The sequence below is a fragment of the Acanthopagrus latus genome, chromosome 3 (genome assembly GCF_904848185.1).
Source record: "Acanthopagrus latus isolate v.2019 chromosome 3, fAcaLat1.1, whole genome shotgun sequence".
Classification (NCBI taxonomy): Eukaryota; Metazoa; Chordata; class Actinopteri; order Spariformes; family Sparidae; genus Acanthopagrus; species Acanthopagrus latus.
Genome location: NC_051041.1, coordinates 16,754,772 through 16,824,771, shown reverse-complemented (window position 1 = coordinate 16,824,771; position 70,000 = coordinate 16,754,772). Strand labels below are relative to the sequence as shown.

Here is a 70,000-nt window from a genome sequence, read left to right as displayed (position 1 = left end):
GCCCTGCTGCGGCTTGTGCTGGCCCCGGACCCAGCTGATGCCCACTGCCCCCAGGACGATGCTCGCCACACCCAGGCCCACCTCCACCACGGACAGAAGGAGCAGGCTCCACAGGATCTTGCGGCTGGAGCACATCCTGCCCCGGGCATCTCTCCAGCTCCAGCAGGAGGAGGCGGCAGGAGGCGGATGGAGGGGCGAGAGAGGAGTCCTCTTCTCGGTGCTCCGAGGGCGGCGCGGCTCTACTGCTTCATTCCCGGCTGGAGAAGAGGGGTTATCCGAACAAACAGAGGTCCAGATGGAGTAGAAAGGTTCGCAAAGTGAACAAAACTGGCGGAGGGGAGCAGCTGGCTCTGCGGAGCTCCTCCAAGTTCCTCCGGCTGCTGAAGCGCGTGTGTGCCGCCTGGCGCTGTCCAGGGTACTTAAGGACCCCTGCAAACACACACACACACACACACACACACACACACACACACACACACACACACACACACACACACACACGCATACTGCACGAAATCGCGCGCTCACACACGCGCGCCAAGCCTCCGCCCTCATGTGGAAACACTGAACACATGATGGAGTGATTATTTAAATGCACTGAGTCAGCTGACACCAAACAAACTGTGGGGCGCAGATTGTTAAGTTTGTACGATAAAATAAACAACAACTTTTTGCCACATTTAGCAAAAAAAACAAAACAAAACAACAACATTTTTTAATGTTACTTTTAACCAGATTTACAGCAATATTTGTGAACTTTGTGATATTTACTTCTCTTGTTCAAATATAATTTCAATGTATAATCAGAATAAAAAATCGGTTCGGTCCCGTTCTGCGCATCTAAACTGACTGTTGTGGATTAATGAGACTGAAGAGTCCGGACCGAGTCTGTTCTGGTCTGAGGAGATCCAGAGATGCGAGGACAACAAAGTAGAATCGGAATCTATGGATGTTCATGTGTAGCTAGCTGCTAGCTCAAACCCACACCCCCCTGGACAGGTCCCAAACTGGGCTTATGGTAAATAATGTCCGCCACGCTTTTTCGTGAACATTGCCATCACGTTTGCTTTGTGTCTGGTGCAGGAAGAAAAGGTAAAAATGGGCTTTTGTCAGGAAGATGTCCGCAAGCAGGAAGTGTTTGCAAGCAAGAAAACAGGTTCCTATTGTTAGAAAAAGGCACCACACCAACCAATCACAAAAGTATATGGCAAACCGCATGATCTGGTTGCAGGGGAACAGGGGAGGTTGTGGGAGGGACCGAGGTGGAAGAGTGACAGCAGCAGTGACGGTGACAGAGACAGCGGCAGAGATAGAGCCCCGAGTCTGAGGCATTGCCTGCATTTAAATGTAAATAGTTACATATAACTTCAATTCATATTTGCATTATAAGTAACAAAAATGGTTCATTAAACATATTTGTGGTTTTCACAGTAAAAAAATCTTACTCGGATTTTATGTTTTTTGTGATTTTAGGTCCATTGCGTAATATAGTATGTCAAAATGAAAAAATAACTGTACATTCACACATGTGATGTTGTGCTGAAAATAATGACGCCACACAAGGCAAGGTTAATAGTTTCTAAGGTGAAATATAATGGTAAAATCAAACAAAGTAAAAAAAGACCAACTATACTCTGCAATATTGAATTTCACAACCAACCTAAATATCCCTGACGTCCCACCTTCAAACACAGCCTCCTCTCCTGTGGCAACTTCACAATCGGCGCCTGTCATGTATTATGTTGTAGTACTGGAGTCACCACTAGGTGGGGCTATAAGATTACAAGGACTGTGTTATATATTTTGAGCGGTACTAGTAAACACTGTTCAGTCTGATCCAAGATGGCTCCTCATTGAGTAATATATACTGCAGCGCCCAAGAACAAGTCAGGCAGGTTCACAGCAACTGCCAACAACAAGATGAGTCGAAGCACACAAATTTAATTACACATGTTGCTATTTGTACACATTATTGTCCAAGAAATATTTAAGATGGAAGATTGTTACGGCCCCAAACTGAACACAACCAAAGACTCGAACAAAAAGAGGCCAGTAACATATAAAGGACGCCGACTCAACACAGTCAAGATTAAATGTTCTTTATTTAACAAAAGAAAAAGGGCAAGAGTTCCTGGCCAAACTGAAAAAAAGAGAGAGGAGACCCCAGACCAGCCATGACCGTCGCATCTGGGGAATCCTCCCAACTAAAGCTGCCTAATCAATACTAAACCTACTTAAAGAAAGAAAACAAAAGATACGAAAACAGGACTACCAGGAACTCAAACCCAAATTAAAACAACAAAGCCCTGGCACTCTAACAGGCCAGGGAACTGAACCCAAACTCAAATCAACCACAAAGCAGAAACAAAATAGCAAAAGACTGTGAGGCCAGCGCAACCTCCCTCCTCCTGCAACATACCTGTAATGAGAGAGAGAGAGACGCCCTGATACTGCCTCCTTTTACCTGCTCAGGTGATTGCCCACACCTGAGCTCAGGAAGGCAGAGCAGGGCGGAGACAGGACACACACACACAGGGCACTAACCTGGCCACACGTAACAAAGATAAAGAACAAACTTTAATGGAATCAAACACATTAAACAGAAGAATTAATGATTTGAGTAACTTGAGTAAAAGAAAAGATTACTTAGGTAAGAGTGAAGTCATCCCTATAAATAGTACTTAAGTACAGCAGTTGAGTAAATGTAGTTACACTCATCACTGGTTCTACCATACGGTGGTGCATAGAAACTGAATGATTCTCTACACATCAATATCATAACTGAATTGGCCTAAATGCAACTGCAAATGATTCCCTTGCATCTTTTTATGGATCAGGACTGGATCTGAAATATTTCCCACTGCAGCACACCCAAAGATTTTCTTTATATAATTACAGCAATGTAAAATATTCTGTTCCAGCTGTGAACTCACCACATGCTGCACCCATCACAGCTCCAACACCTTGTTCCACCCTCCTTCAGGCCAATGATCATGTTTGTAGCTGGTGACGTGCAGAAGCATCATACAGAAACAAGTGTGTTGTTCCCTTTTTCCTCAACACATAGTTGTAAAATCACGTACTGACACCATCTTCAGTTTTCACTCCCTTTGCTTCCTTTCCCCCGTCGCACCTGGAGGAAGTTTTGATGGAATTGTGTTAACACTCCTGTGATCTTCACTCCTTATCTCCCTGTAAACAGTCAAGCCAGCTGAGTCTCTTGAGTAGGTTTCATTTCTGCATTAAAATGTCTGAAAATGACCTTTGTTATATAATTTGTTTATATGTTATGTACTTCCATTAACCCAAATCCGCTTTACTCTCATTCAGTTATGGAGGCACCAGGAAAAATGTGCTGCAGGTGACTCAGAAAACAAGTCAGTGTTGTGCTGTATGATGGAGCTTTGTCTAATAAAAGGCCGGTGTGAGCCTGTGATTCATATATATTTAGAGAAGTTAGTTTATCCAAGAAGCTGAAACCTAAAAATGACAAATGAAGCAGGACTAACCAGGTAGAAGATATTGAGGTATCCATGAAATATAAACTTAATTGTCACATGTAGTAAACTGTACCGATGATTAAATAGATTTTAATAAGAATAAAGTTGATAAAATACATTTATTCACCATGTAAGTTCAATTAAATACATTTCAGTTGAAGGCTGCACAGTATCTAGTGACTACAGTTAGTACAGCAGTGAAATACGCAGGTAAAGTACAAGTATAAACATAGAATTGATCCATTATAATCCATTATAGATACAATATATAATAATATAATACACAAGAACAAGTGAGGTGATGTTAAAAGACATTCACTCAAATACACGATGAACTTACTTCTCATGGTATCTGGTAAAACTGACTCTGAAATGACCAAACTCTGTGACATACACATTAAGTAGCTTCATAATCATTTTAAATACAAGCTGTAAGTAAAGCAAAACTTTTACATCTACTTGAAAAAATAAAATAATCCCTTTAAAGATTTATAACAGATTTTGGCTGGAATCACCCAAATATATTTACATCACCATCCATCTTCTTCAGTTAATTATTTAATGTATTTCAGATGTGTGGTTACAAACCACAAAGAAGACATGAATTAATATCTACAACAGGTGTTTAAAGGAAGTACTGGACATAAACTCCATCACATAAACTGGACACAGTCCAATGTACAAGAACAATAAAAGAGGATTTCTCTTCATAGCACAATTCTAATTTAAAAGCATCACTCAAAGAACCACTTGTGCACATCTTTAACAACTCTGTACACCCTATGCAAGGCCACGTGACGACAGGCCTGGCAGATAGCGAGTGCAAACTGGTGCTGGTCGGTGAGATGACGTCTGGGCGTGTAGAACTGCCGCCAGTCAAAGTATCTCATATAAGCCTCATTGTCTCCGTCCAGCTTCTGGATGAACTCCGCCAGTGCTGCAGCATCAGGAAAGTCATTGACATGAATGAAGGCATTTCCTGGGGCAAAATCCTCATAGTTCATTCTCGGCGGGCCCAAAACTATCGGCACGGTGCCGACTGCAAGAGGCCCGTTGAACTTTTCTGTGATGTAATCTTTGTGAATGGAATCTTCAAAGGAGAGATAGAATTTGCAGCTGCTTATAGTCTGGAAATAGTTTTCACCGTTCACTAACTCGTCAGATGAGCTGTCAAAGATGTCCACCTTAATGTGCTTTTCAAGCTCTCTGTAGTAGTTGAACCTATCATCTGATTTATTTAGCAGCTCACTGCTTTCCACGATCCAACAAACCGATCGCTCCTTCTTGGGCAGCACAAAGTCTCCGCTGGCCTTCTCAGTACCCAGTTTCCAACGTACTTGGATATCGGAATCCTTCCTATAGCTCAAAGTTAAATTAAAAAGGCCTTCAATGCCTTTTATCTGGCGTGTGTTGGTGGGTGAGTCCATGTTAAACCAGATCCACCTCTGAAATTTGGCTCTGGGTGAGCTGGGAAGGTTGGACAGGTCGTCTTTAATAGCTTTATGAAATATCAAGACTTCTCGAGCTGTGGAGTATAAAGCTCTGTTATCGGTGAGGTGGCAGCTGTCAATATTGAAGAGCGTCTTACAGTCCTTAAAATCAAACCTTTTGTTTTCAGGCCAGAACCACAGCAGCAGTACAGGTTTTTTCAGCTGCCCTGGGTGAGCCGGACGAGGGTAACATTTCGGAGATGGAGATGACTTGTAGTACATTAAAAACAGAACTATGAATCCAGCCAGGATCAGAACCACTGTCATGGTGGCTTGTAGAACACCAGAAATGGAAGCCATGGTAAACCTGTCAGTGAAGAAAAATGTCTGCATTATTATCATTAGAAACACATCCCCTCAATAACATGTTGGCAGTGTGCTGGTTTAAAATGTTTTTGAAGTTACAGAGTTCAGCTGTTTAATCAAAAGTAGCAGCAAGTAATTCAAGCAAAGTCTCTAATCTCAGGTTGCCTACGAACCTAAAACAGTACCAGTAACCACAGCAAGCATGAAAAGCCTTGAAGGCAGTTTGATCAGATGAGCAAACATTTCATCACCACAAAATCCTCCTCAACTAAAAAGTGGTGTTAATGATCATTTTCAGAACACAATGCAAAGCAAAGAGACATTTCAGTCAAATTCCGACAATAGTACTCACTCGTGCCTCTGATGGGGAAACTGCTGCTTGTCAGGTGAGTTTGCAGCTCAGCAGCAGGCAGAGACTGAACAGGTCAGATCAGTTACGCTTCCAGGCATTTTATCTCTATTGTTATAGGTCACTCCCTTAAGAAGCCACGTTTCACTGGTGGCTCACCCATTCACCAGACACTACAGCAGGTGACACTCAGATCTCACTTTCAAACAATCTATTTTCATAAGGATTGTGTATTTGGTTGTGAATCAATGTGAATGTGTGAGCCAATATCAACTGATGTTCTAACAGAGATCATGAACACTGTGACCTCTGTCACAGATGAGGTAGATTATTACCAGCAGATTACCAGGACATGGGGAGTTTCTAAGAACTTCCCCCTTGGCAGATACTCAGCCAGTTGATTTGCATCATGGAAATCATGTATGTTGATTCATGTGAAGACGTCACATGAGGGAACAAACTACTCACAGCTACACTGTAAACCCCAGTCCATCCATAACACAACATTTTATTGTAAATTCTACACAAATGTGCAGGACTGTCAAAATGACATAAAAACTTTATGTTCACGTGACACAAACGCTCATCCCTCGTGAGAACGACATATACCTTTTATGTTAAGACAGCAATTTTTGATTTTTGAGTTAATTTCACTTAAATGTATAAATCTGAAGTAGCCTATTTAGTTCAAGGCCAATTAACAACACATACGTTGTGCACATAGCATGTATTCTGATAGTTGAATGAACTAAAAAAATGATTGTAAAAATATGCACTCAATGTTTTTATGTTCATATGACAAGCAATCACTTTCTTGATCAATAAAATGAAAAAACTTGTGTTCACTTTACATAACGAAAACATGTAATATCAACAACAGTTGCACAGTTATGCTGAGCACAAAAATGTTTTGCTGTTTTAACATAAAACTGACACAATTTTCTGTTATTACCAACTTATTATTTTCTCATTAACAAAACCTAAATTTGTGTTACAGTGTTTATGGCAACATAACCTAAATATTTAATGTCAAAATAATGTATATTATAAACAACTAATTGTGCACAGAGCATACACTTTATTGGTTCGTTGGACATTTTTTAAAGCCACATAATGTATTTAGGTTGACTGTCACTTATATTCCTATATTGATGTAACAAAAATACTTAAGTGGAAATAAACACTAAACTCATATTAAGTATTCAGTATCTTATAATAATAATATAATATAATATCACCATTAGAATTAGATATTAGAATTTCAGATTTTTATTGTCATAACTGACAGCTTTTTGGTACATAACATTAGCAAAAACGAGCTGAATACATTTAATGATCAGTGTTAAATAGATTTATTTAATTTTTATAAATACTGTGTATGTCATTAGCAATGGCCAATGTTGTGTAAAAAACATATACATTTAGTTTTTCTCTCCTGGGATCAAGACAAGTTAAGATAAAGCGCCAGTTGTTAAGTTAAAATGTGCATGAAATATTTCGAGACAAATGAAATATTAAAATGTAAAAATAATTTCTGTTTAAAAATGTGTGACTTTAAAAATATAATTTTGTGGGTTCACGAGTGATTTTACTTGTTTAACAGTGGTGGTTTTATCCGGCGCTGAGTGAGGACATTGAAGGCAGCACTCTCTGTCAGGTGAGTTCTCGCTGCCTTTCATATGCTAATCAGAGTCATTCTCACCTCCGCGAGCTCCACATACGTCATGGTTCGATTGCGTCAATAGGCGAGTTCAAGATCACGCAGCGCTGCCTAAATCGTGATGCATGCTGGTTAAAATGTGTCCATGATGACGTGGACGGGAGTGGTTTCTGCTCCGCATTCTATGTCACATGACCTTAAGTTATCGCGGGAGCAAGGCGGCTGCAGAGCAGGTGAGCAGAGACCCACCTTCATGACGTCAGGACTTTTCCCTAATTGACTCTTTTGTATCACATGACGTGTGTTTCGATGAATTTCCATATCCATAAGCGCCTCTTTTCTACTCAAACATCACAGACTGTCAGATAAGCAGCAGCCGTGTGGCCGCAGCTGTGGGACAGTCAACATGAAGAAAACTGTAAAATCCTTCCTGTAACAACAACTCTGAAGATCAGAATCAGAATCAGAATCAGAATCGTTTTATTGTCATTGCACAATGTACAGCGACATCATAACAGCATCCGGTTATTCACACAACACAAATAGAGTAAGAACAAGTAAAAAATACAAGGCATTAGTGCAATGTCAGTATATCTAAAAAGTAAAAATAAATAAATAATATGTACAGTGTTACACTGATGTGATGATGATGTCCTCCCGGTTCTGTCACCCTACTTGTGGTGCTGACAGAGAAGTGCTGTGTTTACATGCAGACAGCAGGTTCAACTGAAGTGTTTCTGTACTGTCCACTCTTATTGGCCCTTTCTGTTCCCCTCTCCTAGAGCAGGAGCACTCAAATACAAATCTTAAAGGGCCACAGAGATTTTTTTCAGTGACTCAGAGGTCCATGTATTGAGGTCAGTCAGGCCACATGCAATAATACAGCATAATATTTATATGTGTAATATGATATGTGTGTGTGTGTGCTTCGTCTCATAATGTCATTTCAAATATGAAATCTTAATCACAGCTATTAATCTCCGGGCATATTAAGCTCATGGGTCTTGTGCTGGTTGGAGGGAGAATGAATGCAATTTTTTCAGTCCATTCTTCTTTGAATTGCCGATTTTCACTGTCCACTTTTCTTTCAGCAGTGAACTTGGAACACGCCATGTTCGTGCTATTTAGGCTCCTACAGCTGGCAAAATGAGAACTGCTCCAAAAATGAAAATTAAAGGCCCCACACACGCTGGCCAGACATCCAGCTCCCTTATCCGACCACTCCCCGACCGCTCCGTTCCTCTTGTCTGACCCGTTCGGCAGAAAAGTTGCATTGAACACACCTTCGACGTGCTGCCTGCTGCACAGTAGTGTGTACGTTCCGCACTTGCGCGACAGGTTTACGCACGCAACTCTTTACTTTCGATGAAAACGAAACTATTTCAGATAAAAACAGCTGCAGCGAGGCATTACCAAACGAACACAGATTAATCCGTCCTGAACGGACATAACAACTAGCATGAAAACGGGGAATGACGGAACGGAGTGCACAGAAAAACAAAGCTGGCACACAACCAATCAGAGAATCCCATGGCTCAGACATCTGAAGCCCTCCTCCGCGGCTCTGGAAGCTTCCAACGCAGCTGAACACACCGAACATATTTGTTCCTGACATCGTCCGAGTCTCTCCAAACGCGTCAGACGTCCAACAGTTGGGCGGGTGTGTTCCTGCCTTAAAAGTTGTGCTCGCAGCAGTGAGTGACCCAGCTGTCTGTGTATAGTTGCCATGGAGACAAGTCCAGGTATACACGTGCCAACCCAACCAGAACACATGCCGAAGGAGAAACAGTTCAGGGGCCACACACAGGAGGCCGGCGGCCGGATGTGGGCTGGGAGCCTCCTATTGAGGAGCATTTGTATCCCCGCCCTGCAGTCGCCAGCAGATCTCTGCTGCAGGAAGTCAGCTTGAGTTCAACTGGAACGCGTCACTACGTGGCACGGAAGACCGCGACGATCACAGGCTGTAAATCGTCCTTAACTGCCGAAATTTCGGGAGATTTCTGGGTGTTTACCAGACTAAAATCCCACTTTTCATGCGGTGATAAATGTTGTGAGACATGGCAGAAATTATTTTTTCTACTAGAGAAATGTGTTAATGTTACCCAACAAAAAACATGCGTATGGCAGAAAAGATTCAGTATGTAAAGATGACAAAAATGTTTGAAGTTAACTTATTTAGCACATTTAGCATGACAAATGTAGATATTTTGACAGATTTATTTGTATGTATAGAACACTAGTTTAATAACATTTTAAAACCTAAATACTTTATTTCACACAGTGACAGACGTTTTGTGAAAGAAAATTAATAAGTTTAAACAACAGAATTTATAGTTCAAATGTACAATTACAAATGTGTCACCGCATTTTAAAAGATTTTCATTAATTGCACTAAAAATAGTGGATGGAAAATGAATAACTTTATGTTGAGTTGACTATAAGACTGTATTGTATTAGTTAACTGTACACAAAATAATTTAGATTAGTCACATCATTGTGTTTGTGTTGAAAAAGCATTGATATACACATTTAACAACTCATTCAATTTGTGTTATGTACACTAGATATTGCCACTTAATATGACATAAACTTTTATGTTATCAAAACACAAATTATTTTATCAGTTGATTGGAAAAGTTATGTTAAACTGACAGAAATCTCAGGTCAGACAAGAGCTACGTGACACACTTATTTTGAGTTGGTTGTACTCATAACGTTCATGTTACTGTACTGAAACGTTTAGTGTTCAAGCTGTTTCCACTAAATCTTTGAGTAGAGTGAGCTGATTGGGATTTAGCTGAATAATGAAAAATGTTGTTAATTTGACTTTAAAATTACAGCACTGTTGTTTATACATAAAATGACTGAAGTTATGACACACTATTTTGTTTACACTTAATAAACATAAAAAAATGTATGTCATATAACATTTATTTCCTGTAAATATCACATAGAATTAAATGCTCACAAAACATAAATAATTTTGTTATGTGATTAAAAAAGTTCTGTTGAACTGACATAAATATCCAGTCAGACACAGTTATTTTGTGTCTGGTGTACTCAAAACTTTCACGTTACTGCACTGTACTAAACTAAAAGTTTTGAGTGCAAGCTGTTTCCAATACCAGTTACTGGCTTTGTGATTTAGTCTGCGTGGATCGAGGTCTCCGTTTCTCTAGTATTTGTCTTCAGCTGATGGAGATGAAAACAGACAAAAGATGCTGGAGGCTCAAAATACATAAAGAATACATAAGCACAGCTGATCAGGCCAAAAGCAGGTTTTGTTGTAATGAACAGTGTTTTGTGGTGGACTCTGGTGTGGAAGCAGAATAAGAAGCTGATGTTCGATCACTTTGATTACTAGATCATGAAGATGATAAAGTATACCTAACCTCTCTTACTTGTCTGAGTACGTCCTCTATGGAAGTCTAATAGACTTGTTGGTCGTGTTAACTGTGGTGTCTGCTGACGGATTTGGCAGTACGGATAAATTAGCATCTAATTAATATATTTTGGATCTGATGTGACTTTATGTTTGATTTCCAACTGCAGGATCTTCTAAAATAGGGTGTAATAGAGTATTTGGGTCTCCTGCTTGGTTTTGCGACGAGCCCTCTCACTCTGTTTGTGGTTGGTTACTTGTGTATTGACCTGTACCTGTGTTAAGGCAGAGTGTCAGGTGATCACTGCAACAGGCGGGGTCTTGGTTGACTGACTAGTAAAGACCATATTACTATGTTTATAGTTCTAGTATGGCTTATGATGTCTTATTACATGTGAGCTACCAGCAACGGAATACATGTTAACTGTTTCCAGTGTTTTAATGAAGTTGTGTGTAGGGGTTTTAAACCTTCAATCGACTGGCTGCAGAGTAAAGGTGGCTACTACAGGATGAACAAAACTAAAAATATAACTGATCCGTGTGTTCTTATAAGCTTTACCATTCCAGAGGTGTGTTAATGTTCATGTTTTCTCCAGGATCTTAAAGCAGCCGAAACCTTTTAACTACTACAGGAAAACAGAAGCAATGACACACCGCAGTGAAAGTAACAAGTTGAGTCCAATCAGGAGAAACTCGTGAATGAAGCAACGATTAATTCTGTTGTTTAGTGCTGAAGGCAGTTTGTCTTTGGTTGGTCTGAAATGCAGAGGCACGAAGAGTTGTGCAAAAAAGCTAAATGTTTTTTTTTGAAGACAAGCAAGTAAGCAGGAGGTAAAGGCAAAAACAATGTCAAACAAAGGCTTCCAAAGATGAGCACAGGAAACGTCCAAAAAACAAAAACACGTGAGTAAGTCACAAAGAGACGAACCTGCACTGAAGAGTCACACGTAGACGTGTAAAGAGTCTGGTGCCGGAGTGGTGAAGAGATCACGGTACAGGAGAGGAAGTTGATGAGACAGAATGAACAACAGGTGCACCTCCAGGCTGCAGCAGAGAACCACGCCCAACACACACACACACACACACACACACACACACACACACACACACTCTCAAGTGTGTGACATGATATGTGATATCTGAGTGTTCCCAAGACCTTTACAGCAGGGACTGTGAGTGAGAGAATAAGGGAGGCATGTCTCTTTATGGTTTTCAGTGGAATACTACGGGGCGTTTATGTGATTTTGGAGAGTTGTGTGTCGGGGCAGGTACATAACACAGAGCACATCACTCTCCCTCGGTCCTGCTTTTGGAGAAAGCAATAGTGATTGCCTATTAAAGACAGGAGTCATGCTAAGATTTTACAGAATCTAGAGTATTGTAGAAGAAACTCATGTCGCTGTTACTTTGAAGAAGCTGTGGAAAATAGAAAGGGAACAACTTCCCTCTTCGACTGCATTTTTCAGTCGTTTATTCACCAAAAACCAAAGAAAGTGTAACCGGTGTAAAACTGTGAACTCTCCCAGCACCTCCCACCTGCCTGGTTATTCACTGAATCTTGCGAGGGGCCAACAGTCAGTTGTCAGTGAGAGGGAAGATTACCAGATGGTGAATTATGTCCGTTCAGTCCACTACAATATTGTCTTTGTATTCATTGGTGTCTACCCTTCTACTGTACATGATGGTGAGCTCAAAGCATTTTATATTGATTAACAGATCTCTGGGGGCAGAAAGTCACTCTGGCCAAAGAGAGCTTTGCATCCCTTGTTGTTAACTTCTGTCTCATCTGAACCAGCCACAGAACTGGACTTGAAGAATTCATTAAGCAAGAAAAACACATTGAGCTATTCCACCAGGTGCTGTCATGATCAGTTCATGCCCCGAAAAAAAACAGACACTCTTTTAATGGTGATTAAAATGTGCAAATAACGGCGAAGCAGTCCAGAGTTTTGAGAAAGTGGACCTCGTTCACTGCAGTACAAAGCTAAGCGTCTGGGCTGGAGCGGCTTTCTGCTTCTCCAAACTGAGGCTGCGCTGATCGCTGATTACAGTAGGAAACAGATCGACTATAGATATGTACTTTATATGACCACACTTAAAAAACACAAACTATCCCTTTAATGGACATGTGCTCAGGTCCGTTGATCAGGACCACCTCTACCATCATCATGACAGAGGCGCAGAGACGACACGTGCAATTCTAAAAAACACGTCATCAGCATTATCAACAAGTACTGTCTTGTTGGGCTCAGGCAGCTGGTTTTGATCTATGGAACCTTATTTGAATAGACGGTCCACTGAATGCTGGAAACAGACATCCAGGCATCCAGCCTGTTATCTATGCAAAGGTGAGATGAGTGCAGCTGGTTATATTTCTCTAAAGAATAAGAATATTAATTGTAATGATGCTCTCCCATATACTATTTTGTAAGTGTCCTCTAATTTTGTAACACCACATAATACAGCCAATGATTGGAAAGTTACACATTTTGCATACAATATGAAGCAGGACATGAAACATGTGTATTTGTAACTACTTAATGTAGTAACAGCAGAAGAAAGGAGTGACCAGTGCTTCCATACATGAACCAGCTGTTCACAAATCAGTGATATCTAAAGCTGCATTCACTTGAAACACACTGAGAAAAACACACATTCTCACTAATGTCTAATCTACTGCTTCTGCTTTGAGGCTATATGTTCTGCAGCCATCTTCATTATAGTAAAAGGTAAATTGAATCTAACTCGCAGTTCCTGCAGCAGCAAACAAATTCAGTGGCAACATCTCTTTCCAAAAACAGCGACATGGATAACCCAGTGAAAACACACTGCAAATAAAACCAACGCAATGTTCACGTCAGCAAACTGGCTCAAACACAAAATGTTTTTGTTTTATTAAATACTTTTTGATTGGTCCTTTCATTTTTATTATATTATGGTGACAGCAATTTGAGGCTGTGAATCCAATTCAGTGTGTGGGAGTGTTCTCTCCTCAGCCTTTTTTCTATTGTCACAAACAAGTTTGGTTAAAACAACATGTATTGAAGGTGCTCGGGTTGTTGTCTTAGTTAGTCTTAGCGGCTGGTCCCACATCTTCCCATCTTTTGTTTTTTTGGCCGGGATCTTCAGCCCCATTTGTTTGTTCTTGGATTTCTTTTGAGAATTATTTAATAAAGACTGTCCAATTGTTTACATTGTGTGTGGCATCTTTAATATGTTGCATCCTCCCCCTTCGAGCTCTGTGTTTGAATTATTAACAGGGGCCGTAACATATCGTCACTGATCGTCTCGAAGAAGTAAAGTTTGATCACAATACTTCCTCATGCCTTTAAGCTGAACAAGCTGTGTGGAAGGTGAGTGTGTAGATATTCTACACCTGCCAGACTGAGACTGAACTGGTCTGACAGGTAAAACTTGCTGCCGTCAGATGTGATGCTTGTAGCAAACTTTTCAAAAGTGTGGAGGATGGATGCGGTTGGGGAGGTATGTAACTGTGTGATGATAAATGACACTTAAATATTGAATCTCTGTCTATAATAACCTATTGTGTAATTGTATAAGCTGCAATATATGCACAAAATAGCTCTCTTTCTAGCTATATATATATATATATATATATATATATATATATATATATATATATATATATATCTATATATAATGACGATGGTGTTGAGTTAGTGCAATGTGGTGGTGAGAGACATTATGAGCTCACAGTCCAGTCCAGTGTCCTCATATCATAATCTTCACCCATCACTCTACAGCCTCATGATGATGATATTAAATTGAAGTTTAACTACAGTCACACTCCCTACACATTAACCTCGCTACTAGTATGAATTAATAGCATTGGATTAAGTTATATTGACATTTATCAGCCTGTTGCATGTGTTGCTGTCATTATCCAGTGTGCTACCTTAAACTTTCATCTATCAATATTCTCTAAATCTTCTAATCTAGACTTGGACAGTCCGTCAACATACTTAATTACTCATGTCAATTTAATTCCAATGCACTACTGATGTGAAAATGTCATTCTTTAAACATTTTACCATGAACACATGTTGCTCTGACCATGTGCTCCATAGGCATTACATTGAGTTAGCTTGTGCTAACTTCTGGGAACTTTTGAGGGGCTCCATGCTCCGCCATTGCTGTGAAAACACTGAACCGTTGCAGTGAGAGGAGGTGGTGCCACTCTCTGTCTATAGGACTCCAGTCAGACCCAAAGCCGGCGTCATGTTTGAAGCAACAACAGGAGAGAGGAGGCAGCTGCAGCGAGTGCAGACACAGAGCGGCCAGAGAAACTGAGCGACTGCAAAACTGTGGAAAAACTGCAGAAAAAGTGTAGGTGTTGAACCTCTCACCAGGAAATGTGTGGCTGCGACGCCCCTGCCCTCCACGACTTACCAGCTGGACCACTACTGTGTCAGCATGTGAAGCTCTGAGATCTCACTTGATGAAGATGGTGTATTTGGTTGTTATACATTTTGAACAATTAGTTCAACAGAGAAAAATACATGAAGATAGTCTCCTCGCCCTTTTAATATCCATAAAAGATATTGTCATTGTCAGAATCAAACATAAATCCTCATGTGGACATTACATGAGCATGGTAAAAGTACAGTCACATTTCAGCATTTTCATTATATAACATTAAGAAATCTCTCAGTCCATTGAATGCTGGATGATAGTAATGTATAAGTAATTCTGCAATAAATGTCACCCAAACAAAGGTCTTTTTTAAATAACACGACTGATCCAAAGAATGGTAGTTTCGGGGGAAAATAATGGTCTGTTCATGAAACTCAACAGAGGCTTGGCAAATATGTCTTCATATTCCAGTTAAAGAACAAGTATTTTTTCATTTTGGTGTTAGAATAGTTCTCATGAAAAGTACCACCCATAAAGGTCATGAACAACACTGTAGCCTTCGTCTCTTGACATGTAGTCACAGGCGAGACAGATGGGCTGAGTGAATTCATTTGCCAATCCCAGCAGATGAGGAGTGACTGAGTAGAACTTCCTCCACTCAAAGTAACGCATGTACTCTGCATCGTTCTTGTCCAAGAAGAGCAGATACTCAGCCAGTGACTTTGCATCAGGGAAATCATTTATGTGAATGAGGGCGTCAGAAGGAACTAACTGCTCATAGTTTTCTCTGGGGGGACCCAAAACTACAGGAACCGTCCCTGACACAAGCGGTCCATTAACCTTCTCAGTGAAGTAGTCTCGGTGGAGCGAGTTCTCAAATGAGAGGTAAAACTTACAGCTAGCCACAGTTGGGTAGTACTCTTCAAGGCTCAGACGCCCTCCGAAAGCTGCACCAAAGAGGTCGATCTTAATGTGCTTGGACAGTTCACGATAATATTGTTCTCTTGTACCTGTTCCAGTGTTTGGGTCGTTGTTGCTAACAATCCAACACACCAGTTTGTCTTTCTTGGGCAGAGTGAAGTTATCTGTCATGTCTGTTTCTCTGATAGTGAGATCAAACCTCACTGTGATGTCAGCATCTCTTCTGTAGGAAAGTGTGAGGTTGAACAGGTTTTCCAGACCTGGTATCTTCCACGTGTTCGTTGGGGATTCCAGATGGTACCAAATCCACTTTTGAAAACTTGGACGTGGCTCCTGTGGCATATTTCCCAAATTCCCTTCAATCTTTCTGTGGAAGAAAAGGACTCCCTTTGATTTGCTGTAGAGGGATCTGTCATCGGTCAGAACACAGCTGTCAATGTTGAAGTATTTAGAGCAATCTTTGAAATCAAAGCTCGCACCATCAGGCCAGAACCACAACAGGACTATGGGCTTTTCATTTGGATCCACATCTTGATAATCTTTGTCTTCAGCTGATGGAGATGCATATGGGCAGACAGAAGATGGAGACTCATAATACATGTAGAATGTAACAAAACAGCAGATCAAGCCAAGAGCAGATATTGTTGCAACGAACAGTGTTTTCTTGGAAGCTGGTGGAGTCATCTGTGGAAGCAGAAAAGAAGTGATGTTAGACTTCAATAACTAGATCATGAGTTACAGATAATCAAGTATACAGTTTATACAGTATAACCTCTATTGCTTGTCCAAGTATGTATGATAAACAGCAATGTTACAATAAAAGTCTCATTTTACATTTTTGCACATTTTGCAGTATTTAAAAAAATCCGCCGTTTTACAGACCGCTCTTTCACAATGTGTGCTTATGGCAAAAAGTATATTCATGCGTCAGTGAATGCATCATATTCAATTACACAGTCTGGCCACTACAAAAACTGGGTGCTTGCAACTGGCTACTTGCTGTTAGCAGGTAGCTCAGTTAGAGGTGGAGCTTAGTGGCAGAGTGATGTAGTTTGTTGTCCTAAAACCAGAAAAAATTCCAAGTATTTTTGCACATCAGGTTTCATCTCAAAGTCTGTGAGGTTTCAAATTGTTTTTCAGTTATATGCCTGATATAATGTCTGTGGTTACCACAGATTAAGATATTTACACATTTTTATCTATGTATATAAATGCATCAATAAACATCCCACAATTTAACTATAAAGCTTTTATGTGTCTTAAAAACAGCAGTTGCTAACAAGTGGCTAAATGAGACTGCAGAAGTTGTCTTTACAGGTGTATTTTAGCTGCAAATGATTCTCTCATTATTCTTTACAAGTTGTAGACTGATCAGTTTACAGAAAGCGTGTATATTAATTATGTAGTGAGACGATTAGTGGTGGTAACGTTTAAGTCATGCGACCACCATGCAGTCTGTTTACAGCCTAACATTAGCTTTTTAATTTAGTAACTGATTTTATTCTTTGAAAACTTCAAGGTGGTGTTCATCTGTGACCATTATCTTGCTGAACAAAAGGTGTAAGTATCATAAAAACATTATTTTGGCGAAATTCTAAAATCTATTTGAAAAGACCCATAAGCTTTTTGACGAGGGAACCAGAGGTGTGCCTTCAGATGCACGTCATCACCACGACACTCTGTTACTCTGCCTGAGCCACGTCATAGTGAACACGGCTGCACAGCAGACCCAGACTCATCCTCAGAGTTAGAAGTTTGAATACAGAAAGTTGAAGTGTTTTCCAGTTTCATTGTGATGTGATAAAAATGTTTCCTTTATTGACATTTTCACACAAAGTAGCGACCTTGTTTACATCTCCCAGCTGAAACAATGGGGTTTTATGACTGCAGCACAGTACAGAGACATATCTGACATAATGTCAACACTGTTGACCATGTTAGCTCACTTTATAAATGTTTGGAACTACAATTCTGGTTATACATATTGCGTTGTTATTGCGCTGTTATTAAGGTCTAACTTACTGGATTCAATGATGCAGGAAAATTACTGTTTATTTTTGTGTCTTCAACAAGAACTGTTTCTTCATTACTGTACTAAAGTAGATTTTACATCTATCTGTATTTTACCAGAGTATTTGTTTCACAACTTACATTTGATCGATAATGTATTGTAATCGGGGCTATAACAGATAGAAGCCTTGACAGCCCAATAGAACCTAATATGGAGAGAAAGGGCAGCTTGTGTGTTGAGTGCTCGTACCCGAACACGTCACGGCAGGCCAAATTCTAAATATACCTGCCAAATTCAAGTATTGTTAACCTGCGTTCTGCTATATATACTACCTTATATACTACAACTATGACACAGTGGGTTCAGAAGAATGACACAAACTTATTAATCAATTACGTAGTGTTACCTGACAGACGTTATCACCCTTAAGAGGAAACAAAAGCTGTTTTTACCTTTCCAGAGAGAAACAGGGCTGAGGGTCTCCTTTCAGTATCCAGTAGAATCCGTGTGACTGAGGCTGAGCTCCTACAAGACAAACCGGTTGTACCTGCTGAACACGTTTTCAATGAATACATGTTCCAGTGATTTCCTATAGTACTAGATTTACCTTGTGCTGCCGAGAAGAAACAGTCTGTTTATTTGGATTAATAATACATTTCTCTAACCTTTGTTTTTGTGCCAGCCGTCTCTACACTCTCTATAGCTTCTCTGTATCTTGTGTGTTCTGCCCTCTTCCTGGTCAGCAGGGTGAACAGGAGGTCGTGTGGCTCGTCCAGCCCAGTCGTCTCCTGGATCCACTCACTTTACATATAACTTGTTTCAGACTTTCTGTTAATGTAACCCTCTTTTCTGTACACGTGACATCTATTGCATGTCTGTCCGTCCTGGAAGAGGAATCCCTCCTCTGTGGCTCTTCCTGAGGTTTCTGCCATTGTTTTTTTTTACCCTGTTAAAAGTTTTTTTTTTTTTTCCCATCAACATGTGAAGTTTTTCCTCACTCGAATCGAGGGTCTAAGGACAGAGGATGTCATTCACTGTACAGACTGTAAAGCCCATTGAGGCAATGTGACTGTGATTTTGGGCTATATAAATGAAATTGATTTGATTTGTTTTGATCTGTATACTGCTCAGTGCTGAGTCTACACCTCTGTCACGATGATCATCAAGATGGTTCTGATCAGTGGTCCCCGACCACCGGGCCATTTGGTACAGGCCGCAGAGAAAGAATAAATAAGTTATTTTAAATAAGGTATTTTATTTCCATTATAATGACGATATTGACTATACACACTCTGTAAGTTCTTTCATTTTGAAAAAAGGGATTCTCTTTTAATTAGAGTCCTATAGACAGAGAGTGGCACCACCTCCTCTCACTGCAGTGGTTCAGTTTTTTCACAGCAATGGCGGAGCATGGAGCCCCTCAAAAGTTCCCAGAAGTTAGCACAAGCTAACTGCCGCTCAATGTAATGCCTATGGAGCACATATATATATATATATATATATATATATATATATATATATATATATATATATATATATATATATATATATATATATATAGCGGGAACAGGAGCAGGAGCAGGAGCTACAGAGGGAGACAATACACACACAAGTATATATATATATATATATATATATATATACTTGTGTATACATATATACACACACAGCATAACAGACACGTACATCTGGGTTTGGTAATGTGCGTGAATTTGTTAAATTATTCGCCGCGTGTGTTCGTTGACAGAACAGCTGTAGTGAGAACGGGAGCCGGGAAGAGTAGCGGCAGCTACACAGTGGAAACTGGCACCGCGTTCATCGGTAGTTTAGTAATCCACGGTCATAGTTCTCCCCAGACGGTGGAACGACGGCGCTGCGCCGCTATACTCATTTTCGATGTTAGCTGCTTCTGCATAAGCTGCACCAAAGTAGTATTCCTTCCACCGCCCGACAATGTCCCCAGTCGAGGTCAACAGCTCCCCACCTCCACTGTAATCAGTGTAGGTGGAGGACTGCTTCCCCCTCCTGAGGCGCCGGATGGTTTGCCAGAATTTTCTCGAGGCCGACCGATAGTCCTCCTCCATGGCCTCCCCGATCATTTCCCAGACCCGAGTTTTTGCTTCCACGACTGCCTGTGCTGCCGCTCGCTTGGCCTGCCGGTACCCGTCAGCTGCCTCAGGAGTCCCCCAGGCCAACCAGGCCCGATAGGACTCCTTCTTCAGCTTGACAGCATCCCTTACTTCCGGAGTCCACCAACGGGTTTGGGGATTGCTGCCACGTCAGGCACCGGAGACCTTACGGCCACAGCTCCGGACAGCCGCGTCAACAATAGAAGTGGAGAACATGGTCCATTCGGACTCAATGTCCCCAGCCTCCCTCAGGATCTGGAGTTAAAGACCACCCTGACAGAGGGTTCTGCCAGACGTTCCCAGCAGACCCTCACAATGCGTTTGGGTCTGCCAGGTCTGTCCAGCTTAATCCCCTGCCAGCGGATCCGACTCACCACCAGGTGGTGATCAGTTGACAGCTCAACCCCTCTCTTCACCTAAGTGTCCAAGACATACATAATGTTATTTCTCTCAACCAATTCAACTTTAGAACACATACTAATGTTATTACTGCTCGGTCACTTAAAAGACACTTTTGCTATCCAGTAGCCATAAAGACAGAGCTAAACACCGGAGTTAGCTTACAAGCTAGATTCAGCAACAAGCTACATAGCTCAACTACAACATCGTACGACAATATGCACCATTGCGAGTATTACTGTAACTGCCACCACCATAGCCTTGTGGTTAAAGCATAGAATGAAACATATATCAAGATCAAGATCAAAAAGGCTAAGGACGGCAACAGAGGGAAGCTGGAGAGGAAACTCCAGCAGAATAACATGAGGAAGGTCTGGAGTGGTATGAGGACCATCACCGGTTTCAGACCAACCAGTTACCTCGGCATTTGAGAAAGATGGCGTACGAACAGTGAGGAGAAGCTACATCTTTGTACATTTTTTATATGGTGCACATGATAATCACACAAACTAGATGCATAATGGCGCTCTTGCTTGCGGTTATTTCGGAGGAAAGACGCTGACGCTGACGCCTACTTCCAGCTCACACCCCCGATTATAAACTGTTGAGCCTGTGCAGAACGCAAAAATCCAATCCAATCTGATGGAGTGTATACATGCAGGAGTAATATGACTATCAATTGAAAAATCTAGGTGTATTAATCCGACTATGAGAAATCTGTTCTAGTCCGATTTTAGTCAGACTAAGTAATTTTCTATCCCTTCATTGCTGATACTCTTTTTTTTTGTTGTTGTTGTCCTTTTGACTTCAAGATGATGTAAGTTACCACTTCCAACTTTGGAGTATAGTGAGGAATGCCAAGATGCATGTGTTAGGTTTAATGCATCCTAGAAGATTTTGTAGTATTTGGGTAGCCACAGCACTTAGTTTGGGTAAGTGCCATGAGGGTGGCGGGGTGTGGGGCGTATCTTCTCATCAGTGTTTTGGTTTTTTTTCCCTTTCTTTACATGTTTTATTGCACCATCTAAAGTTTTTCACCATAATAATACCAGCTACTCTCACCTGCATCACTCTCTATTTGTCTATCTGTCCTTTCCTGCATTTAACTTGTACTGATGGTTGTACCACTCCTGTCAATGACTGGGGTTAGGAATAGAAAGCTCAGTTTGATTTCTTGGAATGTAAAGGGCTTAAACCACCCAGTTAAATAGGAATAGAGTACTGGCTTTCTCAGCTGCACGTGGGCATAGCGTTTCTACAGGAATCACACTTTTGTAACGCTGATGTTAACAGAATCCGTAGAAGCTGGGTTGGGGAGGTTTTTCACTCTCGTCTCTAGCCCTGCCCGATGTTGATGTTCATAATTTTATTATTGGGGGAGACTTTAATTGTGTCCTCAATCCTGAGCTAGACCGATCCACTGCCAAACCTGGACCGCCATCCAAGACAGCCAAAGTCAGTCTTGCACATATAAGGGCAAGAAATAACTTCATCATAATCAGAATCCTTTTATTGTCACTGCAATGCAAGTTGTGCAATATATATGTGGTTATTATGGTTTTATCAAGTTAATAACAAATGAATGAATAAACAGATACAGCAGATGAATCAAAGCATCTTTATCACCTCACCGGTCCAACTGGATAAGCTGAGCAATGCACAATACAAAACACAATACAAGAGACAACAGTGAACTTAGTTTTCCTTTGGCAATCGGCTGATGTCACCACAATTTATTGTTCACAAACTCAATGGTAAATGGGCCGAATGTCACTTTGATTTTTGGGGAAAATATCAAACTGATTTTAACTTTGGGTTGGGTGTGGCAAAATGGCCTGATAGCACATCCAATAGATTTAAACTATTTTTGTAGGGGCTTCCCAAGCTGCTCATCTATGTATTAATGTGCATGTTTGGGCAACCATCAATATATTTTCCTATTGCCATTTTCATGAAAAGTACCACCCATAAAGGTCATGAACAACACTGTAGCCTTCGTCTCTTGACATGTAGTCACAGGCGAGACAGATGGGCTGAGTGAATTCATTTGCCATTCCCAGCAGATGAGGAGTGACTGAGTAGAACTTCCTCCACTCAAAGTAACGCATGTACTCTGCATCGTTCTTGTCCAAGAAGAGCAGATACTCAGCCAGTGACTTTGCATCAGGGAAATCATTTATGTGAATGAAGGCGTCAGAAGGAACTAACTGCTCATAGTTTTCTCTGGGGGGACCCAAAACTACAGGGACCGTCCCTGACACAAGCGGTCCATTAACCTTCTCAGTGAAGTAGTCTCGGTGGAGCGAGTTCTCAAATGAGAGGTAAAACTTACAGCTAGCCACAGTTGGGTAGTACTCTTCAAGGCTCAGACGCCCTCCGAAAGCTGCACCAAAGAGGTCGATCTTAATGTGCTTGGACAGTTCACGATAATATTGTTCTCTTGTACCTGTTCCAGTGTTTGGGTCGTTGTTGCTAACAATCCAACACACCAGGTTGTCTTTCTTGGGCAGAGTAAAGTTATCTGTCATGTCTGTTTCTCTGATAGTGAGATCAAACCTCACTGTGATGTCAGCATCTCTTCTGTAGGAAAGTGTGAGGTTGAACAGGTTTTCCAGACCTGGTATCTTCCACGTGTTCGTTGGGGATTCCAGATGGTACCAAATCCACTTTTGAAAACTTGGACGTGGCTCCTGTGGCATGTTTCCCAAATTAATGTTTCTGTGGAAGAAAAGGACTCCCTTTGATTTGCTGTAGAGGGATCTGTCATCGGTCAGAACACAGCTGTCAATGTTGAAGTATTTAGAGCAATCTTTGAAATCAAACTTCACACCAAGAGGCCAGAACCACACTAGGACTATGGGCTTTTCATTTGGATCCACATCTTGATAATCTTTGTCTTCAGCTGATGGAGATGCATATGGGCAGACAGAAGATGGAGACTCATGATACATGTAGAATGTAACAAAACAGCAGATCAAGCCAAGAGCAGATATTGTTGCAACGAACAGTGTTTTCTTGGAAGCTGGTGGAGTCATCTGTGGAAGCAGAAAAGAAGTGATGTTAGACTTCAATAACTAGATCATGAGTTACAGATAATCAAGTATACAGTTAAAGGCAAGCAGTAAGAATTTAGTCATGCTACAAAAAATTAAAAAAAAAGCGTTTTTAACCCATTTATAAAGCTAACATTCACTATTTGAGTTAGCTAGCTGGACGAAATAGGAACTGTGCTTTTGTTTCTGACTAGTAAATGTGCCACGGTTGAACAGTGTAAACTGCATTGCTCACACTCCAAGAACTAGGGATGTTGTGGGACTGAAATTTAGCACAGAACTTTCTTCCATTCCAGCTCAGATATTTACCATATTAAGCTCCTTGTCTCAAATAGTGGAATTTTTCACCCCTACAATGAAATTGCATCCTTCCTAGTTTTCTTTTCTAGAACAACCAATTGATCAATTATGACTGAACTGGTCTCATGTAACTGAACAATCATGTTACTTTAATGAAAACATGGTAAGGTTGTGTTTTCTTCAAGGAAGAACGTGTTTGAACACTGAGTCGTGTGTTTTGATCAGTGTGCAACATGACAGAGTAGGAGTTCCAGGCACAAATGTAAGATCAGTGTTTTGGACTGTGTTTTCACTCTAAAAATCATGTTTTACAGTGGCCACTGTGTTTTGTTAACTACTAAATTAACATTGGAACTGTTAAAAGAAGATTTATTGAGAAAGGTGATCTTCCTGCCTGTGAGTGCAGGTGACTCACTAGCCGTGAACCTCGAAGTTCTTTCAGACGCGATACACAACAGAAATAAAAAGTCTTGAATCCGAATCTTGAGTTTGATGTCTTTCTTTACTAAACTTAAAATTATACAAAACAAGAGAATGAATCCTAACTTCTAAAATAAATATCTCTGGTGCAGCAGTCAAAAGACTGTGGTGCTCCTAAGGCTCGCGGCTTCTGTTCTGGCATGTTCTTCCGTCCTGACGTTTTTATATTAAAACATTAGCCAATCAAAATGCACCACAGCACTAGTATCTAGGTAAAACTCAATATTATATATATCTAAATAAAATTCCTATTAACTAAATATGCATACAATAATTCTTATATTCTTACGTTATTTATATTCTGCAAAAGTTAAGTATTAATTCTAAATATGAAATTTAAAATATATAAACATACATTTCCCATCAAACATAAAAATGGCTCTAACATATCCCGGCCCCTAATTGACTAGGCCTTAGCATATCAATTACTTAAACTTAAAACTTAAACTCAGAGCCATTACCATTATTCTACAGCATTTCTTACATAACTAACTTTTCACTAAATTTCTTATCTCTTTTCAGCTATCAGGTAAGTATAGTCTACACAGGTAAGTCTTTCTCTTCTTTCTTCATTCTTCACCCTGCAATAAACAAAGTTTAGTTATTGGTCTTTGGATGGTGCTGGTCTTCGTCCGAACTTCAGCACTTCGGACTACGCCTCTGGAGTCTGGAATGACCTTGATGATTCTGCCCATCATCCAGCAATTCCTGGCCAGGGATGGCTCAGCTACAAGGACGACGTCTCCAACCTTGAAGCTTCTCTTAAATTCAAGCCATTTTTGCCGCTCTTGCAGAAGTGGCAGATACTCCTGGGTCCACCTTCTCCAGAATAAATCCGTCATATACTGGATTTGTCTCCAGCGCCGCCGCGCGTAGACATCATCTTTAACAAACACACCAGGTGGCATGCTGGGCTGCGTCTTCAACAGGAGTAGATGATTTGGGGTCAACGGTTCGAGGTCGTTGGGGTCATCCGTGTTGGTGGTAATAGGTCTCCCATTGATGATGCTCTCAACTTCGCATAGGAAAGTCTGTAGTCCTTCATCGTCTAGCGATTGTTGTCTCACAGCACTTTTCTCACGGTGCGGATTTGACGTTCCCAAATGCCGCCATGATGGGATGCAGCAGGCGGATTGAACAGCCACTGCACACTCTTCTGCATCATAGCTTCATTGATGCGAGACTGGTCAAGCTCTTTCAACGCTTGTCTTAGCTCTCTCTCTGCGCCGACCAGATTTGTGCCGTTGTCAGAACGGATAATTGACACCTGGCCTCGTCTGGCTTGGAATCGACGTAGAGCGTTAATACACGAGTCCGTGTCAAGGGAGTATGCAACTTCTAGATGTACTGCTCTGACTGTCAGGCATGTGAACAGTACTCCGTAGCGTTTGACTTTGGCTCGTCCTCTTTTGATCTCGAAAGGACCAAAATAATCCATGCCTGTGTTGGTAAAAGGTGGTTTGTCAGGTAACAGACGGTCTCGTGGCAAGTCTGCCATTTTCTGTTCCCCTGCTTTTGCATGCAGTTTTATGCAGAGATTGCAATCTGAGATCACTGTTCTTACTGCTGCATTGGCTCTAGGTATCCAATACCTTTGTCTCAATCTTGAAAGGACATGATTTCTGCCGCCGTGTCCGGTTTCTAGGTGTACTTGGTAGAGTATGAGGTGGGCTACTCTGTGTTGTTTAGACAGAAGGACAGGATGCTTGGCCTCCTCAGGCATCGCTGATCTGTTCAGACGGCCCCCTACTCTCAAAACTCCATCTTGCAGATATGGATCCAATTTGAAAATTGGGCTGGTTCTTTTCACATTTGAGTTCCTTTGCTGCAGAACTTTCATTTCTTCGGCATAGGTCTGTCTCTGACTGTATTTGATCAGCTCTGTTTCTGCTCTGTACAACTCCTTAACAGTGAGCATTTTCTTTTCCAGGTTCTTCTTACAGGTGTTCATTTGTTCTTCAACCAGGTGTTTGCGTTTCTCTGTGTCGTGTTCAGATTCTTTCACAGCTTTCTCTGATTCTTTTCTTTTCTCACTCAGGTACTGCAGTATCTCACGTAGGCGCAGAACCCAAGCGGTTGCCTTCTTCAGTCTGTACCAGCTGGAGTAATGCTCCACAAGTTGGTTCAGTGGATCGGTATTGACTGCTGGGTTTGTGCACAATACAGCAGCTGATGTCTTTACCTCTTCATCACTTTCTGACAGGTAAGTAGACTGTTCAGGTTGCTCTGGCCAGTTGTCTGGGTTGCTCAGGAAACTAGGCCCTTGAAACCAGCTGTCGCTTGCCATGAAGTTCTCGATCTTTACGCCTCTGGAAGCTTGATCAGCTGGGTTCTGAGAGGTGTTGACATACTTCCATTGAGCTCTTGTGGTGGCTTCTCTAATGAAAGAGACACGATTAGCCACAAACGTCTTGAAACGAAGAGCGTCATTTTTAATGTACCTTAGTACGGTTGTACTATCTGTCCAGAAGATGGAATCTGTTAAGGGAACTTGAAGTTCGTCTTTCAACATCCGGTCAACCTTGACTGAGACCATTGCAGCTGTCAACTCCATCCTTGGAATCGTAACCTGCTTGAGCGGAGCGACTCGGGACTTTCCCATCAAGAAGCAAACGTGTTTCTCTTCACACCCATTCGTCAGCAGGAGGTATGACACAACTCCGTATCCATCTTGACTTGCGTCTGAGAAATGGTGGACTTGTGCGACCTTAGTGGGTCCGAATGAGCTGGACTTGAAACATCTGCTCACGCTGAGGTCTGACAGCTTGTCAAGGTCTGCTAGCCACTTTTTCCATGTGCGTTGTGGCTTCTCTGGGATTTCCTCATCCCAGCCTCTTTTCTCTTTGCAGAGGTTTCTCAGAATGAGCTTGACTGGCGAGAGTAGTGGCGCCAAAAAACCCATCGGGTCATACACCGAACTCACAACCGAAAGGATGCCTCGTCTGGTGCATGGCTTGTCAGGCAGCTGAATTTTGAACTTGAAGCTATCAGAACTTGTGCACCACTGCACTCCTAAAGCTCGTTCTACTGGTAGTTCATCCTGCTGCAAGTCCAGGTCTTTAACTTCAGCTGCTCTTTCGTCACCAGGGATAGAGCACAACAAGGCCCTACTGTTGCTTACCCATTTGGTCAAATGGAACCCGCCTCTGGCACACAACTCTGTCAGCTCCTTCACAAGATTCACAGCTTCTTCTTCAGTGGCAATTGACTTCAAACAGTCGTCCACATAGAAGTTGTTAAGGACTGTCTGTGTGGCTTCTGGTGAAGTAGTTGCAGCGGCATCTTGTGCCGTTCTCCTGAGCGCGTATGAAGCGCAACTGGGGGATGATGTGGCTCCGAACAGGTGCACACACATTCTGTATTCTTCCACTGGTTCGTTAAGATTGCCGCCTGGCCACCAAAGGAAGCGTAACAGGTCTGCGTCTTCGTCTGGAACCCGCACCTGGTAGAACATGGATTCAATGTCCGCCATCAGCGCGACAGGCTCCTGCCTGAACCTCAGTAGCACTCCGACAAGAGTGTTCGTAAGGTCCGGCCCTTGTAGCAGTCTGTCGTTCAGTGACACTCCTTGGTATGTTGCCACGCAGTCGAACACAACCCTCAACTTTTTCTTTTTTGGGTGGTACACCCCGTGGTGAGGGATAAACCACACGCGTCCATCGCTGCGGCTCAGCTGCTCATCTGGAACTCTGTTGGCGTAGCCTTTCTCCAAGATGTTGTTCATGAAGCTACTGTACTCCAGAAAGAAATCTGAATTTCTCTTGAACTTTCGCCTCAAGGAGTTGAGCCGTTGCTCAGCTATACCACAGTTGCATGGCATCTTCACTGACTCGTCCTTCAGTGGTAGTTTGATGGTGTAATGGTCAGATGAGCTGATGTTTCCACAGTGTGCATAAAGTGCTTGTCATGTTGTGATGGCTCTTGCTTGTCTTCACACCGACGCTCTGGGAAGTCAGCATCATAATGCCTCGTCAACATGTCCTCTATGCTCTGAACAGAGATTCGATTGACTAAGAAACTCTGTCTCTCAGCATCATCAGATTCTTTGTCTTGGCATCTACTGAGGGGTCCATTGACTACCCAACCTAGAGCAGTCTTCACGGCGTATGGTCTGTCGTTTCGGCTGTTAATTATTTCCCATGGCTCCATAGCCTTGTGGGCGTTGGCACCGATGAGAAGGCCGATCTCTGACTCCACGTTTGGAAGATGGACTCGGTTCAGGTAAGACCACTTTTCCAAATCTTTCTGCTGTGGTATGTTGGTTTTCTTTGCAGGTATGTCTGGGTGTGTATACACGTTGGGCAGCTTGATGTAGTCTTGTCCATCTAGGCCACATACCTCCAGATCGCTTAGAACATAGCTGCTCACTTTCTGTTCCTGTGACATAGTGTGAAGAATGTACTCAGTTTTTCTTCCTTGGATGTTCAACCTCTTCGCCAAGTCCTCAGTACAGAAAGTCGCGGTGCTTCCTTGATCCAGGAACGCATACGTCTTGAGTAGCCTTGAGCCCTTGTGTCTTATCTGCACAGGTACGATGGGAAGAATACACTCATTGTTCCCGGCCCCAGTTTGTTCACCTCTTCCACATCCTGCAGAGACGAGAGCGTTCGTTACTTCAGCTGTGCTCGGTGAGCTGTCTTCTGCACTGTTCTGTTCTGGTGTGGGATCTTCCTTTACAATGTGCAGGATACTTGGATGCTTAAAGGAACAATCGGGGCATGCACTCTTCTTCTTACAGTCCTTAGACATGTGGCCTACTGTAAGGCAGCTAAAACAAAGCCCTAGCTATTTCAAAAAGTCAATTCTCTCGTTGAGAGGCTTCTCTTTGATCTTATTGCACACATTTAGCGCATGGTTCTTCTTGCAGAACAAACAAGGACTTTGGAAGGCATTAGCTGACTTAGCTGTTTTCTTCTCTGGTTGGCTCTTAGTGGCACTCTTCTCAGTAGCAGTCACCTTGACAGCAAAGCTGCTTCGTCTTGACTCGCTTTTCCCAAAGTTGGACTTCTTCTTTGTGTCTGCCTGTTTACCTGGGGTGCCATCCAGGATATCACCAAACAGAGGATCATTGACGACTTTGGCTTGGTGATACACAAAATCCACTAAGTCAGGGAATCTGGCTCGTTTCTTTGTTTTCTCCTGAACGTCATAGGCATAACTCCTCCATCTCTCTTTTAGCTTATATGGAAGCTTGGATAAGATGCTCTTCATATTGGTAGGATTGTTCATCTCGTCCATGTAGTCCACGTCACTCACTGTGTTACTACATCCAATCAGGAACAAGGCAAAGGTTTTCAAGCCTTTCCTGTCATCTGGTTTTATTTGTGGCCAATCCATAGCTTTTTTGATATAAGCATTGGCTATTGTGAGCTCGTCACCATAATGACGGTCGAGTAATTTTCTGGCTTCTCTGTACGCCTTGTCTGGTCTCATGTGCTCACAACTGCGAATGAGTTCAAGTGGTTCCCCACTTGCAAACTGTTCAAGGTAGTACAAGCGATCGTGCTGGCTGTCTGTCTTGCTCTCGATAGCATGCTCAAAAGCTCGTATGAAAGACCTGTATGTTAGAGGATCTCCTGTGAACACTGGTATGTCTCTGTGAGGAAGCTGAGTCAAACTCTGTTGCTTAATGAGCATTTCAGTCACTTGATTTTGACGCTGTAGTACGCTATACAGGTCATCAGCAGAATCTGAATTCTGAGTGTTGTTAGTCATTTGCCAATGCGAGGGCTGTCCTCTCTGTGAAGTCACGACTGGCGCAGCTGATTTAGACTTGACATCCCGCAACGGCTTTGCATCTCCCATGTGTTCGTAATCATAGCTAGTTAACTTTTCTTTGCTTTCAGTTGCATACCTAGCTTCTTTAGGCCTTGTTACTCGGTTCGGTAAATCATCCATAAATTTCTGAGTATCTTCATATTCCTCATAAATTTTTAATTTTGCTTGTGAAGCAGCAATATCAGTATCAATTTGCAACTGCTCCTTTCTTGCTCTTAAGCGTGCTTCTTCTTCCCTCAAGCGCACTTCTTCTTGTCTCAAGCGTGCTTCTTCTTGCTCAAGCTCCTTTTTCTTTTCAATGGCTGCTGCCTTTGCTAGCAGCGCTTCATGTTCTGCTTTAAGTTTTAGATGCACTGAGCTGGTGTTAGATCTGGTAGATCGGTGAGAGGCATGACTCTTAACTGACTGAGCGAGAGAAATACTATCCTGTGGTTTAACATCATCCTCTTCCTCATGGGAATCAAGTTTAACACTTTCAATCCAATCATTTATTTCGTTTATGAATGCCTTTATTTCTTCACATCTATTTTGAAATGTTTCCTGATCAGTTTCCTGTTCATCTTCATTAAGACGTTTGTACTCTCCAAAACATCTTTCTAATTTAGGCATATTCTCCCATTTTAATGTTTCAACATTGCCTTCATCTTGTTTCAATGTCTCAATATCATTTCGTTGCTTTGTTAGTTGTGCCAACTTTCCCCTTCTCTCATCTTTTAGTCTCCTGATTTTATCCTCTACTGCCCTTTCCGTGGGCTTTGGTGCCCTCTTCTGGTCACTACATGCATCTGCGCTTGTTTCAGCCATTTCGGTTTCAATAATGAATCTTCATACATTAACTGTGACAATTTTCGAAATTCCTCACAGCTTCTAAACTCTTCCAATAAATTCACAAACACTTGTGAAAAGAGTTACTGGTTGTGAAAGATCGTTTGGCATAAACATCAATGACTTTCTGAGTTGGAAATCCTTTGGGCATTTGCACTTCCTGAACAGGGTAGCTAGCAGGCTAAGTTAGCAGAGTTAGCAATGCAGGCTAACGAACACGAAGAGAGAAAATCAGACCTGACCCAGGAGAAGCTTGCTTCGACCTTCAGTGCAGCCGAGTATTTCTTTTATGCTTCAATTGCTCTCAAATCTCCGTGCTGGTTTCTGTTGGTTCTGTATTTTCTTACTGAGCCAGCAGCATCCAGCTTCAGGCGTCCTCCACTGTTTGGCACGGTAGCTTACTCCGCCTCGGCAACACTCGTGGCTTGGGCGAGTCTTTTGACTTGAATGTGAGTGCAGGTGACTCACTAGCCGTAAACCTCGAAGTTCTTTCAGACGCGATACACAACAGAAATAAAAAGTCTTGAATCCGAATCTTGAGTTTGATGTCTTTCTTTACTAAACTTAAAATTATACAAAACAAGAGAATGAATCCTAACTTCTAAAATAAATATCTCTGGTGCAGCAGTCAAAAGACTGTGGTGCTCCTAAGGCTCGGCTTCTGTTCTGGCATGTTCTTCCGTCCTGACGTTTTTATATTAAAACATTAGCCAATCAAAATGCGCCACAGCACTAGTATCTAGGTAAAACTCAATATTATATATATCTAAATAAAATTCCTATTAACTAAATATACATACAATAATTCTTATATTCTTACGTTATTTATATTCTGCAAAAGTTAAGTATTAATTCTAAATATGAAATTTAAAATATATAAACATACATTTCCCATCAAACATAAAAATGGCTCTAACACTGCCTTTTTTCCCTGTTGCTCATATCAGTCCTGTGAGCATATGTGTGCTTGTCATGTTGAATTAAACAGTGTACTGTATTGTGTTGGTTTTTAGTACATGGATGACAATGCAAGCGTACCATAGCTGTGTACTTGAGAAAGATTTGGTTTCTACCTCTGCCATCCCATTATGAGCTGCTGTAGTGCTGGGAAACATGTCCACAGAATATATTATAGAGCTAATGTATAGACCCATTTATTAATGGGATTGTGTTGTATGAGGAAAGGACAAAATTATTTGGTTTCGTGGTTTGATTTATTCATCCATCAATATGTTACATTTGGCAGCACATAACAATAGATGTCAGCCGCTGGGCTCAGTTTAACAGTAATGCACCCTGTACCTACAAATCACTTAAAGTACGATTCATTTTATTTACCAGTATTTCTTTTATTCAGAGCCATCATTGGGGCTGTCAGTCTGGAATGACTTGTCCAACTATTTTGCAGCTTGTGTCTCAAGTTCAGTGTGTCCCACTGACACAGAATAGCAGGCAGGCAAGAGAAGAGAGGTACTCATCAAATAGTGTAATAATACACCACGTTACGTAATGTTACCTAAATCAGTCACAATAAGCACTTACATTGCAGTAAACATTCTTATTCTCTAGAGGAATTAAAACATGTTGTTCTTACCTTGCCATAGAGAATAAGGGTAAAATCGATCCAGCAGAACAGCTGTAGCAGGCGGCTGATTCTTCATCCCACAGTTAGGCACTGTCAGTGTACTTTGTCGTCCAACAAATTTGTAGCGTCTAAACTAACCAGACAGGGTAATATGGTTTGACTGAGCTGAGTGTGTTTGTTTTGTATAACTGCGGCTCTGTGAATCTTTAGTACTTCTCTAGTTTCAGCCCTGCTTTCACCTGAAGTCAAGTCTTAAGAAAAGTGGTATGCGACGTGTAATTTTCCTGCCATTATTTGATGGTTGCATCCTCGTAACTCACACCAACACCTTCCTGATGTTGTTTCACACAGATACCGTTTACCAGTGTCTGGCATCATGGCAGCCCTGCCTTCTCCCTGGTGTATGTGTGTTTCCCCTGTCTGTATTGCTCCTCCTGTGTCTCTCCCCCTGTCTGTTCTGTGTGTGTGCATGTGGGCGTGGTCTCTCTCCAACAGGCAGCAGCCAGGTGAATCCACTCTGCAATCAACTACCTGTATAGCCTCTGGATTCTCTCCTGCTTGTCGCCAGATCGTTGCTTCAGTATACGTGGTTGTTCATCTTCTGGCTCTTCTCCGTATTTTTGACTCTGTGCTCCAGTACCAGCTAGTGTGGCTAATACCCTTGTGTTTCTTCCACCTTGCCTCAGATTGCCGTGTTTCCTAGCTGCCTGCGTTTGCTTCTCCACTACCTGCTTGTGGACCTGCTGCTTCACCGCCATTGCTCTACAGCAGACGTCACACCACTCCGCCTTCATCTTCGTCTTCACCGGTGACCTCAAGAACCACAACGGGACCCCGGGACCTCGCACCACCTCTTCTCACCTACACTTGTTTACCATGTTTGAACATTATCAGACTGTTATTCATTGTTACCTATGGTTCTGAGTCGTGCTTTTGGGTTCAGATCTTGTACAAAACCATAACAGTCTGCCCCCCAACCTTCCTGTACGATGTATGAGAACCTTCTTATCATGACTGGGTGGAGACAATTGTATGGACTCAAAAGCTTGATACAGAGTTTAGGTAAAGTAAAAAGTCTTTTACTTAAAGCTGCAGTCTGGAGTTTTGAGGAAAAGTGGACTTGCACTGCAGCCCTGCCTTCAAAGCCCCTCCCCACAGAGGATCCTGCTGTATATGAGCAGGCTTGTAACCACGGTAACAGAGGATGCCTGATAACTAAGATGGCGTGTTCAAAATAACAACACAACATAAGCCCTGATTGTTTTCTTTCTGACCAATACAACTAAATTACAATCACGAGTGCCTCCTGCCCATCACTGTAGATCCAGAGTAACAAACAGTATTCCTCACATCACGGTAGACAGAGTCACCAGCTAATCATCACTTGGTGCAATGCCATGCTGCCTTTCTGAAGCATGAGTAATGTTATCCATCCATCCATTTTTGTCCGCTTATCCGGGACCGGGTCGCGGGGGCAGCTGCCTGAACAGGGACACCCAGACTTCCCTCTCCCCGGACACTTCCTCCAGCTCTTCTGGGAGGCTCCCAAGGCGTTCCCAGGCCAGCTGGGTGACATATTCACTTCAGCGTGTCCTGGGTCTTCCTCGGGGTCTCCTCCCGGCGGGACATGCCAGGAACACCTCCCGAGGGAGGCGTCCCGGGGGCTTCCAGAACAGATGCCCGAGCCACCTCAGCTGGCTCCTCTCAATGTGGAGGAGCAGCGGCTCTACTCTGAGCTCCTCCCGGGTGACAGAGCTCCTCACCCTATCTCTAAGGGAGCGCCCCACCACCCTGCAGAGGAAACTCATTTTGGCAGCTTGTATCTGGGATCTTATTCTTTCGGTCATGACCCAAAGTTCATGACCATAGGTGAGGGTAGGAACGTAGATTGACCGGTAAATCGAGAGCTTCGCCTTTCGACTCAGCTCTCGCTTCACCACAACAGACCGATACAGCAACCGCATTACTGCGGCCACTGCACCGATCCGCCTGTCAATCTCACGCTCCATCCTTCCCTCACCCATGAACAAGACCCCAAGATACTTAAACTCCTCCACCTGAGGCAGTAGCTCTCCCCCTACCCGGAGGGATCAAGCCACCTTTTTCCGGTTGAGAACCATGGCCTCAGACTTGGAGGTGCTGATTCTCATCCCAGCCATTTCACACTCGGCTGCAAACCGCCCTAGGACATGCTGGAGGTCCCGGCCCGAAGGAGCCAACAAGACCACATCATCCACGAAAAGCAGAGATGAAATCCTGTGGCTCCTGAACCAGACCCCCTCCGGCCCGTGGCTGCGCCTAGAAATTCTGTCCATAAAAATAATGAACAGAACCAGTGACAAAGGGCAGCCCTGCCGGAGTCCAACATGCACCGGGAACAGGTCTGACTTACTGCCAGCAATGCGAACCAGACTCCTGCTCCGGTCGTACAGGGACCGTACAGCCCTTAACAGAGGGCCTCCGACCCCGTACTCCTGGAGCACCTCCCACAGAATGCCACAAGGGACACGGTCGAATGCCTTCTCCAAGTCCACAAAACACATGTGGACTGGTTGGGCAAACTCCCATGAACCCTCGAGCACCCTGCGGAGGGTATGGAGCTGGTCCAGTGTTCCGCGGCCCGGATGAAAACCGCATTGTTCTTACTGAATCCGACTATCAGCCGAATTCTCCTCTCCAGTACCCTGGAATAGAATTTCCGAGGGAAGCTGAGGACTGTGATCCCTCGATAGTTGGAACACACCCTCCGGTCCCCCTTTTTGAATAGCGGGACCACCATCCCGGTCTGCCAGTCCAGAGGCACTGTCCTCGACTGCAACTCAATACTGCAGAGACGTGTCAGCCAAGACAGCCACACAACATCCAGAGACTTGAGGTACTCAGGGCGGATCTCATCACCCCCGGTGCTTTGCCACTGAGGAGCTTCCCGACTACCTCAGGGACTTCGGCTTGGGTGATGAATGAATCAACCTCTGAGTCCCCAGCCTCTGCTTCCTCTATGGAGGGCATGTCAGCGGGATTGAGGAGATCTTCGAAGTATTCCTTCCACCATGTCCCCAGTCGAGGTCAACAGCTCCCCACCTTCATTGTAATCAGTGTTGGTGGAGGACTTCTTCCCCCTCCTGAGGCGCTGGATGGTTTGCCAGAATTTTCTCGAGGCCGACCAATAGTCCTCCTCCATGGCCTCCCCGATCATTTCCCAGACCCGAGTTTTTGCTTCCGCGACTGCCCATGCTGCCGCTCGCTTGGCCTACTGGTACCCGTCAGCTGCCTCAGGAGTCCCCCGGGCCAACCAGGCTCGATAGGACTCCTTCTTCAGCTTGACAGCATCCCTTACTTCTGGAGTCCACCACCAGGTCCGGGGATTGCTGCCACGTCAGGCACCGGAGACCTTACAGCCACAGCTCCGGACAGCTGCATCAACAATAGAAGTGGATGCCATTCGGACTCAATGTCCCCAGCCTCCCTCAGGATCTGGAGTTAAAGACCGACAGAGGGTTCTGCCAGACGTTCCCAGCAGACCCTCACAATGCATTTGGGTCTGTGTGTCCAAGACATACATAATGTTATTTCTCTCAACCAATTCAACTTTAGAACACATACTAATGTTATTACTGCTCGGTCACTTAAAAGACACTTTTGCTATCCAGTAGCCATAAAGACAGAGCTAAACACGGGAGTTAGCATACAAGCTCACAAGCTAGATTCAGCAACAAGCTACATAGCTCAACTACAACATCGTACGACGATATGCACCATTGCTAGTATTACTGTAACTGCCACCACCATAGCCTTGTGGTTCAAGCATAGAATGAAACATATATCAAGATCAAGATCAAGATCAAAAAGGCTAAGGATGGCAACAGAGGGAAGCTGGAGAGGAAACTCCAGCAGAATAACATGAGGGAGGTCTGGAGTGGTATGAGGACCATCACCGGTTTCAGACCAACTAGCAGTGGAGCTGATGGTAGTGTGGCTAGGGCCAATGAGTTCAACCTGTTCTTCAGTAGGTATGATACAGCAGCCCTGGCCCCTACTGGCTCTCCTGCTGACTGTCCCCAACCCCCACTCCTCACACCTCCTCTGGCTCCCATGCTACCTGCCCTCCTCTCACTATTACCTCCAACTCTCCCCCTCCTCGACCTGCACTGTTTACACTGCTTCATGTTAGGAGACAGCTGAACAAATAGCCGGTAAGGCTGCAGGCCCTGACGGTGTCAGAACAGGTTCTCTGAGCCTGCGGCGAACATCTCTGTGGAGTGTTTCATCGTATCTTCACCATGAGCCTGAGCCTCCAGAGGGCCCCTGTGATATGGAAGACGTCCTGCCTCATTCCAGTGCCAAAGACGCCCAAGCCCAATACTTTCTTGAACTACCAACTAGTGGCACTTACATCACACATCATGAAGACCAGAGGTGCAGTATTGGGGGGAAAAGTTAGAACAATTCCAAGGGCCCCTGGCTGACAGGGGCCCCCCAAAATTGGTAAAAATAATAATAATAATAATAATAATAATAATAATAATAATAATAATAATAATAATAATGGGAATAATAATAATAATTAAACCATCATCATTGAGTATATATTTCAAATATAATAATACAATTAATGATCTCATTGTTTTTACTTGTTTTTAGCAGTACAAGTTAAATATCCCCACAAACATCCATATTGACCAACCACCCCCCTGTATCTGCATGAAATGGTTTGGTCCTGCCTGACTTATCAGCAACAGTGTTTAGCTGCAGTCAGTAGCTGCACCAGAACTACAGTGATCACAGTGTTGCTTAAATCAAAATGTTCAAATTTTCAAAAAAGGAAAGAGAGGAAAGACAAAAGAAAGGGTGTCAATCTGTAACCTAGTTTTTCACCAAGAAAGGTGGGTAGTCTTCAGTCTGAGTGGTGTTAGCCTGTTGGCTTAATGTCCATAGTGAAATAAGCTAGCTAGCTACAGGCTAGTGTTAACCTACATTTCATCAACATTTAATCAGTGCAGGGAAACATTTAGCAGGATATTCATATTAAATCATTGTCCATGCTCCTTTTAGCAGACTGAACAGATGAGTCAGTAGCAGCCCAGTCTGTCCCTCCATGTCCCAGTCTGTCCCAGTGAAGACGGTGAGCAACACTGTGTTCATGCCAGTTAGCACCACTGCAGGCAGTCTGTGGGGATTTCTCTGTCTCTCTTGCTCTTTTTACCACTGCAAAAAAGAAAATGAAATATTTATTAATGACAGAAATTCAAACACAAATTATTTTCTCAAATAATGATCAATGAGGCAGAGTATGATTAAAATAAACATGTCGTTCAAACAGATACATTTAGTGCAGCAGCAGCAGCAGCTGTCTGTCAGCTCCTGCAATTGTCCGAGTGTACATGCTGTTGAGAAAATTGAATTACTGGCCGAAGCGTGTCATACCCCGGTAAGCTAGGTGGCGCTGTACCCATTTCAACTAGTGGTAACAGACCCACCTCCGGCTGACCTCTTTACGTCACCAGCTGCCTCGGCATTTGAGAAAGATGGCGTACGAAGAGTGAAGAGAAGCTACGTCTTTGTACATTTTGTATATGGTGTACATAGATGCATAATGGCGCTCTTGCTTGCAAATATTTCAGAGGAAAGACACTGACGCTGATGCCTACTTCCAGCTCATGGCCCCGATTTTAAACTCTTGAGCCTGCGCAGAACGCAAAAATCCAATCCGATCTGATGGAGCGCATACATGCAGGAGTAATATGACTATCAATTGAATAATCTAGGTGTATTAATCTGACTATGAGAAATCTGTTCCAGTCCGATTTTAGTCAGTCTAAGGTGTATACATGCACCTTGAAATTCTGTTTTACCAGTGATATGTTTTGCACTAAATGCAACTTTGCATCTAAGTTGTCTAAGTTTCCAAGTTTCCAGCAAAGTAATTTTCTATGCCTTTATTGCTGATATTGTTTTTTTTGTTGTTGTTGTCCTTTTGACTTCAAGATGATGTAAATGATCACTGCCAACTTTGGAGTATAGTGAGGAATGCCAAGATGCATGTGTTAGGTTTAATGCATCCTAGAAGATTTTGTAGTATTTGGGTAGCCACAGCACTTAGTTTGGGTAAGTGCCATGAGGGTGGCGGGGTGTGGGGCGTATCTTCTCATCAGTGTTTTTTTTTTTCCCCCTTTCTTTACATGTTTTATTTTTTATTGCACCATCTAAAGTTTTTCACCATAGTAATACCAGCTACACTCACTGCATCACTCTCTATTTGAACGAATTGTCTGTCCTTTCCTGCATTTAACTTGTACTGATGGTTGTACCACTCCTGTCAATGACTGGGGTTAGGAATAGAAAGCTCAGTTTGATTTCTTGGAATGTAAAGGGCTTAAACCACCCAGTTAAATAGGAATAGAGTACTGGCTTTCTCAGCTGCACGTGGGCATAGCGTTTCTACAGGAATCACACTTTTGTAACGCTGATGTTAACAGAATCCGTAGAAGCTGGGTTGGGGAGGTTTTTCACTCAAGATTTAACTCTAAGGCGAGGTGTACTGCTATACTTATTCACAAAGATATTTCATTTGCAGCTGAGAAAATTGTGGCTGACCCAGGCAGTAGATTTCTGATAGTCTCTGGTAAACTCCTAAATAAACCTGTAATCTTAGAAAACATATACACTCCTAACTGGGACAATGAGGCTTTTATTAAATCTTTTTTCTTAGCCCTGCCCGATGTTGATGTTCATAATTTTATTATTGGGGGGACTTTAATTGTGTCCTCAATCCTGAGCTAGACCATTCCACTGCCAAACCTGGACCGCCATCCAAGACAGCCAAAGTCAGTCTTAACTACATAGAACAATATGGGTTGTTCGAATCCTGGAGGTTTAATTTCCCAACCTGAAAAGTGTTTTCTTTTTTCTCTCCAGTTCATAGTACCTACTCTCGAATTGATTATTTCCAGCTCGATGTTCAGCTTTTTCCTGCTACTGTCCACATCACATATCATAGTATTGTCATCTCTGATCACACCCCACTTTCTTTCGAAATGTCTTTCCCTAAGCAACCCTCTGCATGCAGAGCATGGCACTTGAACTCTCTTTTACTCTCAGACTCTAAATTTACAAAATTTGTGAGCACTCAGATAAGGTTCTTTATTGGAACAAATGCTACGCCAGATATTTCTCACGCAATCTTTGGGAGATCTTTAAAGCCTCCCTACGTGGCCAAATTTTTTGTTTTACCTCACACAGTAAAAAAGAAAATAGCTCTAAATTAAAGGAACTCAGTGACAATATAGCTCAGTTAGATGCACAGTATGCAGCTGCACCTACTCCCGAACTCTATGAGAAGAGGATTCGTCTTCAGACTGAGTTTGATCAAGCCTCAACTGCTAAGGCTGAGCACATGCTTTTGAGGGCCAGACTCATCCCCAAACACATACAGGACCGTGTATGAGTTTTGGGACAAAGTGAGCAGACTTTTGGCTCACCAGCCACGGCAGTCATACGTGTCGGTCAAATAACTCTAATACGGACCACTTCAGGTTCCATGATTACTGACCACAAACAAATTTATGGCACGTTTGCTGAGTACTTTAGTAAATTATATACATCTGAGTGCAGCACCAGCCCTGGGGAAGCAGACTCTTTTTATCAGGAACTGAATCTACCTGAACGATATTTGGAGGTCTACTCTCGATAATCCATTGGCAGTTGAGGAAGTTCGCAAAGTCATTAACTGCATGCAGTCTGGACAAAACACCTGGGCCTGATGGATTCCCAGTGGAGTTTTCCAAGAAGCTTTCACTGGCAGAGAGAAACTATGACCTCGGCAACAGAGAGCTGCTAGTGGTCAAGCTAGCCCTAGAAGAGTGCCACCGTTCACTGTTCGTCCTCAGGTTCCGAAATGGGGACACATTTCACGTTTCGCCTGTCATCCTGGAGTCTCTCGCACCCTGCTACTACTTTAACGCCATTTCTGGTGGCCATCCATCGCTGCTGATACTCGTGAATACGAGAGAGCCTGTACCATCTGTGCTTGGGGCAAGACCACTCATCGCCCTCCAGCTGGTCTCTTGCACCCGCTTCCAGTGCCCCGGCGCCCATGGTCTAACATTGCGCTGGATTTTGTGACGGGAATGCCTCCATCTGAAGGTAAAGACACCATTTTAAACATCGAGGACAGTTTTTGAGGCTGTGCATTTTGTGGCGCTGGCCAAACTGCCCTCTGCTGCAGAGACTGCTGAGTTGATGATTGAACATGTTTTCCGGATTCATGGGATACCCCTGGACGTCTTGGATAGAGGCCCTCAATTCACCTCCCAAGTATGGAAAGAATTTTGCTGAGCACTGGGACCCACCGTCAGCCTTTCCTCCGGTTCCTTGCCTTAAACTTCCTCAGTCTCTCAGGATTCACCCTAAATTCCACATCCCCCAGATGAAGCCAGTCTCTACCAGTGACCTGTGCCCTCCTTCCGTCACCCCTCCACCCCCCCAGCTCATTTATGGTCACTCTGCCTTCACAGTCAGGCAGATTATGGACGTCTGTCACAGGGGTAGGGGCTACCAATATCTGGCGGATTGGGAAGGGTACGGCCCTGAAGAAAGGAGCTGGATCGCTGGAGTTTTATGAGAGACACCAAGACAAGCCTGGAAGTCCACCTGGAGGTGGTCATGAGGGGGTACTGTCATGATTGATGTCATGGCAGCTCCTCCTTTCCCTTTGTTTGTTGTCTATTTCCCCATGTCTGTCTGATCCTCATGTCTCCCCCTCCCCTGTCTGTGTTCTCTGTGTGTGGGTGTGGCTAACTCTCTCCTGCAAGCACCAGGTGAAACTCATTGCACTATCAGACCCACTCCATAAAGCCTCTGGATCTCCAGCCTCTCATCACCAGATCATACAATCAACCATAGCGGTATCTAGTCGTTGATCCTGGTCCACTGGTGTTTTGAACTATACTCTTGTGTGATTAGCTTGTACAGCTATACTATATGTGTCTTTTTGCCTCAGTTGCTTCCGCCATTTCGCCTGCCTGCTTGCCTGCCTGCCTGCCTGTCTACTGCTCCTGCTTGCTTGTGTTTGAGCTCTCTTCACTGCTTACTTATCGGTGCACCCAGCTATCACCGGTCTATAACTGTGAGTCCTCCACCCGTGGAACAAGCCAGCCAGCTGGACGCTGACCACATTGATATGCAACTCCGCCATTACACTAGAGGACACCAAACAAAGAGACTCACTCACCGGCCACCGCCGCCTCACTTTTTCAGTATAGGTATTGATCCACACCCTTTGATAGCTTTATTCGGTGTAAGACCTGAGGACTGTGACTGGCCACTCAATATGTACAATGTTGTGGCCTTTACTATCTTACTCATTGCCAAATACTATTAAATTGGAAGAGCTCCAAACCCCCATCCCATGTCAGGTGGATCACTTACTGAATCTGTGATTTATATGTGTTTAACTAAAATATGGCAATAAAAAGATTTAAAACACACACACACACTAAACCTTATTCTCTTTCACCTTATGTTCCACTTATCTAAGACTGTGGAGAATCTACCACTGCAGAGTCCACAGGAGAGCTGCCTCCATCCTCAAAGACCCCACCCACCCCCAGCACAGCCTGTTCACACTTCTACCCTCAGGCCGGAGGTCCAGAAGCTTTAAGTCCAAGACCACCAGACTACAGAATGCTTTCTTTCCCACTGCCAGTGGCAGTTCTAGACCAGTTTTAATAGGAGGGCCAGGTTGGGGTCGGCTTTTTTGTGGGGGGGCAAATACAACCCGGGAAAAAAAGACAAATCCCTCATTCAGACAAGGGATACATGGGACTTTAAACAGTATTTACAATTTCAAAAATTTTGATTGGGTAGTAAACTGCTGAGACACTTTATTTCTGCCTTTCCCTTCAGTACAAAATCATTGCAGGAAATCTGTCATTGTATTATTGATGCAGACTCCCTGTCGGGGGGGCCACAGGGGGGTTCGGACTCAGAGTTACGGGGACACTGGCCCCTGTTGGCCCCCCTCACAGAACAGCCGCTACCCACTGCCATCAGACTCGTAAACAGCAGATAGGAGTTTATTCAACCTTACAGCTGTCCTGACTGTTTACATTTTTGCAAATACATAATTGCACAGATTTTACTTTACTGCACTGTTTTATTATTATTAATTTATATATTGTTGCTGCATTTTCTTATTTATCACTTGTGCCCAGTGTAAAAGTGCTTTAAAGTACTTTGTATACTGTATATTTCAGTTGTATATATTTCTTTATTACACTTTTGGCACTCAGTGGACAGCAAAAGAAAAATTTCATTGCATAACTGAGAACAGTTTCTTTACTGTGCATATGACATCAAACACTTAAATCTTAAACTCCACAATACCTCAGCATTTTATCTATCTATCTATCTATCTATCTATCTATCTATCTATCTATCTATCTATCTATCTATCTATCTATCTATCTATCTATCTATCTATCTATCTATCTAAAAAAAAAAAAGAAGTATCCAAATCTGACATTCATATATAAGAGCATCAGATAACTTTATCATAATCAGAATCCTTTTATTGTCATCGCATAAGTGTACAACGAAATTTTAGAAGCATCCGATTATTCACACAACATAAATACGGTACAAAGTACAAAGGAAGTTGTGCAATATATATGTGGTTATTATGGTTTTATCAAGTTAATAACAAATGAATGAATAAACAGATACAGCAGATGAATCAAAGCATCTTTATCACCTCACCGGTCCAACTGGATAAGCTGAGCAATGCACAATACAAAACACAATACAAGAGACAACAGTGAACTTAGTTTTCCTTTGGCAATCGGCTGATGTCACCACAATTTATTGTTCACAAACTCAATGGTAAATGGGCCGAATGTCACTTTGATTTTTGGGGAAAATATCAAACTGATTTTAACTTTGGGTTGGGTGTGGCAAAATGGCCTGATAGCACATCCAATAGATTTAAACTATTTTTGTAGGGGCTTCCCAAGCTGCTCATCTATGTATTAATGTGCATGTTTGGGCAACCATCAATATATTTTCCTATTGCCATTTTCATGAAAAGTACCACCCATAAAGGTCATGAACAACACTGTAGCCTTCGTCTCTTGACATGTAGTCACAGGCGAGACAGATGGGCTGAGTGAATTCATTTGCCATTCCCAGCAGATGAGGAGTGACTGAGTAGAACTTCCTCCACTCAAAGTAACGCATGTACTCTGTATCGTTCTTGTCCAAGAAGAGCAGATACTCAGCCAGTGACTTTGCATCAGGGAAATCATTTATGTGAATGAAGGCGTCAGAAGGAACTAACTGCTCATAGTTTTCTCTGGGAGGACCCAAAACTACAGGGACCGTCCCTGACACAAGCGGTCCATTAACCTTCTCAGTGAAGTAGTCTCGGTGGAGCGAGTTCTCAAATGAGAGGTAAAACTTACAGCTAGCCACAGTTAGGTAGTACTCTTCAAGGCTCAACCAACGCCCTGCATAAGCTGCACCAAAGAGGTCGATCTTAATGTGCTTGGACAGTTCATGATAATATTGTTCTCTTGTACCTGTTCCAGTGTTTGGGTCGTGGTTGCTAACAATCCAACACACCAGTTTGTCTTTCTTGGGCAGAGTAAAGTTATCTGTCATGTCTGTTTCTCTGATAGTGACATCAAACCTCACTGTGATGTCAGCATCTCTTCTGTAGGAAAGTGTGAGGTTGAACAGGTTTTCCAGACCTGGTATCTTCCACGTGTTCGTTGGGGATTCCAGATGGTACCAAATCCACTTTTGAAAAGTTGGACGTGGCTCCTGTGGCATGTTTAACAAATATCCGTCAATGTTTCTGTGGAAGAAAAGGACTCCCTTTGATTTGCTGTAGAGGGATCTGTCATCGGTTAGAACACAGCTGTCAATGTTGAAGTATTTAGAGCAATCTTTGAAATCAAACTTCACACCAAGAGGCCAGAACCACACTAGGACTATGGGCTTTTCATTTGGACCCACATCTTCAGCTGATGGAGATGCATATGGGCAGACAGAAGATGGAGACTTGTAATACATGAAGAATGTAACAACACAGCAGATCAGGCCAAGAGCAGATATTGTTGCAACGAACAGTGTTTTCTTGGAAGCTGGTGGAGTCATCTGTGGAAGCAGAAAAGAAAGTGATGTTAGACTTCGATAACTAGATCATGAGTTACAGATAGTAAATAATTTATTATTTTCCATATCACACAATGCTAGTACAGGTGTACTAATGCATTCCGTGTTTGTTGGAAAAAAAAAAAAGACTGACAAGAAAAAGAGCAATCGTCAGGATAAACCAAGTCCATGTTTACAGACGTGAGCACACTGTGAACAATTATCTTTTTTAAAAATTTCACTTTATATATTTTTTTTACTTTATTAAAAGTGTTGTATTGTGAAACATTCTGTAACAACAACTTTATAGTTGCCATTTTCATTTCCATTCAGTTGAGTTGTCCATGTTCTCTTGAGTAGGTGCCCTGGAACACATTTAGATTGAAGGCAGAGATGCTCACAAGTCTATTTTTGCAAATCCCCTGTCAAGTGTCAAGTCTCTTATGGCTGTAATTACCACTCTATCATTTGCAATGAGTGTTGCATAACTATATATAATTATAAATCGGTCTGTTGTTGCGAGCACCATCTTCTTGTGGTGTCCTGGGGTGCGGGCATCAAGGCGAAGGACATAAACAGACTGAACAAACTCATTAGAAAGGCAGCGTCTGTTGTTAGCTCTAAGCTTGTCACCCTGGAGGAGGTGGCGGAGGGCAGGATGCTGGACATTCTGCTGGTGATCATGGACATTGTCTCTCAGCCACCCACAAAACTCTGGACAAGCTTCAGAGCAGCTTCAGCATTCTATTTTATTTACCTGAATATTTTATCTTATTCTTGTAACTGCTTAAGCATTTTATTATCTATCTATAAGGCAGTGGTCTCAAACTGATCCAGTAAAGGGTCGCTGTGGCTGCAGGTTTTCATTCCAACCAAGCAAGAACACACCTGATCCAACAAATCAGCTGTGTAAAGACAACTCTGTTGATTGAATAAGTCAAGTCAGGTGTGTTTTTGCTTGCTACTTTGAATGCATCACACAAAGAAAGCACTTCAGAGCAAGCTCGAGGAAATCAGACAGTAAAACAGGAGATGTTATTGCAACGTAATCCCCCCAATTTATGCAGTTTACTTGGGGCCATTATGAATCAGCCACTGTAAGAAGTGCTGGTTTACCATAAAGAATCACAGTAGTAAATAAAGGTGAGTAAAAGAAAGCAGTGAGCACTCGCCTGTTTTAAACACCAGTTCATCTCGTTCTGTTGTACCTTCATTTAAGTACCAGCAGGAAAATATTTTATCATAAGACAAAACTGAATGTCAACCTCTGTTGAGTTACATGGCAAATGTTAGGAAACTATAAATCACAGGCTGTACAGGAAGAGATAGCCAATATAACAGAAGAGACTTACAAAAATAAGCAAAGCATATTTTTAGTATATATATGATATTCTTCTTATTTAGAGGAACTAAAACATGCTGTTCTTACCTTCTCTGAGTATAGCATGAGGGCTGGATGTGTCTCTTGGTGGTTGAGGTCAGGTGAAGTGTGACAGGTAGACCTGAATAGACTACCTGGGCATGGCTGAATGTTAAAAACCAGTTCTACCTGTTTATGCTGCTGAGCTGGTGGTTTCACACTGCAGTCTCTACACCTCTGTCTTGTGATGATGGCGGTCAGACACGATATGAGCACTTGTCCCTTTGCCGTCAGACTCCAAAAGTCCCCTCTTGGTTGATATTTATTGTATTAGGCTGATATAGTGAGGGGGAAGTACACTTTGTGCAAAAACACACTTAACTGTGCCACTCCTTGACATCTTTGTCTCAGAGGAAGCTTTGGGGTGTGTCTGCTACGCTGAATTGAACACACCAGCTCTGATCTGATTACGGTGGCGCTGGTTGTTTCTGTCATTATAACAATGGCTCTGTGAAGGTTTAGCATCACTGTGGTGTTAAATGTTCCTTTTGCTTTTTGCTTAAAGTAGGTCTTAAGGAAAGTGTTGATGTTCCCATTATTTGACTCTTGACAATTTTAGTTGTTTTCATGAAGACACTGTATAGTTCAGACAGCAGGAAGGTAAAAGTAAAGAAATCAGTTTGAATGTGTAGAGGGTTATATTACTTTAAAGCTGCCTGTAGGATGTATGACAGCCTCCTTCTCCGGTTACCAACACAGCTGTAGTCAAGTCATAGCAGCATGAAGTGGTGTGCTTTTTCAAAGGGATGCACAACTGATCCTTCATACCTGATATTTTGCATGAAAAGCACAGGCAGAATGTTTATCATAAATGGCTCCATTCCATTTAGGTGAACCTGCTCCTTGGCTCTGGTGTGCATGCTCACTCACTGGTGTGGCTTCCTGGTATATTTATTGGAATGGAGCCATCATTAACATCACTGGTCACACCTGTGCTCTTCCTGCTCTAACAATCAAAAAGGGTCTGTCAGATAGACATACTTGTTTTGGTTAAATCTACAATACAGTGGACAGGAAACAAGTGAAATTCTCTCTCTTTTAAATTACAGTTTAGCCCAAGCAAGTTAGAATGAGGAGATTTCACTTTAAATCAGCATGTAGACAAACAGCTCAAAATACTATTTTAACTCACATTTCAATGTTGCATCACTGAAAGCATTTAAATGTAGTTTTGACTGACTGAATAAAATCTAATCAACAGATTCTAGATCCAGTTGGAACGCTGGGATTATGTTATATTAATGATTTCTATGCTGAGAGTTGTATAAACATAGGAAATCTTTTCACCACTTCAGCATTGAACCGCAACTGAAAAGATGATGGATAGTGAAATTCTGGGGGACATCGGGCTGTATTTTCAGGTAAAACAACACATTTGATGACCCATTAGTGACCATGAGACAACAGCAAGCGTTAGCCACTGCCTAGCTGCAGTTAACCTATGCTGTAAGGGCCAATAAGGGCCAGTTAAGCAATAATAATTTAGGTTAAAAAACAGCTGAAATTGAATGATGACAATTTCATTATAATTCATGCAAGGCTATGGCATGCAAGAGTATGTTAGTTTAAAAAATACACAATTAATAATGTGTAAAAGGTTAAAAACCTTTCTATGCTCTAAATTCTATGATGTGATGTCACTATATAGTGGTAACTATGGTAACTACTGTGTACCTTAAGTTTCGTCGAATCAGAACATGGTGGAAGCAGCACAGTTTGACTGTGTGTCAGACTTTGCCAGGTATAGCTGATGAAATGGAAACTGAGCAACTTTGCTCAGCTCCTGTGTTGAGCTGCACTGGTTGTGTTTACGTACACGAGGCTTTGTGTCATTTGAACATAGGAAGGTGGAACGCGTCATGGATCTGCAGTAACAGCTCACCAGGCAGAGATGCCTATGTGCTTAAAGATATAATATGTTACATTTCTGCATTGAAATGTTGTTGACCTGTATACTTATATTATCCTGAACTTCTCCAACAAAATTCAAACCCAGGGAAAACTGTAAGAATACTGGAGGTAACGATGCGTTTCACATGTGGCTTTAACTTCCAGCAGAGAGTCAGAGAGAGGGGAAGGAAGTGGATGAATGTGACGACCCTGAAACATCAGCTCATCTCTGAGCGTTTCTGTCTGATGCACGTTGATAGATTTTAATTGGCGATGGCGGGTGCTAACAATAAAGACAGCAACTCTCATGAGCGGCAGAATTTACACACTGCGTGTTTAAGTGAAATCATGCTGACAGAGACTCTGATTTCTTTTGTCTCTTTTCTTTGGCTGATTTATTAATCCAATTTAATACTTTTCAGTTTATTAATTGATCATTTACAGTTTGTTGGCACGCATTATAAAAGATTGTTTGTTTTTCTTTAATTTTGAGCCTTCCTAAATGTGTGTCTCTGCTCCCACAGTGCTGAAGGCCGGCGGTGGTGGTGGTGGTGATTCCTTGTGTGCTGTGTGATCTCTGTTCAAGATTTTCTTTGTTTACACATCACCTTTTCGCTGTGAGTGGGGTGTTCTCCTTTTGCTTTTGGATGTCACTTCCCCTGCCAAACCCCTCCTCCAGCCTCAGCCCATATTCCTCCCAGCCCCCTCCAGTTCGACTCCCTTCTCCTTTTCTCTTTCCAGTTCCAAACCTTGTGCTTATTTTGATAAGAACATTTTGTATGTGATCATTGAACTCTGTCTCCTGCCCTCCCTGAGTGAACGAACCTGATTGTCCTTTTTCTTTGTCGGTAATAACTGACCTTTAGTACGGGTCCTTGGGCCTTAACCCAAGGTGGCGTTGTTGGTATATAACATAGTAATAACCCTTGTGTCGCCATATTACAATGATTAGACACACACAGCATGCTGTAGTTTCTTTGACTGCTAACATCATTTTTTTAGTTTACAGTAAATGGATGTGTTAAAGATGAGGCTTTATTTTATCATTAAAACCACATTTTTCCAAGACCCAAACTAACAATGTTCAGGTCTGTCTCAGTACTTTCTGACTTCCGTCTGTGTTGCTCAGGTCCCAGCGCATTTTTCCTACTGAAGATTTAAAAAATTAAAAACAAGTCTCGTACACATAGTTCTTTTTTTTTTTTTTAAAGGGGTTAAGGACATTCCAGTAAAGACTGGGCACTGAGGTTTTCAGCAAACGTCACACAAACAGGAGTAAACCATGCATATGTTGGGGGCTACATTCTGCCGCAGATTAATATGTAATAGCAAGTATTTCCAGCAGCACGATAGAGTGTAGGGGAATTCATCTTTTTGAATTGAATTTATTGAATTTCCTAATATCTGACGGCAAATGGCCCTGATAAATTAAATGTGTAGTGGGTTATATTAAGGGCTTACCTGTACTGTACTTTCTAGCTGCGTGTAGGATGTATGATAGCCTTCTTCTCTGGTTAGCAACATGGCTGTAGTCAAATGACGGCAGCATCTTCTGGATGATGGAGCTCTCTGACACAGAGACATTAGAAATACCTGGCCTTGGACACACAGACTTGTTGGTAGGACTAATTCATTGTTGGTGATGGTCTTTACACGTTGACAATAAGAAAAAATAATCACAACACCAGATTCATTAAGTTGCTGTTGGGGAGTGTCCAATTCTGACATGCATGGTTGTTTAAAGGTTAGAGTCTGATGGCAGGAGCGATAGTGGATACTAGTTAATGTGGATGGAGAGTAAACATCAGGGCCATTTTTCACTTTGCCAGAAAACAACAACGAGAATTTGCATTCATTTGCTTCTGGCCAGCCTGGAAGTGGCGTCAGGAGATCGGCGCACTGTCATATTTCAGGAACGTCTGGTTACTTAAGTGTGTTTTATAGCAGCAGTAGCTCTGATGGAGAGTTGCTGCTCACTTTGCCAACCAGACTTTTATTAGTCTGGAATAAGAGGCAGGCCTTGGCCTGTTGCCTGAACTGTACAGTAGCTTCTAATCAATGGCAGACTTGATGACACACTGGATTTCTCTCTCTTTCTATCCACCTCTCAAATCAACAGACTCTCACCCTCAAGCATCCTTTCTTCTATTGGCAGCGTGGACAGGCTGTAGCCTCTGCTTCCCGCACACTGCAGTGAGCTGAAAATGTGTTTTTTAACTGTACGTTAAAGGAACGGTTCAGCAGTGTTTCCATTCACATGCTTTTGTGTGCAAATTGAATATGGGCATTTAAAAATTTGGAGCTGAGACAGCAAAAATTGGCAAAAAATGTCTTATGCTTGGTTCTATCTGATCTATCAATTAAAGCTAAATGTGACAAGGTGTAATGGAGACTGAAGATGAAAACATTAGAGCTGTGTCTATTATTACATACTTCTCTCGTCTTATCCCAGCGGTTTCTGATGGTTGGACCGCCGCTCTTTTTAGGATCGTTGACGGCCAACTGGAGAATAAGTGACACTCACTATTCATCTGGGTGAACCGACTGATACTGGGGTGAAATGTGCATTAGTTTGAAGAATGTGCACTGTCAGTGAATGTGTTTTGCAGCAGGCATTTTATGATAGATGTGTTGCGACAGCTGGAGTTGTACGAGGGGGCTGGGAATGTTTTCTGGCAGTCTACGTGATGACTGCGACGTGTGTTAATAGAGCACTCTGTCAATAAAACACCAAAGTTAAAGAACTCGCATCATTTTAGAATAAACTATGTTTTTTACATGCACATATTTAGATGGGAACCGGGCTCATGTTTGCTTTATTGCCGAGAGTTAGTTGAGAACACCAAGGCCACATTCCTTTCAGACTGATACCATAACATCCTAATCTACAATAAGACATGGATGACATATTAAAACATTTTTTTACACCAATATCAAGTTACATTAGAAAACAGTTTTTTAGGGTTAAGTGATTTTGAGGACACTGCACTAAATAATAGTTGAATTGAATTTACTGAAGTTGTTGAATATTTTTTGTAGTATCACTTTTCGGTGTTGCACTGTGTAGACGGTCCCTGCGCCCTCGTCTCACAGACCATAGAGACCAATGTTAAAGTGACCCAGGCTTTATTAGTGAATGTATAAGAGTCAAACCTTCATGTAAAAGCATAATTACGACCAAGGAGGCACTTTTAAGATTTACTGTAGTTTTGTTAATGGGCAAGCTAATTTTCAATGGGAGCGCTACGGGCACTTTCACGATAGCATCAAAATCTCTCAAATCTCAGTAAGAAGGCTCGACACAACATGAAGCTTTGCTGGTAGCATCACCAGGGTCTCTACACATGAACACCAGCAGTGACAACATTGTTTGTGTACACAGAGTTTTTGGACGACTCACGTTAGCGCTAGCATCTCAGTCATGGCAGACAAAAAGAGTCAATCTCTGAGTGCGACCAAACAGGTAGGAGGTCCACCATTACTCTCCTGTCTGTTAGGCCCAAGTACTGAGTGCATTTCCATGGAGTGATAATCACACATTTTCTTCCTTGAGGTGCGGAACTCTACTGCGCTCAGCAATCGACTCGTCAGGGCTTCCCCACAAGGAGCAAGCTATTTGTACTGTTGCTGAAGTTTGGTGCTGTTCTGAGCATTATTTGTGGCTTTTTGATGGTGGTGTCTTGTTGGAGTCATAGACTGCAGTGCATTGTTATCATGTAGTCTTTTCTGAGGTTGCTAAAACTACAGAATCTAGCGGTCAGAAAACTTGATCTCTCTCGGTGTCTCGGTGTGTTAGACCATGGATTAAACTTACACCGAAATATCCCTTTAAGCTTAGCTGAGCAGTTGCTTCTGGCAGCATTACGGTTACTGTACAGACAGGAGAGTGGCTGTAAGCGTTATTTACTAACAACAGGTTATTGTATCATAAAAATGATTTGACTTGCCAGGATATTATGAGTTAATAGAGCTGCTGTAAGCGCTGTCTTTTACTGCTGTCAGTGTTTGAGGCAGTCTTCTGTCCTTCCTTTAGTTAAATAGAAATAAATCCCTCCTCTCACCTCTCATCTCATCCTCTCGTTAACTTTTCAGATATGATAGATTACTTTAGAGACATCATCTTTTTCTGTTGTCTTGTTCTTGTTGCACTCTGAGAGCTCCAGAAGATCTCACAGATAACTGAAACCTGAACCTCATCAAAGCAGGTCGTCATTTTGTCTGTGGGTTTTTCCTCCTGCAGCTTTACTGTATTATCACAGTAAAGAAGGCTGAAACTCCTGGGAAAGAATGGCACACCTGCTCTTTCACACATATCTTTTGTCTTGGCCTGTGGCCGCAGCAGAGCGAAGACATTTAAGACATATGAGCTTCTATCAGCTAAGTGGATAAAGAAGCGAGTCATCAGGACGGCCTGGAGCTACGGTGTCCCCAGAGGCCCATTATAAGATTCTCGGAGGTGCCATCCACTCATTGTGGCTCTGAATCATTAGGAGATATCTGTCTGCTGGGCCATAATGAGCCTAGCTCTGGACAAACTTCAATCTGTCATCGCTCCCGGGAGACGAGAGGAGTGAGGAGGATCGAAGGTGCCGCGGGCCACGTGGAGATTGCCTCCGTATCTCCGGAGCTTCATCGTAGGTGTGACAGCATGAAGTTGGACTGCTGAGCGACGCTCACACAGGCTAGGAATTACTGTGTTTTGACACTGTGTTTTCTGATGCTGAATCATCACATCTTGCAGTCGGTCAGTGGATTGCGCCTCTTCTTCCTCACTGTGAACGAGAGGGGCGGAGCCTGAACACCCACGATACGCCCTCAGTAGTGTTTCCATGGCAGCCCTGCTCAGGCTGACATCTGGGCCGAGTCTTATCGGAGAGAAGGTCCAGTTAATTCTAGTTAAAAGTCATTTAAATTCAAATCTAATCCAGCTGCTTTATAATACTCATAATAATATAATTCAGATTTCACTTTTTAGAGCAGTACAGATGTCAGACATCAACAAAGACAACTGGAATGTTTGTGTTTTCTCAGAGAAGAAGCTTTATCATGTTATAGACACAGATCACCAGGTCACCTTCAGTTTCCTGGATGATAAATTGTTTAGTGATATCGAGGTTTAAAGGGAACCAGTATAAACTGATTATTGAATCCACTACATTGTGGAATCAACATGTATTTAATATTTACATGCTGAAGCAGAACACTTGTCTATTGCCAGTTTCAGTAAAGGTTCAGTTCACTTCTTTCACCGCTGTGTAAGCATGGACGCTCCCTGACGTTCAGGAGGAGCATGTATAAAAATTAACCGACGGTCAAAGGTCTATTTATTCACAATTCATATTGATATGTTTGGATATTTAATGGATTATGGCAGACTTCCTCACATGAGTTCACAAGCACATGGACACGTGGACTGCAGTTTCATCCATTGTCTTGTGTCTTGTGACACATGATCTGATGTTTTCACTACAGTTTTCAGGTGCTTTTGGCACTCTTCCCTAAATTCTGGCTTTTATCCAGTGGCTGTGAAGAGAATCCACTGAAGGCTGTGGGGAATGTGACAAACGTGGAAAAGTACAGGTTTACCTGTCACCATCTTTGTTGCCAATGCTACATCCAACACCATTTTTCACACTTGATGACACAAAGTTTACTACACTCAGCATTAGCGGCACATCTCATGTTGTCCCCTGCTAATGTAGTCTCTGTTCCACATGTGGTTTGGTGGGACTTGGTCCCCCTGATGGATGCAGACACAGTGTTGGCCTGCAGAATATGATACAGACAGCAGTGTGCCGGCTCAGTCAGTCATGTGTGGAGGACCCTGTTACACACACCATTAACTTACAGTATCACACACACACACACACACACACACACACACACACTCAGAGTCACGCTGAGCATTTTTCAAGCATTATTAACTATGTATTTGAGGTTCATTATCATTGCAGCACTATAACAGACACACACACACTCACACACCGTATGTGTCCCACTTCTGACAGTCCACAGGCTCCAGATGGTGTGTTGCTGTTGCCTCGCCTCTTTCCTCGGGGTGGGGAGGTCATCCATCGCAATCCTGAGCTCCAGATGTTTCTGTGCACACAGACACACACACACACTGTAAACTGCTTTGCTGTTAAGTAGGAGTGTGGATTATTCATTGCTTATTTCCTGCTGCTTATTTAAAAAAAATAAAAGCTTCCTTCTCTCCATGAAGCAGTGTGAGTAAGACAGGAGAGGTTGTATTTCACCTCCTACTGATGACTTAGGCAAACAGCCTGAACCTGAGAGGATGGTGTGTGTCGGTGTGTGTCAGTGTGTGTGTCAGTGTGTGTGTGTGTGTGTGTCTGTGTCGGGTTGGCAGGAAAAGGAGGCGAGCAGAAAAGCAGTGTAGAGACTCCGTTAGAGCGACAGAAGGACAGGTGAGGACGTGGGGACAGCAGAGGAGTGAAGGGGAGAGGAGGAGAGGGAGATGAAGACAGATTATACCATCAATCAATAGATTCTTACTGTGTGAGCTCTGACAAAGACAACCAGTTCTAAAATCAATTCACCCTCTGGGGCTCACAGCAAAGAGCCACTCTCTCCCTTCCTCTTCTGCTCCTCCTCTGATTCTCCGGCTCACATCTTCCACCTCCTGGCTGAGCTGCAGCCAGCACTCCCTGCGTCAGCTCTGCACAGCACGCCAAACTTGTTAAGCACACGGTGAGACAGTCATGGACAGTCAAAGGTCACATGACTGGCTCTCTTAATTAATGCCTCTGTGGTGAGAAAGCTTAACAAAAAGGAGCTACTTGCTTGTAAGAAGCGACAACGTCTCCTGTCTTTATGACCAATTAGTGCTTGTGTGTTCACCGTGAATGCGTTGTGACGTGAGCTTTATTCTTCTGTCTCGTCTGTCCAGAGGCATGAAGCAGGGCGGTCATCTCCCGTCTCATAAAGCAAGCAAAGCACTTTCTCACTGAATGTATGCGTGCGTGTGGCTCTAAGCGACGAGCAGGCAATGTGAAAATCTCTTCTGACTGCCGGGCATGTTGTAATCAAATCCAGGAGGCTGGTGGATGAATGCCCTTGAAGTCTGGCTAACACACAGTAAAACACACCACAGGTAAGCTGGCAGCACTCTGTCAAAAACTAAACTGAGTCTGAGAAGCAGAAGGAGAGTGAGAAAGCCTCTTAATGACCGTCAAAAAACAATTTCAGAAGGAGAGAAAGAGGAAGATCGGTCAGCATTGTGGGAAATGGCCAAAGTCAGATGAGAAGTTTGAGCCATCGATTCAAGTGGTGGTTAGCATAGTTTAGCTTAGCTGAAAACAGCCTAAAATGTTCCTACAGCCGGGGAAATACATTTATTAACCTTCTTTTCAAGAGTTAGATGAGGAGATCCTCTCTCATGTCTGCACACTGAATGATGCTTCCAGCTGGAGGTCGGAGGAACAAGCTAATTAAAAACACTTAGAAATATCAAGTATGATCCTTTAGTGTAGTTGTATATTCATTTAAATCCTGATGATACTAAGATCCTCCTGTATCCTCAAAATAGAAAAAAAAACAAAGTAAATTTACTGATTCTAAAAAGAAGTAAAAACAATCCAGATGATGATGTGTGTCAGTGTGAAAAGCAGAAATATTGGTGATCAGAGATTTATGTGTCAGTGTGTACAGAAAAATCTAAATGTTGGAGATGCCCTCTGACATGTATCTCACGTACAGCAAGAAAATGAATATTACACTAATATTCCCGTTTACATTGCAGCCGTGCATACCCAGATTAACATAAAGACCTCTTGAAGAGGTCAGCACTGTGATATTTACACATTGCAAAACACCTGCTGACATCCAAGTCTTTCAGAAGGCTGGTTTGTTACTTTTTCATGAAATAATTATTAATAGATACACATAACTAAAGCGAGGCCGAGAGGCTCAGTCTGATGGAGCCTTTGACTATTCCTCCATAGATTACATCGGTTTGCTGTCTGTTGGTTAAATCAAATGTGTGCAAACAGCAAGACAGCCCTGCTCATTAATTCAATCAATTAACATATCATAGGTTCTTTAGTTTGTTCAGTTATTTGAACCAGGCTTCAAACTGTTGTGCTAGATTAAGCTAACCAGCTGCTGGCTAACGCGTCATTCTTTTGTGTGCAGTCATAAAATGGTTTGATTTTTTTTTATCTATGAAGCAAGACAGTAAACATTCACCAGGATGTCAAACTAATCCTTCAGGTTACTCAGGCTGACACAGGTGAGCAGGCTTGACTAGACTTTATGCCTGAACGTGCGTGTGTGTTTGTGTGTGTGTGTAAATGTGTCCTTGTTAGCAGCTAACAATACACAGAGGGTTGGATGTGGTCATTAGAGCATAAATCAATGTATTGTATGACTTAATAAGGTCATAAGTCAGGGATGCAGGAGCCTGTCAGCAGTAAACTGTGTGTTTCTAAGTAAAGGTGGTGTGTGATGATGCGGCGCTCGACACTCTGTAGTGATGTGAGCAGTGAAGGAGCCTATAGAGGGAGACACATTTGTACAGACAGAACAGACACGATTGTTCTTTAGATGCTGTTCTGTGAGCCGGCCATGAGGGACATAACTCAGAATGACATCTCACACACACACACATGAAGCCAGACTCATCACATACTCAACTGAAAAGCTCTTACGAATTGAGAATTAATCATGAAGCAGTCTCAATAATCATCGACGTCTCTGTATGACCTTCATATGAAAACAGCGTACTGAACCCGCTTCTGTGGATCATTGAAGAAATCTAATGTTTTGCAACCTCCTGGCACATTTAAAAGTAATAAATCCTAACAGTTAATTTGAGAAGCACTCAGAAATGCAAGAAATTCATGTTCACAAATAACACTTTATCAGTTTCGTTGAGTGTGAATGATCTTGCTGCCCACAAGGAAATGTTTCTGCAAAAACTGAGATGAAAACTCTCGTAAAAGTCTTCACACTTCAGTGTTCCGTTGATCACTGGATTGCAGTGAAGCTCTACTCCTGCCTGTCGCACACCTGTTGTGAGACATCAGTAGGAGATGATGCAGTTCAGTTGTCCCCTGCAAATTAAATAACGTTCATGCGTAATCCATCCTGCAGCACCAGGATCTGACAGGGTGCATCAAGGCCATGTCTCGCACCAGAGCTATGAAACATCAAGATTACCTGAAGTGTTAAATACCGCAGGGAACACGTCGAACACACTGAGGGCCGACAAAGATAAATATACCAAGGCTTGTTCACTGTGAGTTAAGCAATAAATCGTCATCTTAGGTATTTCCATTTCAACTGAAACATGTCAGCTCTGCATCAACGCGTGACGGCAGGTTTTGTTGTTTGTTTCTAAAGAACAGTCCCGTCCTTCCTCATTGCTGGGATTAGTTTGGGATTTTATACTATAAGAATAAATACAATGTGAAAATGAAGCGATAAACATCCAAATACGGAACATGCTAACTACATAGGTACAACATAGTGAAATAAATAAAGACCTCACATTCAAATCAATGCTGATTTGTATAGAAAATGTCCCAATATAAGCAAAACAAAGGTAAGTGAAGTCAGTTTTATCTCTCCGTGATCAGTGATCTGCACCAGGTGTGCACACAACCGACCAACATGGCAGGCAACAACACAATGAACACAACCTCATCCCCAAGAGCCCAGGCTGCTCTGATTGGTCAGCTCCTACAAGACTGAGCAGGCACCGCCCACTGTCTCTGTTGTTGTTTTTGCAACCACAGCCGTGCAGCAGCTAAACCTGCTTCATAAACGAAAATCTGACATAAAAATCTCACTTTTCTACACGGTGGGACCATTAAGAGGCTTTCAAATCATCATCTTAAACATCTAGCAGACAACAAGAACATTTTTCTAACCTGTTGCATCCTCCCAAAGAAACAGTGTTGGGTGCTACATGTCAGAATTTGTGTTGACGCCGTTAAAATAGTCGAACTATGTTCTGTATCTGTTTCCTGTATTTCTTAAGTTGTAGTTCTCAGCATTTGAGCAGCATCTGCTGTGTGGGCAGCAGCTCTGCCAAGTAAACAAGCCTCTTATTAACTATTAAACACTTCACAGCAGGGACAGCAAAGCGCACACACACACACACACACACACACACACACACACACACACACACACACACACACACGTTAACACAAAGATGCATAAAAGCAAGTAAGTTGGAGGAGTCCCAGTGCAGAGTCAGTGGCCTCTTTTTTCCTCCAGTCACAGTGAAATTGGATCTTTGTGGAGGTCGGGAGTTGTACACTTGAACACCCGCCGCTCCACGTCCCTCTGGGCCTCTAATGGACGGACAGACGAGTGCGAGCCAACCTGATTCAGCTCCACTACAGACAGCTGAGACCTTGACACATGCTCTCTCTGGAGTGGTGTGGGATCGTGTAGGTGGTTGTAGGAACCACGCTCAGCTGAACTAATGACACCTGTTGACTGAATGTGCCCTGACCTTTGATCTGCATCTGTACAGTTACAATAATTGATATCTCAGTTTCATTAAAGGCAGAAATGCCCCTCTTCCTGTCTGTGATTTCCCCTGAAACCACTCTTTGATTTGTCAGCTTGAACATGAACCTTCCGTGTGTTTTGTTTCAGCGTGGCTCCACAAGAGGGCCCCGTCACACCGTCAGAGCCCGTCAGCATCCACAGCAAGCAGAGGGACGCTGTCACAATGTGAGGATGAGGAAGGTTAAAGGTGCAGTTACACATTATTTCCATTATGTTATGTTACTTTTGAATGAATTAAATCATTTAATTTAAGAGCTGTCACTGCCAGTCACAAGGTCTGTGAGCTCTGTCATGACTCTTGTTTCTGTTTGTTCTTGTATCTGGTTTTTGGTTTTGATTCATGTCCTTTTTTCTATGTCTTGTTGTGTTCTGTGTTTTGGTTTTTCCTTGTCTCGTGTCTCATGTTCTGATTTTTCCATGCCCTCATGTGTCCTTTAAGTTCTCCTGTGTTCTCCCCTCTGGCTCCCTCTGTCTGTTGTCGTGTTCCCTCCTGGTCTGTTCCTCTGTGCTCCTCCCCCTCGTTATCTCACCTGGTTTCCTTCCTCCTCTCTCCTCACCTGTTTCTTGTCATGTCATTAGTGTCTGTGTATTTAGTCTCTGTGTTCCACTCACTCCTTGCCCAGTCATTGTATTCTGTTTGCTGTTCTCTGTTTCATGATCCATGCTCCTGTCCATGCGCTTCTGTCCCGTTTTGGTATGTCTTGGTTTTGAGTTTTTCCATGTTTAAGTTGAACTTTGAATTTTTGTTTGAACTTTGTCTAGCTGTTTTCTTTTGCTACTTTGTTTCGTTCTTGGTTGTCACTTTGTTTTTTGCCCTGTTTTGGTCTGTTTTGTTTTTGTAATCAGCTTTTAATAAAGCTCGCCTTTTGTTCATCCCCATCTCTGCCTCACGTGTCTACTGCGTTTGGGTCCACCTTTTCCCTTCCAAAGTTTTCCCTTTTACCCTGACGCAACAAGCTCAAGTTGACTTTAGATGTCGTGCTGTGTCTGTCCAACAGTCCCACATCTATTCAGTTTACAGATGAAACACAGACGTGACACCTCACGCTGGAGGACCTGAGGTCTCTGAGTTTGATTTTTTATATATATATATATATATATATATATATATATATATATATATATATATATATATATATATATATATATATATATATATATATATATATATATATATATATATATATATATATATATATATATATATATATATATATATATATATATATATATATATATATATATATATATATATATATATATATAAATTAGCTTGTTGAAGGCTGCCTGTCCGCTGATCCGACTGATTGTTTCTGTTCTCTTGTGTTTGTTTTATTCTGAAAATAATTTTCCTGCACAACAACACAATATAATTAATTCATACTTTTTCCAACTTCCACTACATTTGACTTTTTCACTCCACTGCATCTATATGACTGCTTTATTCGAGAGTTACTTACAGTGTACTGATCACTGAACCAAACTACCTAACACACCTCAGCAGGTACACAATAAACTGCTCTGCCATAAATTCTGTCCTCACAAAGGACAAAACATTCAGAGTTATGAGCCTTTTGATGATGAAAACTGCCTGAGTAAAGCTTTAAGCTTTAAGGTAATTTACTTGACTATTTTTCCATTTTGGAGGCAAAATATTGCACTTTTACTCCTCTGCATTACTGATATCTTCACTTACTAATTACTTTGCAGATTTCGTGCTGCGTCATGGCCAAAGTGGCACATTTTTTATCACTACATACATGCAAATATATGAAAAACAAATTTTCATTTGTACTTATAATACTTGAGTACATTTATTGACTGAAAACTACCACTTATACTTAAACGTTATACTTTCTGTAAAGCATTTTGTTCATGCATTGTGTTGCAATGTTTAACATGATAAGAAGATTCTGCTGATATAACTTCTGCACTTTTTGACTAAAAGAACAGCATCAAGTCATTGAATTTGTACTTTTACAGAAACATTACAGCTGAGAACTTGTTCCACTAATGAGCAGAGTTTGATTCATGCCAACGTCTGCCATCCCAGCATGGTTTCATTTGTGATGTCTGAGCTCTACATCCTGTTCTGTGCCGGAACCACGATTACATTTGAACAGTACAGAGCAGATTGAAGGCAGATTTTTCTCCGAATCTGTGAGCGTGTGCGTCTTCTCTGAAGGTGAAAAATTTGCCGTGATGTTTTTTCCCTCTCCACCTCTCTCTGGCCGAGCCCTGACCACAGCAGCCCACTGGATGACACTGAAACTAGTTCACCCAGGAAGGAAACTCCCTGCTCTCCCGTAGGACGTCAGTCCAAAGTCCACTGCAGCAGCTGTGTGTCTGTGTGCATGAGTGTTTTCAAGAGAAACGGAGGAAAGAGGCGGACTGTGTCAATACACACACATTAGCTGACTCCCTCGAGTGAACCGCAGAGCATCAAAGGCTGAGTCTGAGACGGACGCTCGCAGCAGTTGGTTTTAACACAAACACTCGCTCTCTGCCTCTCTCACAGCACATTCAGGCCTCTTTAGCTCGTCTGCCCTCGGTGACGGACGTCAGAGAACCACTGAAATACAAACTATAGATGGGCAGTTCTGTTTCAAGATGACATATCCATGAATGACGCACAGGGAGGGGTGGGACACACACACACACACACACACACACACACACACACACACACACACACACACACACACACACACACACACACACACACAACCGTCAACCATACTTGGACAAATGAATTCAAGCATTGTCACACACACACCCACACACAGTTGTAGAGGTGATGTAATAGCTTCCTGGAGCTGCTGTTTTCCAGAGTGAATACCTAACTGTAGGACAGTTCATTCAGGGGATACAGAGCAGCAACAGACACACAAATGTATGTACACCTCTCCCAGTACTCCCATTAAAGTCCCAGTGCTCTGGGTCACCAGCTCCACCTCTTCCACCTGAATGTTTCAACATCAAGATGCCTGATGATGCACATTTCTGTCACCTCCTGGTGGAGATGACATGTTTTTCTTTCTCTTTGCTGAAGAATGTTTCATTTCTTTCTCCTTGAACCTTTTTATATAAAAGATAACTGGATGTTCCAGCCCCCGAGCCACATTATTATTTTCATTATATTATTATCTGTTGTTTCAGTCTGCTGCAAGTTAACATCACTGTGTTTAAAATGAAGCCATGTGTGGTGTAGGAAACCCCCTGATGGAGTCTAGACATGTGGTGGTGACTGGATGGAGGTGAGCTCAGGCTGGAGGAGGAGCGTTACACTCAACTGACAGCTGACAGCAGCGGTGAGGAGAACAGATTTAAAGCTTGGAAGTCACCATATGATTGGCTCACGAAAATCCTGGCATGATCTAAGTGGTGTGACTGAAGGGGTAAACACCAGCAGCCAGCTGACTATGAGGACAAATATTAAACTTTAATGTTTCATTCTTTATGGTTCATCTTGTTTGCTGGTGGTGAGAAGCTGCTGTGTCAGCAGTTGGACAGACATTGCTGGTGTAAAGCTGCTTTACTGGGCTGCAGGATACTTTATGTTGTGATGCTGCAAAGATTGAACTTTTTGCTCACATCAACACAAGAATCTCTGAAGGCTTTCACTCGACCTCCTCTTGGTTATGATCAAGTCTTAAAATGAAAACAAAGGTTTCCTGGTCGTAGATTCAAACACACTGTTTTAAAAGACAGAAATTATTGCTCATGTTCAACATGATACTGATCAACTGCAATCCAAAATAACTTCAGGTTATTAATATATTTAAACACTTTTACACTGAACACTACTCGAATGTGAGCAGGTAGAATCAGGAATGACTTGACTGTTAATGAATCTGAATAATGAGTGAATCCTGAGAAACTGTGACTGGACGACTTTACAGAAACAATGATGAGTAAGTGAGGAACAGAGTGGGAGCTACGACATCAGTGAATCATGACGTAATGATTGATTTGTAAATATCTCTGAATCGACATACTGACTTTCTTAATGAGTGGGCACAAAACAGACCAGTCATTAATTACTAATGACTGAATCATTAGTTACTGTTTATGTGTAACACAAGTGAAATAATACTGAGTAGTTATTCAAGAGACTCATTAATTACTATTCAGTTCATCATTATTTAGCCGCTGTATACTGTACATCATGTTTCACTTTACTTAAGGTTCACAAAAAGAGTAAGTAATGATTCAGTTATTAGTTTATTCAATGAGTCTCAGTTTTCAAGTCTGACATCTTTTGGTATTCCTTTTTATTTTTGACATAGTGGGAGGAAGAGGAGATGGAGAAGGAGAATGCTGAACGATTCCAGAGAAGCTTGAAACTAAAGATAAACCAAAGTCCAGAAACTGTGGAGTGGAACGACTTCCTGTTCCCCCGAGACACTCGACCCAATGAACGGTGCAATCATACCTGACATTTCATAATTAGCCAGTTTGGCAGAAAACCCATGCTTCTGAAGTCACAATTAAAATCTACACTGGAAGTGAATCTTTCTCCACACTAGTTGTTTTCAGCTCGGTATCAGCTCACACCGTAATTAACTGGCACTGCTGGGAAGGAGGGAGGAAAAACTGCTGAGGCAGAGAACTTATGCAGATGATAATTTGATGGGTTTTCCCGAACATTTTTCCAGACAGTGACACTGTTTTTGTATTATGCTTGACGACACCGGCACTATCTTTAACAAGGCCACAAAAATGTTAATGCTACTCTACAGCCGTCGCTGCGCTCCAAGTGTTCGTCTTCCTCTCTGCTTTAGTAGGTCAGACTTCTGCCTTGAAAGTAGAACGTGACCTTCCATGATGCACACACTCCTCTGCCCTGATCTTTGCCTGGAGGGAAACGTGGGGATATTTTTCACAAAGTTTTGTTTGCATCAAACAAACCAAATCTCCACAGTACACACTGACACCTCCCACTGCTCCAGGTGCAGCCTGTAATTTGTCACCTTCAGGGAACGACTCCACAGCCCTGAGCGGAAGGCGGACTCAGCTGTTACACCGAGGCCACATTAGTCATCTACTGCAGAACTTTTGCTTCACGGCTCGTGGGTGTATTTACCTGGAAATCAGAGCCCATTTCCACTGGAGTGCTGGCTCACTTCACATCACACAGTCGCACAATTGTGTCAGTGAAATATGATCCCGGTGGGGATTGGGAGGAGCTGGTGGTGTGTGTGGGTGTGTACGTGTGGAGAAGACCACAAACTGAACCACAGCATGGTATATCATTGTTACTCCTCCCTGCTCCAAAACCTGTTATTCCCCTGAATATAGACGCTGTGGCTTTAAGACCTTGAGACCGGTGACCTCCCCGCTCTCTCTTTCTTTCTCATAGTGGGGCTGGCTCTGAGCCGGAGAGCCGCCCCGCTGGCCCTGATGGAATTACAGATGCAAAGTGCACGGAGGCTGGCACCCGGGATGTGGGTGAGAAAATCAGGGACTCTCCACGAGTCCTGGTGAGCAGAAAAGGGCCTGATGACAGGAACAGATCATCCTGCTCACCGGGAACGCTCCTCTCTCATTTCACTTTCACATTACAAGGACAAATGAGTCTGGGTGTTTCAGAAATGTGCCACAGTTATTGGGGGCATTCAGCATGGCGTCAGTGAGAATTTAAGTTTTTAAAGGGATATTGCACTACTTTCTTCTCTTTCGAACTTAGTGTCTTGAATATGAGCAACCAACTCATGATTTAACTTTCCTTCAGTGTTGTATAAATGTTCTTGTGCATGTAAATGGTTTTAAAGTCAAAAAGGAGCTCCTCTCTCCCACACAAAGCACTGTTCCTCAAACGCCTCGTCAGTAGTCTCGCCTTTAATTCTGTGACTTTATGACATCACACTATGTCACTGTGTCACACATTTGCATACTGGCTAGTTTGGCACATGAGAACTGATTTAGCACAGCTGCTCTGTTGGTGTGAGCTTTGCTGGGGTCAGGTGTGTGTGAGCCGACCAATCAGAACAGACTGAGTATCCAGGATGAGGCATCCTTAAAGAGACAGGAACAGTGTTTCAGACACAGCGCCCAGCACTGGACAGTATAAGAGACAAATCTGAGCATTAAGGCATATAAACCTATTCTAGGAGTGGACCAAACTAATATTAGGAAACTGAAAATGAGCAGAATATTTCTTCTTCAGGACAGGAGACCAAGAGTCCCCTCTGCTGCAGAGTTACCAGCCTCAGATTAGAGCCCACATAACCAGTTCACACAACAGTTACATGTGACCAGGATGGGGTCATTTCTTTATTGCGTACTGGAAGAGATCTCTGGTTTGTGGTGAGGTTGACTTCTTGTGACTTACAGACTGTGGCAAGATGTTCTGACAGCATGGCCACTTTGGGAAGTACCGTCGGGACTGATTCCAATCAGCCATGACTCCATGAGAGGTTTCCAACGTAGCGAGGAGCAGCAACTTCCTGCAGTCTCTGGCTTGTAACAGCCCATGAATCAGCTTTCAGACAGACAAAGTGTTAATTGATGAGTTTAGAAGTGTTGGGCGGTGGATTTCGTCCACTGGCTGTTTCCTTCAGTTTCTGTTCTAACTTCTCATCTAACTCTCAGCTACAGAAAGCACATAAGCATGTTTCCCAGACTTTTGAACTTTAACTTTTATTTTAACTGATGAGAGTATCACAACTCATAAATCAGTCTGTAGCACACAGGGTATCAAGGGGTTTCTGTGTCATCTTATCAGATCCAAAGAAGAGCAGATTTATTCAGGAGAGTTAGTTTCGTCATCACATATTGAAGTAGAATTTCCTTTGTAATGTAAGACAGTAAAAACAAGAAACGTGGGTCACTGTGGTGTCTGTGGTTGAGTGAAGCGTCGGTGTCTGTCTGCGTCTGTGCATGAATGCACCGGACCACAAGGCCACTTATGGTCAATGTAAATGTCAGCATTGACCTGTCGAGCACCGCGGGGTTTCCTTGGTCGTGTCCAGGATGTTTTCTCAACATTTTCTTCAGCCATGAAACCGCAAAGGAAATATGTGTTGTTCCCACTCTGAGGTCTACGTCTCAATTCAAACACCTTCACAGTTACATTCTCATACACAAAATAATGATCGCCCAGTTCACACAGACAACTTCATCAACAAATCAAATATCTATGTGAGATGTTTGTAGTCGTCAGAGGAGTGAGAGGTGGAGGAGGAAGTCGGGTGGTTGTGACGTTTTAGCAACAGGCTTTATGGGTATTGTGGTCTCGATACGGAAAATTACATGTGAAAACAATACCTGTGGTATGAGAAGGTGGGGGATTTTTATCTCACATTTGATGTGGATGTTCAGAGATGCTATTTAAAAAGAAGAACTGTTGGGGATATTTGTTGCTGTTCCACTGCAGTCTGTCCCCGCTGCTGCTATAATGACTGGGTGACTCTAAGTGTGCATAAATAAATTACTGTACATTCAACATTTGGTCTCATCACTTACAGACCTGTGTACATAATGTTCTTAGGTCACGCTCATCCTTTATATTCTAACAAAATACCTCATTTAATCTTCCAGCTTTCTTCGCTGAAGCAGCACCTTGGCATATTTGCTGCTCTTTCTCCCGTCGCTTATGTTTTTCTGTAGGCTCACCGTTCTGCTTGGAAGGTCAATAATACATAATTCATGGAGCACAGATGCATATTTATCTCCCAATAGGCAAACAAGTGGTATAGCTATGCAGCATGTATTTTAAATGAGCACCAATCTCACTTTATACATCTCCACTGCTGCTATCACTATTGATTTGTCAAGAAGAAAAGCCTGCAGCTGCGTGTGAGGAGTCTATACCTGATAAAACATCTGCAGCTGTGAACTAATCCCACCAACACGCTTCGTCTCTCTGTGTCTCTTCACTGTTCACACAGTGACATGTTATAACCTCATTCTTCGCTCAGCCACTAATTCTAGCAAAAAAAATCCCAGCTGGGGATGTTTGTGACAGTCTCTTCAGGGTCAGTTGTCACATGAGACAGTGGGTGATGTACAAAAAAGTGAATTGAGTTTTCTTGTTCTTTGTATCGTTCAAGGATTAAAAAAATCCACTAAATGGAAGTTTGTTTGTTTTTTCATGTTCTCTAGATGCCAGAGCTGTGTTAGGCTGTTGCATTTACATGAAATTAAACCATGTGTAGAAAACAACAACAGAAACTAACAATGCTAATGAAAATCTATGTGACGTGACGTTCACAGCCGAGGCGAAGCGATAAAGTTATTATAATTAAAGATCATGTTACATTTCGTCCTGTTGACCAACTCCGTCTCTGACTGCTCCCAGAAGTTGAAACACTCCTCAGTGAAATGATGCATTGTTGGACATGTTTAGGATGGTGTGAGTGCACAACACAACACTGTTTACAACAGAGGTCTAGTCCTTATGAGACATCTTAATGCATCTTTAAGTTTGTCTCCATTCAGTATCTCATCCCATTAAAGTCACATCGGACCAACCAACCAACAACACATCCTCACAGCCGATCGACTGTGTAGGTGGAGTGCCGGTGGCTACGCTCGAGGGTTGGTTAGGTTTACACAAGAAAGCTAAACATCTCACTTTGGCTGGAAATGACTACATTACTGAGCTATTTTAGCAAGTTGAAATAACAGCGGTCTCCATTGGTACCCAAACGTCATTTCACAGACTGCTGTAATACCTACCAAGGCCACTAGAGGTCGCAGCTTAACAGCAAATATACACATGGGCAGTAATATGCTGCTTTCACAGCCGGCCTACTGTACATGGTGGTGTTTCTGATGAGGACAGCCTGTAGTGTGAGACCACCAACGCACCATGAGAACAGTCAGCAGATTTGATAGTTTGAATAAAAAGCTCTGTAGACACGTGCACACAGTCTGCAGGTAAAAACCTCCAGTTAATTAACTATTCATATTATTTATTCAACTGAAAAAACTACATCATCTGGTTTGTCAGTGCCACAGACTCCTACCTGTCAAGTGTCCCGTTTTGTCTGGAAAAATTTGTATTTTCCCATAAATCTCCTGTATTTTAACCTGCATTACTGAACAATAATAATAGGTGTGTCTGATTATTGTTGTTGTGACCACTGAGGTCAGGCACACCTGGATTAATCAGTTTGTCCAATAATGGCAGACAGGAAACAAAGGAGCTGGCTGAAGTTCAGGAAGTAGTGCAGCTGTGCATAAAGCCAGTTGTAGTTTATAAGCGGTGACACGTGGTGATGTTAGCTTTCTTGTGCACCTGTCTTAAAATGTGAGGGACACTGGAGCCTGGTTGGGTTGAAGGGACTGCTCGCGGCCGGCACCGGAAACTTTCCCTTGTTTTCAAATCCAAAACTTGACAGGTATGCACAGACATCAGATGATGGTTTCTGAACAGCTTTGGTTGGGTTTGGTCCGGATGCTTTGAACATCACAGATTATTGCTCGCTGCCTCAGGGTGGCATCAAAAATGACATTAATTGTGACTGTTGGCCTTCACATGACAGATGATCAGGTTACCACGTCTGTAAACGTAGAGCGTGACGCACACACCAGACTGGCACTTCACCAGGCAACAGTGTAGTCAGACAACTGGGAACTAGTTCCCACAACAACCTGCACTGTTCTCACTGTGGCTGATCGCTAAATGGTGACGTGGCTGCAATAGTAACACGAGTACTCTGACTACATAATGTGACCAGACGTGCAAACAATCGTCTGACTATCACCTTGAAAATTTCACTTCTACGTTGAGTTTCCATGGAAGAGAACATCTGATCTAATGAAAAGAGACACATAAATACTCAACGCATGAGAAAAAGAGGAACATGACAGTTCCCTTAATGTGCTATTTCTGGACTTTCACAGAGTGAGACGTCTGTGTGGGCAGATGATGTATAACAGCAGCAGCCAAATTTGGATATTCGTGATTGAATGTGCAGTTTTTGACAGAAGCAGAAATGTTACTTGAAATTAGAAAACAAACAAGTGTGTGAGCGTATGTAAATGTCCTGTACGGGTGTCACTGCTCTCGTGCAAGTGTAGGAGGGTGATAACACAGAAATAAGTGGGAAACTCTGTTCACTAAATATCAGGTCTTGACATATAGAAGCTTTGGGGGAATTCAGATTGATGTGTTTATAATTAAATCATGAATAACTGCAGCTGCTTTAGGGAGAAAACACAGTTAGATAGTTTACAACAGTGCAATTGTTCAGCTTCCACCTACACTGACATTCAGACACACAAGTAAAATATTTCACAACAGTTCTCCCCAAATGTCTTTTTGCACTCACTTTGTGCACTTGTAGCTGGTTTGTGTCCATGCATGAAAATCCCCACCGGACTCCAAAACCACCTCTGACCCCCGACTTTGTCCTCACGTCAAATCAGCCGAAGAATGTGAAGCAGAAAAAAGAAAAACTCAGTGTGTGTGTGTGTGTGTGTGTGTGTGTGTGTGTGTGTGTGTGTGTGTGTGTGTGTGTGTGGTTGGACAATGATGAGACCAGACCAGCGTGATGAAAGCCCAGCCGACTGCTAACACAAACACAGCAGTGGGAGAGAAAGAGATGTGGCAGGGAGGTTAGAACCATGGAGAGGAGTGTGTAGTGTGGGTTTTATGACAGCTGTCATTCAGATGCTGATGTGGAGCAGTAACGACAGGAAGCGTTTACACTACAGTCCATTATCAAGCTTATCAGCCAGCAATGGATCCAGATTTTACTCTCCAGATGACCCTCGACCCTCCCGGCCACCAGAGCCGCGGGAGGACAGACTTGGCCTTGGAATCTCCATGCTGGAGATGTTTCACACACTTTAGTTGTTGTGTGTTTGCATCAGTATCATAAATGAGAGTGAGAGGAGAGGTGGGAGGTGATGAAGGTGTGGGAGGATTGAAGAAGAAGAAGAGTGTTTTGACGGCTGCTATCAAAATGCTGATGTTGAGCAGTATTGACAGGAAGTGTTTCAACTGGATCATCAAGTGTGTTTGCATCGTTATCATAAATGAGAGTGGCTGCTGATGGGCACAGACGGGGAGTTGTTGGCACTCCCCCCTTCTGAAAATCCCTGTTTGACAAATTATGTGAATGAATGAGAGGAGAGGCGGCTGGCTGGACTCCAGGCTGGACTCCAGGCTGGACTCCAGGCTGGACTCCAGGCTCCTGAGTGACAGATGGGGTCAAACAGAGTTAGATAAGGTCTGTGAGTGTGTGAGTGTCTCCAGCACTGGTTTGGGACTGCTGGCACACTCACAGTCACTGCTCGAGCTGCAAGCCAAGCAAAACATGTCCACTTTCTCTGGTGGACCTCTACCGGAGACGAGCATCAGAACCAGGCCAAACACGGTGGACCGTTGTGCCTTTTGTTCCTGCACCGCTCTGTTTTCCTCCAGCTTAAAATGTCGAGTTGTTTAGTAAGTCGCTGGCTCCGGCTCAAGCAGAGCAGCCGGCAAAGCGAGGTTACTCCAT

General features: G+C 42.6%; 5 protein-coding genes and 1 long non-coding RNA gene across 10 annotated transcripts in view; 1 reads left to right on the top strand and 5 right to left on the bottom strand.

Annotated features, from left to right (window-relative positions):
* The window catches only part of LOC119016917 (transmembrane protein 196), a 7,619-nt gene extending 7,023 nt beyond the window's left edge, over positions 1-596 (bottom strand). Inside the window, exon 1 of the mRNA XM_037093274.1 lies at positions 1-596. This exon is cut by the window's left edge and continues 30 nt beyond it. Within this exon, the coding sequence (XP_036949169.1) occupies positions 1-555 (555 nt within the window). The 5' untranslated portion in view covers positions 556-596.
* A 2,883-nt stretch (positions 597-3,479) lies between these two features.
* Positions 3,480-11,674, bottom strand: LOC119015233 (4-galactosyl-N-acetylglucosaminide 3-alpha-L-fucosyltransferase 9-like). Of its 3 annotated transcripts, none has more exons than XM_037091070.1 (2): positions 11,616-11,674; positions 3,480-5,297 (listed from the first exon to the last, which is right to left on the bottom strand). In XM_037091070.1, exon 2 carries the CDS (start codon positions 5,288-5,290, stop codon positions 4,235-4,237), a length of 1,056 nt encoding a protein of 351 aa, XP_036946965.1. In that variant the 5' UTR covers positions 5,291-5,297; positions 11,616-11,674; the 3' UTR covers positions 3,480-4,234. The 3 variants fall into 3 exon arrangements, with proteins under 3 accessions (XP_036946965.1, XP_036946956.1, XP_036946974.1); XM_037091061.1 differs by lacking the exon at positions 11,616-11,674 and adding an exon at positions 7,348-7,469; XM_037091079.1 differs by lacking the exon at positions 11,616-11,674 and adding an exon at positions 5,649-5,730.
* A 3,548-nt stretch (positions 11,675-15,222) lies between these two features.
* Positions 15,223-16,666, bottom strand: LOC119016922 (4-galactosyl-N-acetylglucosaminide 3-alpha-L-fucosyltransferase 9-like). The gene has a single exon (XM_037093282.1). It carries the CDS (start codon positions 16,664-16,666, stop codon positions 15,575-15,577), a length of 1,092 nt encoding a protein of 363 aa, XP_036949177.1. The 3' UTR covers positions 15,223-15,574.
* A 5,365-nt stretch (positions 16,667-22,031) lies between these two features.
* On the bottom strand, positions 22,032-33,061 carry LOC119017460 (4-galactosyl-N-acetylglucosaminide 3-alpha-L-fucosyltransferase 9-like). Of its 3 annotated transcripts, none has more exons than XM_037094195.1 (2): positions 32,552-33,061; positions 22,032-23,556 (listed from the first exon to the last, which is right to left on the bottom strand). In XM_037094195.1, exon 2 carries the CDS (start codon positions 23,554-23,556, stop codon positions 22,471-22,473), a length of 1,086 nt encoding a protein of 361 aa, XP_036950090.1. In that variant the 5' UTR covers positions 32,552-33,061; the 3' UTR covers positions 22,032-22,470. The 3 variants fall into 3 exon arrangements, with proteins under 3 accessions (XP_036950090.1, XP_036950089.1, XP_036950088.1); XM_037094194.1 differs by lacking the exon at positions 32,552-33,061 and adding an exon at positions 31,195-31,596; XM_037094193.1 differs by lacking the exon at positions 32,552-33,061 and adding an exon at positions 31,200-31,596.
* Positions 33,062-41,132: 8,071 nt separating this feature from the next.
* On the top strand, positions 41,133-41,944 carry LOC119015173. Its single transcript, XR_005073211.1, has 2 exons — positions 41,133-41,445; positions 41,541-41,944. It is a non-coding gene; the product is annotated as an uncharacterized LOC119015173 (long non-coding RNA).
* A 1,166-nt stretch (positions 41,945-43,110) lies between these two features.
* Positions 43,111-46,329, bottom strand: LOC119015168 (4-galactosyl-N-acetylglucosaminide 3-alpha-L-fucosyltransferase 9-like). The gene is made up of 2 exons (XM_037090869.1): positions 46,122-46,329; positions 43,111-44,695 (listed from the first exon to the last, which is right to left on the bottom strand). The coding sequence occupies exons 1-2, from the start codon at positions 46,137-46,139 to the stop codon at positions 43,616-43,618; spliced, it is 1,098 nt and encodes a 365-aa protein (XP_036946764.1). The 5' UTR covers positions 46,140-46,329; the 3' UTR covers positions 43,111-43,615.
* Between the last annotated feature and the right edge of the window lie 23,671 nt (positions 46,330-70,000).

Coding starts and splice junctions, on each gene's coding strand:
- LOC119016922 (XM_037093282.1), bottom strand. CDS start 16,666: ATGACTCCACCAGCTTCCAAGAAAACACTGTTCGTTGCAACAATATCT.
- LOC119017460 (XM_037094195.1), bottom strand. CDS start 23,556: ATGACTCCACCAGCTTCCAAGAAAACACTGTTCGTTGCAACAATATCT.